General features: G+C 41.1%; 1 long non-coding RNA gene across 1 annotated transcript; it reads right to left on the reverse strand.

Moving 5' to 3' along the window:
- Positions 1-50,051: 50,051 nt before the first annotated feature.
- On the reverse strand, positions 50,052-56,741 carry LOC134730969 (uncharacterized). The gene is made up of 3 exons (XR_010112921.1): positions 54,961-56,741; positions 53,670-53,824; positions 50,052-50,944 (listed from the first exon to the last, which is right to left on the reverse strand). It is a non-coding gene; the product is annotated as an uncharacterized LOC134730969 (long non-coding RNA).
- Between the last annotated feature and the right edge of the window lie 15,348 nt (positions 56,742-72,089).

Raw genomic sequence — 72,089 nt, forward strand, 5'->3', positions numbered from 1 at the left:
CATTCTGAAGTACTGCGGGTTAGGACTTCAATGTCATTTTTAGGGAGGAAAATTGAGCCCGTAACAGAACATAAGCCTTAGCAACCGGAGATGGAACTCATAGCTGAGCCACCATTTCTTAAACCCCTATTTTTTTCAGAGGAATTAAAAAGTCTGGGATAAGTGATATTTCTCTGGAAAGCAAATTTTTCCTCGCTGTAATATAACCTGCAGTGGTAGGTTTATCTCTGAATTACAAGCATTTCTTAGCCAAAAATTGTATTGGGCATTGCAAGTGTGACCCAGTATGGGCTGCAGAAAGATTTTGAGGTGTGAACATTTTTCACTCGCAGCTGGCAAATTTTTCCTCTCTGAGCCTGAGCAAAGATGGTGCTTTCGGATGGGGCAAGCCTGTGCTTGCAAGGCAGCCATGCACGCTGCTTGGGAGAAGACAACTCCAGGCAGTGCATCTTCTGTCCCTGGTCTCTGACCACCGATACCAGCAAGACCTGCCTGGGTCATGGCTGTCCCTCCCAGCGGGGCTGTGACTGCATGAAGCAATGACAGTGATGCTCAAGCTCTTTTGTCGATGGGGGACAGTGACCTGAATCCTTACCATGTGTTTGGAAAGTGATTGGGTGGTGAACATAGCATTGTATTTGTGGCATCTATTTCAGTCTAAGTGGGTCTAACTAGCAACTGAAGGGCACTGAACATCAGATTAAAATAACATTTCTGTGTGGCTGGGAAGCCCTCATTTGATTTTCTGCTGTGAAGTGACTACTAAGGACCTGTTACTTCTTTCAGACCAAAACTCTACAAATAAAACACTATTTTAATCTTGTGCTTTATTTTTTCTGTGTTAAGAGTAATGCATGCTCAATATAGAAAGTGTGAGAGGTGTACTATTCCTTATTTTCATCAACATTTCTATCATTAAATAATATCAAGTATGGAAAGCATAAAATAGAAAAGGGAAAGGAATGTGATATTCATTAGTGCCTCCTATGTGCATGGATGCCATACTAATGTTGTCACATTTTATCCTTACAAAATTCATGTAATCTGTGTGCATTGTACTCATTTTTTGATGAGTAAAAAAAGCCCCAGGGAAGTTTGGCTGAAGACTTGCCCCCCCACACATGGTGATGATCTTCCAACATCCAGTTCCAAGCTCATTTCTCCTAGGAACTCTTCCCTGGTAAACTCTGTACCATGGTTTGCCCTTCCCAGGAACCCTGTGTCTCCATATGCACCATATCTACATGACTGATGTATAGTTTACATGACTTTTCTATGCTGTTTTAAGCTATTTATGCCTAGTGTTCCATTATTAAAACGCTAAGCTTTTGGGAGTTATTTATATCTTACCGCTCAAGGTCATCACCAAGGTCTGATTTTTCAGAAAACAAAAATTGCAACCTCCGGCATAAATGGGTTAATACATTTATTCATGTCCCCACCTCAATTGAAAATTTTCAGAGAAGGAATACAGCATCTATTTCACGATGCCATAAATATAGCAAGATATTAAATAAATGTTGAAAAATTGACCACTGACTGTACCTTAGAGATGCTTATCTTGGAGCATGTATGTCAGATTTCTCTGCATTTGGATTGAGGTGTTACAGCCATTTAATGAATACATGTCCTGACCTTCCTGGTCATGAATTTCCTTCCCCAATAGCAGGCTCAGTTTGCCAATGTTTTTTTTTGAGGGGGTCTTCTCTACTTCCTAGGAAAGCTAGAGTAGTTTGGGGCCATGTGAATTTTTCTTAAATAGATGTATATTCATAACATCTATTTCTGTATATTCTGTATTTTCTGCATATTCTGCATATTCTGTATTTTCATTGTGTTCCAAATGGACAGGTGAATGGAGGAAACCTCCTCTTTGGCAGAAGTTGGGGCATTCTGGAATGAGGCAAACTGGGCTTTGCTTCCTGGCGCCATCTTTATTAGAAGTGCAGGGGGCATACTATGCAGCCATAAAAAGGGACAAGATCATGTCCTTTGCAGGCACATGGATGGAGCTGAAAGCCGTCATCCTCAGCAAACTAATACAGGAACAGAAAACCAAACACCACATGTTCTCACTCATAAGTTGGGGCTTGAACAATGAGAACACATGGACACAGGGAGAAGAACAAAAACACACCGGGGCCTGTTGGGGGGTGGGAGACGAGGGGAGAGAACTTAGATGACAGGTTAAAAGGTGCAGCAAACCACCATGGCACACATATACCATGTAACAAACCTGCAAGTTCTGCACATGTATCCGGGAACATAAAGTAAAATTTAAAAAAAAGAAGTGTGGGGACAGTACAACAAGCATGCTCCTCCATTATCAGGGGGTCCTCGAAGGCAAAAGCTGCACCCCATTTGTCTCTGTGTTCCCAGAGCCTATGAAGGTGCCTGGCACATGGAGGTATTCAATAACTACTTGGTGAATACATGAATGAATAAATGAGATTAATAAAAAAAATTCTTCCTGAAGTATTGTCCCTAGGTCCAGGGTCTAGGGAGAGTGTTTATTATGTGAACCTTACCTGCCCCCACCTTGATTTCATCCTCTGGGCCTGTGCTAATTTGCTTGACTAGTTTAACTGTCAAACGTGCTGGCTGTAGGAGATTTAAGTCCAGGAAAGAGCACAGATCCCTTCTCTAGTGGTATTTTATTTTCTCTGTTCTTTTGCCCTGTAGTTCCATTCAAGCTTAATTTAGTCAGTATTAATGTGTATTTGTTGAATGACTCAATGCATAATTGCAGTTATCCATTAGAGACTCTTGATTACAGTTTTATATCCCAAGGAATGCAGCAACTTTGGAAAAGTTCAGAGTACAAGCAAAAGATAAACGCCTCCTCCCCACATCCTTCCTTCAGTCCATATCCAAAGAAGAATGGGAAAAATTGCAAGCCTTTCCCCACCCGTATCCTCATTATTCCCTTACATTTCTCTGTCCCACCCACTCCTGGGCAGACAAATATCAAAGAACTGGAATTTGCGAATCCATCAATGCTTCATTTGTTTCCCATCTGTTTCCTAGATATGTCGGAGCTATTAGACTTTTTAAAATGTGCGCCTCTCAACACCAGGCATGAGTGACAGCATCAGATAAAGCAATTGTAACTTTCTTCTTTCATGCTGCATCTGTCCCACTACTGGATACAGTTGATTTACCTGTAGTAAAAGGGACAGTGACCAGAAAAGAGGATTACAGTACATTCAGAGGCAACCAAGGGAGGAAAATAGACCAAGTGCCAAGAGGGTATTAAATAGTAGAGCTATCTGCAGAAGCAGGATAAGCAGAGAGAGGAAAAAACAACAACAACAACAAAAAACTCTTTCAGGGACGATTGCTATGCTTCATAAATCTGGAATTTTATCAGAAGCTTGGCAATTGATTTTCTATTTTAGGTAATTTAATAGGTAGACAAAGTTTAATGGGTTTTGTTTATAATTTGTTCAGGGCATCCCTGAAAGGCTGTTTCTATTGGCAAAGTCATTCTTTCTGACTTTGGAAGCTATAGAAAACTCATCTTCTTAATTCCTCTCATACGATTGTATACAGAGTACGGGTGCAGTGGAGTGTTGAAGGTGAAGGTGCATATAAAACTACAGAACATGGGAATTTTTTTTCTTTCCTTCTTTTTTTTTTTTTTTTTTTTTTTTTTTTTTTTTTAGACAGAGTTTTGCTTTCATTGCCCGGGCTGGAGTGCAATGGTGCCATCTCAGCTCACTGCAACCTCCTTCTGGTTTCAAGCAATTCTCCTTCCTCAGCCTCCCCAGTAGCTGGGATTACAGGCTCATGCCACTACGCCTAGCAAATTTTTGTATTTTTAGTAGAGACAGGGTTTCACCATGTTGGTCAGGCTGGTCTCGAACTCCTGACCTCAGGTAATCCACCCGCCTCGGCCTCCCAAAGTGCTGGGATTACAGATGTGAGCCACGCACCCAGCCAGGAAATTTCTTCAAACACAGATTTCCTTGAAAATCTGGAGAAGACATAATTTAAAAATTAAACCAACATCGATTCATCATGTAATATAATGGGCATTTTTGGCATGAATTTCAAAGATAAACATGAGATGTCACAAAATTGTCACACTAGGTGGCAGCTGCTTCCTATCAGCAGATCCCTTTTTTCCTCCACCCTGAGGGTCCCCTCTGTTTTTGACAGAGAGAGAAAAGAAGCCTCTGCATATGCATTTGTACATGGTCGAGAGACTGACTTTGAAATCCTCACTCTCTGTAATTACAAGTTCTACTGTGGAATTTCAAAGGCATCATTACTTGAGTCCTGCCTTACTTTTTTTTTTTTTTTTCACTGTTTCTTTTTTCTGGCTAATTTTCCAAGCCTGTGACTCTGCTGGTCTTCAGAGAAAGTTAATCAAACAAGCAATAAAATCAAACGTGTGGTACATGACTCATTCCTTCTCCCATTCTCCCACATTTTATGCCACTCCCCAAAGGACTGCATCCTCTGGAGTGAGTCATGGGTGGTGGGTCTGAGAAATGATGATGACCCAGCCCAAGATGAGACTGGAGAAATCTGGAGAATAGATCCTAAGCTGGTGGTGGTGAGAATTGGGAAAAGATCAAAATTCAATTTGTAGCATCTTTGTGAATGAATCATAAAAAGGTTGAACTAAAAGTACTTGGAAAAGTTGGATATGATTTACATTGCCTAAGGTAAAGAACTGGAAAGTTTTCTTCCCCTCTTTAGCCTTGATAACTGGTATGGTTTGAATATTTGTACACTCCAAAATTCAGGTTGAAATTTAATTCCTAATGTGGTAGTATTGAGAGGTGGGGCATTTAAGAGGTGATTGGGTCATGAGGGGTCTGCCGTCATGAATGGGTTAATCCATTTATGAGGTTAATGGATTAATAGGTTATCATAGAAGTGGGACTTGTAGCATTATAGGAAAAGGAAGAGAGACCTGAGCTAGCATGCTCAGCCCCTCACCATGTGATGCCCTGGGCTGCCTTGGGACTCTGCAGAGGGTCCTACCAGCAAGAAGGCCCTCACTCGAGTGGCCCCTAGCACCTTGGTCTTTTCTGTCTCCATAACTGTAAGAAATAAATTCTTTTCTTTATAAATTATCCAGTTTCAGGCATTCGGTGGTAATCAATAGAAAATGGACTAAGAGACTAATGAATGTGGAAAGTGAAAAATATGTCTTGAGTTTAAATCCTGCTCCTGTCACTTGCTACCTATAACCAGGGAAAATTACTTAATCTCTCTGATCATCCATATGCTCGTTTGCAAGGCAAGGATAACATACTTTCTTTAGGTGAGGGGTTAAAGCCAGGACTGATGAACCATCACACCTATAATATTCATTAATTTACTGTTTTAGCCCATTTTCTTGTGCTGTAACAGAATCCCACAGTCTGGGTAATTTGTAAAGAACAGAGATTTATTTGGCTCCCAGTTCTAAAGACTGGGAAATCCAAAAGCATGGTGCCAAATCTGGCAAAGGTCATCTCATGACAGAAAGGCAAATAAGCACACGAGACAGAGTTAGGAAACTGGGGAACTCATCCTTTTGTTAGGAGCCCACTCCTTCAATAACTAACCAGGGGTGTCCAATCTTTTGGCTTCCTTGAGTCATATTAGAAGAAGAATTGTTTTGGGCCACACAAAAAATACACTAACACTAACGACAGCTGGTGAGCTAAAAAAAATAAATCACAAAAAAACTCATGTTTTTAGAAAGCATATGAATTTGTGTTGGGCTGCATGTGGCCAGTGGGCCACAGGTAGGAAATGCTGCATAACCCACTTCCATAATACAACATTAATCCATTCATGACCTAATCACCTCTTGAAGTTCTCATCTCTCAACACTGCTGCATTGGTAATTAAGTTTCCAGTACATAAGCTTTGGAGGACACATTCAAACCACAGCATTTACTTTTCATTAGTTATCTATTTCCGTGTACCCTTAAGACATAGTGGGTTCCAACAACAAACATTTATTATCTTTGGGTCAGGAACCTGGGTACAAGGTAGCTGGGTCTTGGGACTCTGCAGACAACCTCTATCAGCAAAAAGACCCTCACTAAAGACAGCTCAGGGTCTTTCCCAAGACTGCAATGAAGGTATTGGCCAAGGCTGGAGTCTCATCTGAAGGCTCAACTGAAGGAGGATCTCCTTTTAAGCTCACTCACATGATTGCTAGATGGCCTCATTTCCTCACTGTCTATTGACGAGCGCAATTAGTTCCTTGTCATGTGGGCCTCTCTATAGGGAAGTTCACAACATGGAAGCTGGCTTCCTTCAGAATGCTGAATAAAGGAGAAAGAGAAGGCACGCACAATGAAGGCACAGACTTTTTGTAACCTAGCCTTGAAAGCATAGTTCATTACTTTTGTCATACTCTATTCATTAGATGAACGTCACAATATTCAACCCACATTCAAGATGAGGGGATTTATACAAGGGCATGAATACCAAGAGAAAGGGATCCCTAGGGGCTATCTTAGAAGCTGCCTACCACACTCCTGCATTCAACAGATGCTTATCAGTAGTCTACTGCTTTCCAGGCATTGTTCTAAGTGGTTCACCAAATAAAAGTTTTTAAAAATGAGACATGGTACCTGCCTCATGAAGCTTATAAAACAAGAGAAGGTAGGCAAGAGTTCATGTGAAAATGCAACTCACCATGCTAGGAAACACAGCACAGGGATTTGGCCAAGTCAACAGTCAGTAAATACTTTTCTGAAAAAGTGACACCTGAGCCAAGGTCTTTTGGAAATCTAGGAAAAGAAGGGAGAGAAAAATCATTCCAGGTTGAGATAATAGCATATGCAAAGGTCCCAATTGGGTATGACATTTAAAAAGTTTTAATCCCAAAGTAATTTATGACATTGGACCAACTTGGAAAAGATATTTACTTTAGATGCCTATTAATTTCACTTCAGTCAATAAGCAATACAACTCAGAAGGCATTTTGTCTCTGACTTGCCTCAAGGGCTATGTATGCAACTAAAAAGAGAGAATTTTACAGCAGTGCTTTAGTGGACATTTGAATACTGTTGGATGTACTTAAAATGCAGGTTCTGATTTGGTAGATCTCAGACTTATGCATCAGCATCAACTGGAAGCTTGGTAGAAATGTAGAATCTCAGAGCCCAGCCTAGAGCTCTAGAACAGGTGAGCACTTGAATCACCTGGAAGATCTGGGCTCCATCCCAAAAGATGCTGCTTCAGTTGCCTTGGGTTGAGCTAAAAAATTTGCATTTCTAACAAGTTCCCAGGAGATGTTTCTGCTGCCACCATCCTTTGAGTAATGCCATTCTATGTCCCCAGAGATCAAACTCAGAATATTCCAGAAAAGACCTTGAAAGGTTGTCCCGACTGGGGTAAATGTTAAGGAAAGATCCTTTGCTGGGAGGAAAAAAGATGCTCTCAACTTGTTTTCTCTGAAGGAGAGAGTAAGGAAGAGCTGGAGAGAGGGAGTCTACACCCTGCTGACCGCCCAAGGATACACAGTTAGTGCTTTTTTTTTTTTCAGGGGTCTTCCAGGGACTATTAGGAACATCTGTGAATTAGAAGCTGCATTAGTGGGTTCTTATACTGCTAATAAAGATATACCCAAAACTGGGTAATTTATAAAGAAAAAGAGCTTTAATGGACTCACAGTTCCACATGTCTGGGGAGGCCTCACAATCATGGTGGAAGGCAAAGGAGTAGGAAAGGCCTCTTACATGGTGGCAGGCAAGACAGTATGTGTAGGGGAACTGCCCTTTATAAAACCATCAGGTCTCATGAGACTTATTCACCATCATGAGAACAGCATGGAAAAAGCCTGCCCTCATGATTCTATTACCTCCCACTGGGTCTCTCCCATGACATGTGGAGATTATGGGAGCTATAATTCAAGATGAGATTTGGGTGGGGACACAGCGAAACCATCAGCAGCCAAAACACATTTTTACTGTTACAACTACATTTCTTGCAGACACATTTTAACTCAAATAGTAATTTTCATTTCTTGGCATATCTACATGTCCCTGGGAGACCTTCAGGACATAGGTAATATGGTGTTGAGGTCAGAGAATTGGACTTAGACTCAAAAGACCAAGGAGTGGTCCTCAGCTCTACACTCCTCTGCATGTGAGGCTCCGGTTAAGACATTAACCCTTCAACACCAATTTTCTCACCTGGACAAGGAGAATAATACCAGCTTCAACCATCAGACAGGAATGCTGTAGGGATCCAAGCAAGAATGTCTTTTCCCTTTCTCTTCTCTCCACCGCCATCCTTCCCTCTCTCTTTCCTTTGTCTTCTCCTGTCTCAGCCTTCCATTTCCTTCCCTGGAGTCAATGGGGTGTCAGCAGGGCAGCCATGTGAGAAGGTAGTCTCATGCAAAGTAATAGAGTCCCCCACCAGGAGACTCTCCTAGCAGTGGAGTGGTCTGGATCAGAGTGTCTGAAAAAGCCTGAGAAAGGTGAGGAGGAAACCCACATACAATGTAGGTTGGCTGTGGTCCCAACCACAGGAAATTGGCTACATAGAGGGAGATGGGTCAAATAAATATATTAAAGACAATGGGAGCCAGGCCTTCACTGTTGAAGAAGGGAATTACCAACATGGAAAGAGAGAAAATTAGAATAGATCCAGTAATGTTAAATTAGAGTTGTTTTTAGATAGACGTAGAAACAAATATAGATGTAAACGCAAGGGTGTGTGTGTGTGTGTGTGTGTTCTCCACCTCTGTCCACTGAGAGATCCTAGGATCAGCAACCCCCCAGTAGCACTGAGAACACTTAACACCCCATGTTGATGCCCAAATACCATGTTTCATTAAAGGAATTCAGTGCTCCTTGGATAAATAGATGATTCCATAGCTGGGGCAGAGAGAGTACAAGATGTGCCCTGCTGTACCAGAAATTAAGGGTGTGTTCTAAGAATGATGACAATACTGGCACCAGCTTGAAGAAACCCCACACTGACCATATTTGAGGCAATTTGACCATGAATAATGGTAGTAGCAAATTATAACCTATTGACTAAAAGAAGAAACCATGAGTCAAGAAAGATATGAATCCATGAATACTGGTTTGATGAGAAATGGGTAGTTACATTGTCTCAAATGTCCCCTCTACAAAATATTTAAGAATTATAAGGACAAAAAGAGTAAGACTATAGTGGAGAAGCCTGGCAGACACCACCCTAATCAACTTATCCTAATGAATAGCATCCAAAACGGAGTAAATTGAAATGACGTGCCATCAAATAGTGTGCACTGAGAAGATCACAGCATCACTGCTGGGATATCCTACTCAAAGATGCATCACATGAATCTATCCGCAAAGAAATAACCCTCTTCTCCAACAGTGAGAGCTTGTGAAAGAACATTCTGCAAAATAACTGATCTGAAATCTCCAGAAGTGTCAAGATCATGAAGGAAAGTCCAAGGAGCTCTTCCAGACTGAAGAAGATTCAGGAGACATGATAATTAACTGCCATGTGTGATCCTGGACTACTGTATCTTTTCACTATAAATGACATTATGGGAAGATTGGAAAACCTTGAATGAGGTCTGAGGATTAGATGGTGGTAATGTATCAATGTTGATTTCTAGACTTTGGTGGTTATATTGTGGTTATGTAGGAGAATATCCTTGTTTGTAGGAAATACTAGTGCTCAGGGTTGATGAGAAATCATGTTGACAACTTACTCATAAGTGGTCTGGGGAAAAAGATTCCTTGTTCTGTATTTGTAATTTATCTGTAAGTTTGAGATGCTTCCAAAAAAAGAAAAAAACCCAAACAATGATGCACATCTAGGTGTCCTAAGAGATACAAAACAATTTACAAAGGACAGATGGGATGACGTCATCCCCTGCTCTTCCATCTGCTGTTTGCTCTGTGTGAAGCCATCACCACACCCTTCCACTTCTACTTTCAGATTGTGTCTGTGTTCTGACTCCTTTATCCCTTTCAATATCATCCCTTGGTTTAGGTTCTCACAGTCACTCAACAAAGCCAAGACAACAGCCTCCAAGCTCTTCCTTCTGCCTTTAGTGTCATCTTCTCCTTCTGTCTCTTCCACCCTGCCCCCAACCACCTGGCCTTCTCCCCATACTGTTGGCCGAGTGACTTTTCTAAAACCCACATCTGGTCATGTCACTGTCCTGCTTAAAGTCCTTAAGCCTAGTCTCCCCAATGCCCATAATGAAGTCCCAACTCCTTAAACATCTCATATTCTGGTAGTAGCCTGTCCTTCAGCTACTTCTTTTTTGTTCTTTGTTTATCTTTTTTTATTGATACAAATATGTGTACACATTTATGAGGGTACATATGTATTTTGTTAGATGCATAGTGTTTGCAATCTCCAAGTCATGGTATCTAGGATGTCCATCACCTTGAGAACTTATCTCTTTTTGCATGTGTTGGGGCCACTAAAAATCCTCTCTTCTAGCTATTTGAAATATACAATTCATTGTTGTTAACTGTAGTCACCCTACTCTAGTATTGAACATTAGAACTTTTTCCTTTTATATAACTGTATGTACCCATTAACCATTTTATCTTCATTCCTCACCCATCCACACACTATTCCCAGTGTCAAGTATCTATCATTTCACTCTCCATTTCAATGAGATCAACTTTTTTTAGCTCCCTCGTATATGAGTAAGAACACACAAAATTTGTCTTTCTGTGTCTGGCTTATTTCACTTAACATAATTTCCTCAATTTCCATTAATGTTGTTGCAAATGACAGGATTTCATTCTTTTTCATGGTTGAATAGTATTCCATTGTGTATATATACCACATTTTCCTTATCTTTTCATCCACTAAAGGACTCTCAGGTTGAATCCATATCTTGGCTACTGAGAATAATGCTGCAATGAACATGGAAGTACAGGTATCCACGATTTATTTTCCTTTGCCTAAATACTCTAGTGGATTGCAGGATCAAATGGTGGTTCTATTTGAAGTATTTTGAGAAGTCTCCATACTTTTTTCCATGATGGCTATACTAATTTACATTCCCATTAATAGTGTATAAAAGTTTTCTCTACATCCTTGCTAGCATCTGTTATTTTCTGTCTTTTTATTTATAGCCTGTCTAACTGGGATAAGACAATATGTCATTGCGGTTTTGATTTCATTTTCCTGGTGATTAGTGATGTTGAGCATTTTTTCTTTTCTTTTCTTTTCTTTTCTTTTCTTTTCTTTTCTTTTCTTTTTTGAGATGGAGTCTCGCTCTGTTGCCCAGGCTGGAGTGCAGTGGCATGATCTCAGCTTACTGCAAGCTCCACCGCCTAGGTTCACACCATTCTCCTGCCTCAGCCTCCTGAGTAGCTGGGACTACAGGCGCCCGCCGCCACGCCCGGTAAATTTTTTGCATTTTTAGTAGAAACGGGGTTTCACCGTGTTAGCCAAGATGGTCTCGATCTCCTGACCTTATGATCTGCCTGCCTCGGCCTCCCAAAGTGCCCAGCTGAGCACAGGCGTGAGCCATCGTGCCCAGCAGGGCATGTTTTCATATACCTATTGGCCATTTGTATGTCTTCTTTTGAGAACTATCTATTCATATCTTTTGCCCACTTTTTAATGGGATTTTTTTTTAACTGTTGAGTTGTTTGAATTCCTTGTATATTCTGGATATTAGTCCCTTGTCAGATGAATAGCTTGCCAGCATTTTCTCACATTCTGCAGATTCCACTCTGTTGATTGTTTCATTTGCTGTGCAGAAGCCTTTTATTTTAACATAGTCCTTATTTTGTTTTGGTTTTGTTGCCTGTGCTTTTGTGGTCTAGCCATAAATCCTTTAGCTTCTTCTATTTCTACAACCTCCTTTCCTGGTGGCTAGGGCAACACTGAACCACTCGCTTTCCCATAAGCCCACTGGTACCTTCCAGCTTCCAGGCCTCAGTAATGCTATTTGCTCAGCTTTCTTCTTCCTGAAAGACTCCTGCTCATTCTTTCAGATTCAGCTCAGATATCATTTGCTCTCTGAAGTCTTCCCTGATCCCCACTGCCCTACCCCAGGCAAAGCGAACAACTCCTTTTTTCATGTTACAGTAACTCTTCGTAGAAATCTCTCTCCTAATAGCTATCATTGTAATGCCATTGTTTGCTTTCTTGCAGTTGACCCTCTCCAGATTTTGAGCTCTTTAAGGGCAGAGACTGTGTTCTAACATGGTTGAAACCAACACAGTGCCTGGCACCACGTTGTTACTCAATAAATGCCTGTTAAATGACTGAAATGATGATTTGGCTGTGCCACGCTGTTTGGCTTTTGGTGGCATTGATGTTGCCATTCCTCTCTCCTGCTGGAATAGAAAGGCCCTTCAGTAGCTGGAGGAAAATTTGATGAGTCTGAGACATGCATAGTTATAGTTAAATAAGTTTTGCCCACCAATACTAAGGTATGCTTTCCTTTCTTTTCTGGTCAGTCCTGAAGCACTTAGAAAGTGCATGCCCTTTTTATCTTTTCCCCATATTAAGAAAGATTCTGATAAATCTTTCTAGTTCCTCACTCTCTATAGAATGGGGGAGGCTGTTTTACTGGAGTCCCAGGTGGGCTTCCAGAGTGTGGACGAGTGGAATGGATGGTACAAGCTGGAGTGGTCACTATTTATCTCTATCAGTGGGGGATGCCAGGACTCGGAATGAGCAAAGGTAGAAGCTGCTCAGGAGGGCAAAGCCCAAAATGCTAATTGGAGAACCAGGTCCTGCATGAAACCTGGTGGAAGCCAGAGTCAGGCATCAGAGTCCAGTAGGCGCCTAGAGATTGGAGGGAGAGAGGGAGATGAGGCTGAGCATCATTAGGGCAGAGGGAGGTGGCATCATGAAGGGTTAGCCTCAGATGCTGCTACCATATGGCCCTGACATTTCATTTGAGAGCTAGCAGGGGTGCAGGGGGTGCAAGGGTGAGTTAGTGGATTCCTTCAGAGGGTCCAGAGTGAGTCGTGGCACTGAACCATGAGTGATCAGTAGCACTTCTTATATTATCACAAATATTTATTTTTCATTTGTGCTATGGCCTTTCTGCCTTTTGTGGTATTCCAGGTATCAGAGAGATACATCTATAGGGGAGAACCTAATGTTATTCTTGTACTAGGATAGTCATGTGTGCTTGGAACTGGATGGTAAAACCCTGCCGAACCCTGTTGGGCCCTGCTAAACAAGGCAAAAATATATCGCCCAAGGCATCAAGTCTCAACCCCTGGGGGATCTCCAAATATTCCAAGTTAAACTAATTTTAAAGTTTTTCTAATAAAAATTATGCAATATATCTGTCTTTAAACTAGTCCAAAAGAAATTAGGGAATGAATCATCCCATTTAGAAAAAAAATTCATAATAGAATATTCTTTTATAAAGCAAGCTGCCCACATGTATTTAAAAAGAGTTGGGAGGTAGGAAAATTCTAACAAGTACACGAATGACTAGGAGCACATCTATAGAAGTCAATTCCACCATCCCACATGTCCGGGACAGATGAGCCACTCTCACGAAATCACACAGTTCAACAACTGAAGCTCACAGGGTTGGAAAAACATTGACTCCAAGCTTGTGATTCACAAGTACAATTCGAACATTTTTGTAAATCCTCATTTTTTTCATTAATTCAGTATTTACTGAGCATCCACTACTTAGCTTGATCCTGACGCTATAACTGGGAACTAGGTGACAATAATCTTTACTGCTATCAAATGTTATTCTAGTAAAGAAGATAGACAATGTACAAATAGACAAGTAATTTTTAAAGTTGCAAATTATGATACGTGCTGTGAAGGCAGCAGCCAAGTAGCTGAGATTGTGTGTTGAGAGAACAGAGTGGGGAGAGAAGTTGGGAGGTACTGCTTTAGATGGAGAGGCTGGGAAGGCCTCTCTCAGAGGTAGCTTTGAGTTGAAACAAGCTCACTGTTAAAGAGCCAGATGATGCACAAGAGAATTCCAGGCAGCGTGAATATCACGCACACGGCCTTGGGTAGGAGGAAGACTTGGCCAGTTTAAAGGATGAAAGGAAACAGAAGAGAGTGTGCCTGGAACTTAGAGAAGGTGTCATGACATGTGGTTGAATTGACAGGCCGGAAGAAGATCATGCAGGACCTTGGAGTTCATTCTAAAGGAAATGGGGAGCCACTGAAGAGTTCAAAGCAAATGAGTGCTCTGATTCAATTTATATTTAACAAAGAGACTTTTGATGGCTGCGGAGTCAAGTTGGAAATGGGTAAACCATGTACATGCTGTACCAGTTGTCTAACAAGCAATAATAATGGTCTGGATAAAGATGGAGTGAAGTGGATGGATGTGAGATATATTTTGGAAATAGAATTGACAAAGTCTGCTTTGGGTTAGATGTGAGCTTAAAGGAAAGAAAAAATTAAGAATGACTTCTGGGCTTCTAGATGCACAGCCAGCTGGTGCCATTTTCCAAGGTGGGGAAGATGTGCAGAAACACCAGCTTTGAAAATTGGTATACAGGGAAAATCAGGAACTCATATTGATGTTAGATGGCTGTGAGTCATAAACTGAGATGTCAGATAGACAGCTGGATAAGCATGTCTGAGTTTAGAGGTAAGGTTAGCTCTGAAGAAGAAAATAAATGCATGTATATAACCACGTAGGGGGTGGTTGGCCTACCTCAGGGCCAATTCTCTTAACCTTCAAAGGTTTAGACATCTTCTCAAGACAAAATCTTGAGGTGATATGTGTCTTTTGCATTATAATTACTGTGTTATTTGCACACAAAGTGTCTTACCTTAGAAAGTACACACCAGTTGTCAATTACTGAGTGTATAAGAAGTGTCAGGCACTCTACTTACATGATCTCATTTAATCTTCAAAATGTTAAGAGACACAGAGAGCAGATATAAGAACACCTAGAGGGCAGATAAGGAAATGGAAGCTCAGAGAGATCAAGTAGCCTCCCTACCGTCACACAGCTAGTGTTTGGCAAAACTGAGAGAGGGACCCAGGCCTCTTGACTCCAAGGTCAGGCTCCTGCCCTCATGGACTCTCCTCCTTTCAGTAACAGTCTCTTATCTACCCCTCATGGGAGAGCAATTTTTACAGCACTACGATAGTAGAGAGGCTATGTTAGCTGAAATTTGGGACAAGACACCAAACCATTCTGAGCTTCTATTTCTTCTACTATAAAATGATCTATCTACTATGCAGATTGCAGATAGGAAATATAGAAAATATATCAAATAAAGTATAATATAAATCCTATGCAATATATAGTTATATGCACACATAAATACATGTAAAATGGGATATTGTGCAGCCATTCAAGATGATTGCAAAATTATTTTACTTTTTAAGATTTTTAAATTGTAAGATACTTCAAACAAATAAAAGTACAGAATGCTGTATGACACCCACATATCCATATTTAACAGATGTTAACATTTTGTCTTGTTCACTGCAAATATCATTTTTTGTTGTTGTTCTATTTTCAGAAATAAAACACTGTAGAACCAGAGGTGCAGTTGTTAATAATATACCATTCTCCGTTCCATTCCATCAATAACTGGTCAGCATGTAATGTTCCCATGAATGCTTTTATACTTTTACTACATACTTATGTATGCCTAAAAAATTAAAATTAATGATGTTGTTATATGCATTTACTGCTTTTACATAAATGGTACTATACTACGCCCACCTTTCAATGACTTGCTGTTTTCACTCAAGTATAAAACAGTGGTTATTGTTTTTATAATAATTAAGTTTCTACTATATACTAGGGTCCTTGCTTACAACTTACAGATATATATTATCTCATTCAGCCCTGATAGTAAACCTTGCAGGTATGTACACTTGCCTCATTTTACCAAAAGGAAAATTAAAGTTCAGAGACATTAAATCACTTTCCTAAGGTCACACAGCCAGTAACTGACAGAGATGAGACACAATTCAACCTCCTCCCTCAATCTGTTCTCCCAATCACAGGGCTTTTATGTTTTTCTCATTTCTTTCTTTTTTTTTTTTTTTTTTTTTTGACATGTAGATTCAATTTCCTACTTGGCATTTCATTTGCCTTCCCTTTAAAAATCATATCAGATTTGTCTGCATTTTTTCTTCCCAAGCTGTTTGCTAGCCTGCCCTGTGTTTAGGATTGGTTGGGCAAGTTGCAGGACAGATAGAAGGGGGCTTCTGAAGGCTTCTGTGACCCCATCAGCAAATGCCTACATCAGAAAGAGTGCTTTCTCATTTCTGGTTATGCTTCTGTAAAAGTGGGTGTTTTATGGCCGGGCGCAGTGGCTCACGCCTGTAATCCCAGCACTTTGGGAGGCTGAGGCAGGCGGGTCATGAGGTAAAGAGATTAAGACCATCCTGGCCAACATGGTGAAACCCCATCTCTACTAAAAATACAAAAATTAGCTGGGCGTGGTGGCGGGTACCTGTAGTCCCAGCTACTTGGGAAGCTGAGGCAAGAGAATAGTTTGAACCCAGGAGGTGGAGGTTGCAGTGAGCAGAGATCGTGCCACTGCACTCCAGCCTGGCAACAGAGTGAGACTCTCTCTCAAAAAAACAAACAAACAAACAAACAAACAAAAAAAGTGGGTGTTTTACTATCTATCATGTCATGACAACCACCTCAAACCTTAGGGGCTTTAATTTGATGGTTTTTCATGTTCTGCGGGTGGACTGTTGAGCTGGGCGGTTCTTCTGGTCTCTCTCGAGGTCTCTCATGCAGTTTCAGGCAGATGGCAGCTGGAGTTGGTTGGTTCTCTCACTCTCCACATAGCTTCAGGGCTTCTCCTTTCCACAAGGCCTCTCCAGGTGGTCTGTTTATGTGGTCTCTCCAGCAGGATAGCCAAACATCTTGCTTGACAGTTTAGCTCCAAAAATGCAAGGAAGGAAGCTGCCAGGCATCGTTAAGGCCCAGCACATTGTCACTTCTGCCAAGTTCTATAGTTTCGAGTGAGTCACAGGCTCAGCTCAGATCCCATGTGGGAGGAACTGCAGTGAGGTGCGAATACTGGGAAGTGCAGTTTGTGGGGGCCATTGTTTGAAAGCTAGCTACCACAATAGGAAAACTTCAGACAGGACTCCATCTCATCCTCTAAAGTTTCTTCCTATGAAGATTCTCTTTGATGAGTTAATGCTCTCCTAATATACTTGAGAGGCTTTTAAGCAACATTCTATGGCAAGGCAAGTAAGAAACCAAATTGGCAATATGGTATCACCACAGTCAAGGACTGAGTCAGCTTGGGAAACCAAGATTCTCAACAAAATATTCTCTCCCTGGTCCTACCTGCTCAACTTGTTACCATCCCCACTACAGGAACTCTCTCTCTAAAAGCTTCCTGAAGGGTTAGTTTTCTCCTAGGCTTGGAGGCCCATGCCAACAGATGGTAGCCATAGAAATATCAGAACATTTCTCTGAATTGGATTTCAATCAGCTGATGTTTAATTTTAGATTTTGAGATAGGCCACATTGTACCCTACCTTCTCCCACTTGAAAAATCACAACACAGTAATGGTGGCCAGAAATCTTTTCTGTCACCTTAGGAAATATTTTTAACTCTCTCAAAGCCATAGAGAGGATTTTTGTTTTAAGTTAACGTATTTTTAGAAGTAAAATAGTCACATAGTCATGGTCAAAATTTAATATGTTCAAAAAAGAGAGAGTAACAAATTTCCCCTCCATAACCCTGTCTCTCACATATGCAGATTCCCTCCAACATCAGTTTCTTGTTTTCTTCCAGAGACATTCCATATTTCTTCTTCCAGAAATATGTGTACATATAAGCAAATATGCATACATATTCTGTTTCCAGTTTTTGACACAAATGTATTCACACTCTACATCCTACTCTGCATCTTGTTTTTCTTATGTAATAATCTTAAACATTTTTATACATCAATACATAATTTTTTCCTTTTTTGAGATTGAGTATTTCTCTGTCACCCAAGCTGGAGTGCAATGGTGCAGTCTCGGCTCACTGCAAGTTCCACTTTCCAGATTCAAGCGATTCTCTTGCCTCAGCCTCCTGAATAGCTGGAATTACAGGCTTGCATCACCATGCCTGGCTAATTTTGTATTTTTAGTAGAGACGGGGTTTCACCATGTTTGCCAGGCTTGTCTTGAACTCCTGACCTCAGGTGATCCTCCTGCCTCGGCCTCCCAAAGTGCTGGGATTACAGGCTTGAGCCACCAAGCCCGGCATATTTTTCTTATTCTTTACTTTTTTCTAGCAGCTAGTATTCTGTTGCATGCATGTACTGTCATGTATTTAAAGAGTTCCCTATTGATGGGCACTTAGGTTCCTTCCAATATTTTTCTGTAATTAACAAGGGTACAATGAATAAAATTGTGTAAACATAATTTCATATATGTGTGAGTTTATCTATGGGAGAAATTCCTAGTGTCAGAATCTCTAGATCAAAAAGTGAGGTTGTTTATATTTTGATTGATATTGCTAAACTGCCACACAAAGATGTACTAATTTGCACTCCCACCAGCAATCCATGGTTTGCCTATTTATTCTACTCTTACTAACCCTTCCAATTTTTAAATTTTTTCCACCTAGTAAGGTAAAAGTGTTTTTTCAGTGTGGTTTTATTTTCATTGTCTTTTTTATGAATGAAACTGATCACTCATTCTTATGTTCAGGTGTCATCTGTATTTCCTTTTCTGAGAACTATGTATTTAAATCCTTCTGTTCATTTTCTTTTTAATTTAGCTCCTATATTGATATATGGGAGCTTTTCTGTATGCAAGAAATTACTCCTCTGACTCATATGAGTTGCAAATATTTTTTGCCACTTAATCATTTGTCTTCCTACTTTATTTAAAATAATTTTTCCAGGCAGAAAACTCTTTGTTTTTATGTACTCAAATTCACCAGTGTCAGGTTTTCATATCATTTTTATAATAAATTCTCCACTCTGAGGAAAAAAATCAATTAGTATTTTACAGTATTTTATGATTTCATTTGTTACTTTAAGGCTTTCATTTATATAGAATTTATTTTAGTCCAAAGTGTGAGGCATGTAGCCAACTTATTTTTTTCCCCAAATGCCTATCTAATTGTCTCAACACCATGTATTGAATAATTCATCTCTTCCCTACTGACTTTGGGTGCTACCTCTATGATACTAAATCTTCCTACTCAACACATATGTGTTTTTGTTGTTCCAGTCTTCTTTATTTCCTCTCAAAAGCATTTAAAAATGTTTCTTCCTATAGTGCTTACATAATTCTTATTAAGTTTACCCCTTAAGTATTTTTTCCTTTTTTGGTTCTTGTTACTATCATAAATGATTAACTTCTCTCCCATTATCACCTATTGGCAATCTGATAGCCCTATCTTCACACTGCTTTGTTTGTTTATATAAAGGCTATTGATTTTCAAATATAAACTTTACCTATTTTGTTTCTGAAAAAATTCACCTTCATCTTAGGCTTCAAATAATTCTTATAATTTTCCAAGGAAAATGAGCATTTCAAAGAGAAAGATTACCATGTATACCAGGAGTCAAGAAATTATACATATAACTAATTACACTAATAGACTATCAAGGTCTTTAGATGTTTTAATTATTAGACACTATAGAGAAAAATTATGCTTGGTATATTTAGAAAGTAAAAGACAAACTTATACATATCTGCAGGGAACAAAAACTATAAATACCAGCCAAGAAGCCTTAAAAATTAACCAAATAGAACTCTTAGACATGAAAATGTAATAATTGAGATAGAAAGTTTAATGGAGAGAATTAAGAGCAGATTAGATTCAGCTGAAGAGAAAATTACCAAACTGGAAGACAGAGGAGAAGAAAATTATCCAGAATGCAGGCCAGAAAGACAAAAAGATGTAAAAATATATGGAAGAGTGAAGGATAGAAGAGTGGGTATGAAGGATAGAATGAAAGAGCTTCATCTATATACAATCAGAGTTCCAGAACAAGAGAAAGAATGAAGGTCAAGACCATATTTGAAGAGGTGGTGGTAAATTTTCATGCATTTCCAGGACCAATGCAAGAGAACAAACTACAGAATCAAGAATTCCAAAGACTCCCCAAGCAAGTTAGATAAAAACAAAAAACAAAATAAAACCAATCACACTTAGAAATGTCATAGTAAAAGTGCACAAGAGCAAAGGTGAAGAAAAAATATCAAATGAAATAAAATTTATTGTTCTTGAAGGAGCAATAATTAAACTAACAGCAAACTTGTTAACTGCAATAAATGAAGTCAGTAAACAATGGAATAATATCTTCAGTGCACTAAAAGACAGTAACTGCCAATCTAGGATTGTATACACGGTAGAATTCTCTTTTAAGGATGAGAGCAAAGTGAAGACATTTCTAAAAACATAGTGGAAACAGTTTGCTACCAGCAGTATCTCTCTAAAGGAAATACTAAAAGAGGAAGTTCAGACAGAAAGTGATCATAATTGGAAGATCTAAGATATAGGAAGGAATGAAATGTAAACAAGAGACATAAATACATTTCTCAGAAGAACTGTAGCCAATAAAGATATAAGAAGCTATTCAACATCATTAGAGATCAGGGAAATGAAACTCAAGACCACAGTGAGATAACATTTTCTCCCCATTCAATCATCAAAAATTAGAAAATGAACAATACCAAGTGTTGGAAGGTATGTGAATCCAGAGGCTTTCTTTTATGGTGCTTATGGGTCTATAAACTGGAAGGTGGGTTGGCATTTTCTTCTAAGTTGAATGTTAACCTGTTTATAGTCCAACAATTCATCCTAGGTTTGCACTGAAGGCAAATTCTTGCACATGTACAGGAGACATATATAAACAATGTTCGTAACAGTATGATTTAGCAAAAACATGGAAATAATTCCAAATGCTATCAATAGGAGAACAGATTACTAAACTGTGGTTTATGCAGGTATACTATGCAGCAGTTAAAAAAATGATCATATGCAGCCAATTGGAAAGTTGTCTCAAAAGGTTATATGCAGAATGACATCATGTGCAGCTAAAAGCAACTGGAATTTTATATATATATATATATATGTATCTTAGGAATACAAATAGAAGCACTACAACTACATAAAAAGAAAAGTTTTGGAATGATAAACCTGGGATTCAGGATGATGGCTACCTGGGTGGGGGAGACAGGAAGATGGGATGGGGAAAACTAATGGGCTTAAATGAAATTATTGTTAAGATCCTGGTGTGTGTCTTAGGAAATGAGTTTGCAGGGGCTTTTTAGATTATTAAAACCAACTAACCAAATAAGAGGGTAATGAACAGAGCAATACTGAGAGGATGCCATGAACCAAAGATTAGGGTTTAATCCAATTTTGTATAGCTAAGGTCCACGAAAGAAAAATTAAATTAAAACACAGGCTAAGGGTCCAAGAGTGGACCCCTAGAGTCAGCAAAGTTAGAGTTCTGTAAGGACAGAACCAGAGTATATATCTTCCCAACTGGGTGGGGGGAGGGGGGAAGTAGTATGATGAAAAGAGAATCAAACAAGAAAGGATGAAAAATAAAATATAACAAGAAGGAAGAATATTATATCAAACATAGATATAAACCTAAGTAGATCAATAAGTGTAAATGAATAAATGCTCCAGTTATAAGACAAAGATTATCAGAGAGGATAAAATAAAATAATTACTCAGAATTTAAACACTGTGGAAAATAAATGAGATTGGAACAGAAAGATATGATCTATGTATAAAATAATGAGGATGGAAACTGAAAATGGCAATGCATTTTACTTCTAGACTTCATTTTGAAAAGTCCCACCTTACAGAAAGTCCCTGCACATACTTCTACCTGCTATTACAACCTTCTCCTGTGCCCCAACAATAATAACTTGATGAGTCTTAATGACACACAATTGTGGCTGGCTTGCAAATGAAAAAAAAACCCGCAACAATCATACACATTGCTTCTGGAGATAATTTCTCCTTTAATAAGGAGAGCAAGTTTAAGTGCTGGCTTATTTCAGACCTTGGGAATCAGCTATATGTGCCCAGATGCTTAATAATCCAAGCATGAATTCACCATACACAGGACACTTATATATGATGCTGCATATACACTACATAGGCCACTGTAGTGGATGCTGTAGTGTACCTCCCCAAAACCTCCTTCAGGGTCAAGTCACTTATTTCCCCAGCTGCCAGGAATATGGAATGCTAATGACTTATAGCTGAGTTCCTCCTGAGGAAATGTCCTCTGCCAAAGTTATGTCCTCTCTCTGGGAAGTCAATGTGGGAGTACAAAAGGCCAGTCGTCTTGCCTCACTTCAGGATGTCTCTAAAGGACCATTCAAGTTTCAAAGCTCCTTATGGGATCAACTGAGGTCCCTCTTGCTATAGCACTGCAATTCAACTTCCCTGTATACCCAATGCTGCTTCTCTCATTCTCTTACAAGTATGGTGTAGAGTATGGCTACTCTCTTAAGACTCCAACTCCCTAACACCAACTGGATGGTATACAATTTAATTCTGGCACTAACCACCTGGAGTGAGCTCAGACCCCAACAAGTTAAAGGCAAAGTCCTCCAAAGACTCCCCTCAGAGGCCAGCTGCAAGTCTTCACACCACCTGCACTTCTGACCAACTCGTTACAAATTTGCGGGTTCCCGCAACCCCCCTCAGGCTTGATATATAGTATACTAGGATGACTCACAGAACTCAGAGACTCACTGTACTTATTATTACAGTTTTATCATAAAGGATACACAGGGATGACCAGTCAAATGAAGAGATGCATTGAGTGAGGTATGAGAGGGAACACAGAGCTCCTGTGCCCTCTTTGCATGAAATCAGGGTGCCCCATCCTCCAAGCACATGGATGTATAACCAACAACCAAAAGCTCCACTGAGAGCTTTGAGACCAGAGTTTTTGGTGGGAGTTTCGTTATGTAGGCATGACTGGTTGAGCACGTGATTAAACTCAATTTCTAGTCCCCTTCTTCTCCCTGAAGTTTGGGCTAGTGCAAAATTCCAATCATCGAATCAGGTGGTTAGCCTTTCTGATGACCAGCCCTCATCCTGAAGCTATAAGGCTCCCATTCTAAAGCTATTAGGTGTCCATCTTGAGTCATCTCATTAGCTAAACAAAGACACTTCTATCACTCAGGATATTGCACGTTTTTGAAGCTCTATGTCAGGAATCCTGAACAAAAACCAGAAAAATTCTTTATTATTATGCAACGATGCCCTAATAAAATTCCTGCACAGAAATCTCTGTCTGTTTCCAGGAAATGTGACCCCAGATAGTTGTTTCCAGGGGTGGTTCTAGGAAAGGTAAGTACTCATTCAGTTCCTAATGTGCTGTGTTCCACGGAGAGAAGAGGAACTCAAGGGCTCAGGCCTCCCTGGGTTGGGCTCTGCCCACAAAGCCTGGACTAGTGCCTATGTGAGGGCTCACCATGCATGATCCTTGGCAGCACAATGACAGTGTTCCAGCTTGGGGCTGCTTCACACTCAAACCAGCTCTTGGACCTAGGATGGCCCTGAGCTGATTAGTTTTAGGTACTAACTGTAATAACCAAAAGGAAGGAGTATTAGGGTTTTACCCTTCTCCTAGTCAAGCCTACTATATATGAAATAAAAAGGAAGATGACTTCCCTTTCCAGTAGCCAAGTGCCTGAGTGTTTCTGGGAGTCATGCACATTCAGTTTGGGTACATGAGCATGCTCCGATTCCATTAAACATATGTTATTCTCTAACCCAGTCCTCGCCCTTAAATTGTCATCTGGGACACCAGTTTACACTCTACTTAGAAGTCGCAGATGTCTCAACCTCAATATGTCCAAAAAATAAACATGTACATTTCCTTCTTCTCCTTTCTCCATCATCACTGACACAACCATCCCAGCCAGAACCTTGGTGTCACTTTGGTGTCATCCTTGGCTTCTCTCTCTCTTACCTCCTGTCTACATCAAGCTCCATGATCTATCAGTTTTACCTCTGAGTGTTTCTTAGAATTCCCCTTCCTCTCTATCTTTGCCAGTGTGGTGGTAATATCAGCCTCCTTCATCGCTCTCTTAGGCTGGAGGAAAATGCTTCATTTGTCTGCCTTCTACCACTTTTGTTTTCTCCAAATGCTTTCTCTATATAGACTTGAGAGTGATGCACTTGAAATACAGAGCCAACAATAGTTCTTTTTGTCCTTAATTTTTCCATTAAAAATATTACACAATAATACATGCTGTCCATAGAAAGTCAAATAATACAAGGGCATATACAGTAATAAAAAGAAGCCTCTGTCATTTTGCCCCCTTTCTATCCAATACCTCCTCCCTTTTCCTTCCTTCTAAGAATTGGACCTTTTTAAACTCCATAAAGTGCCCCCTAGAAGCTGTCATTTTCTTCTCTGGTCTCTTTTCGGGCCACAGTTACATGGTTTATATTGAGAGTTCTTTCCTGTGGTGTTGGAACTTGAGCTTAAAGAATCCAGTTGACTTCTCTCCATGGATAGAGATGTCAGACACAAAATTTCATAAGCTTGGTGGCCAGACTTCTTACCCTGATGAGTGGAGAAGCTGAGGCAGCCAGTCAGCATAAAAGGAAGAAAGAATAAAGTTGACATGCACAGAGAAACAGAGATAAACAAAGTAGAGAGAAAGAACCCTATGTTGTTGTTTTCCTACACAAATAAGATCATATCATACAAGTTGGTTGTCCTAGTTCATTTCCTGTTGGTATAATAGAATACCATACACTGTTATAGTCTCAAGAAAAAAAAAACTACTAAAGAAAATAAACTTATTTTTTACAGTCCTAGAGGCTGGCAACTTCAAGAGCATGGCAGCAGCACCTGGTGAGGATCACCCCTTGCAGAAGGCATAACATGGTGAGAGAGCACAAAAGAAAAGCACCAGAGGCTGCACCCATTTTATTACAATCCACTCCAAACATAACTAACCTGCTGTGGTGATAATGACATCAATCAAATTGTGAGGGCTCTGCCCTCATGAAACAATCATCTCTTTTTAGGCCCTACCTCCCAACACTGTTGCACTGGGGACTGTTTCCAACACATAAGCATTTTGGGGACATATTCAAACCATAGCATTGCTCTTTCATTTTTGTTCCCACTTAACAATGTATTCTTAGAGATCTTTTCATTTCCTTCCTTATGAAGGTACTTTGTTTTTTCCGTGGTTGCCTGATATTTAATACTCTGAATGTTACACGGATTATCTGTTTCTTACCAACAGGCAGATTATTCTTCATATTTTGTTCTTACAAAGAATGCTATAACAGGCATCTTCATACAAAAAAAAAAATCTCCCTAGTATTTCCAAGATAAAATTCATATTTCTTAAAAGGGGAGACAATACCACCATCCCCATTTTTGACCACTCCTGGCTTTCTGCCCTACTCTCCAGTGACAGAAATTGCTTGATGCTTCCTGCATCTATACCATGCCTTCCCTTACTCTGTGCCTCTCTTTGTTCTTGTTGGGCCTGAATGGCCTCTTCACCCCTCTCTGCTCAATCAACCTCTATTCATTCTTTATTACTCAGTTCAGGTGTCAAATCCTCCTTGCAACTGTTTCACACCACTTTCATCATTGCATACGCCACATTGTATACAATTGCTTTAGTTATATACCTGTTTTCTCCCCTAGATTGTAAATTCCTCCAGGAACCAAGGCTAGTACTTGCGTCTTATTGTTTTTGTAACCAAAATGTTTAGCAAAGTGCCTGAAACATAGCATGTGGTCAGTTACACTTGAATGAATGAAGGAATGTGTCTGAAACATAGCATGTGGTCAGTTACACTTGAATAAATGAAGGAACATGTCTGAAATGTAGCATGTGGTCAGTTACAATGGAATGAATGAAGAAATGTGTCTGAAACAGCATGTGGTCAGTTACAATTGAATGAATGAAGGAAAGTGTCTGAAACATAGCATGTGGTCAGTTACGATGGAATGAATGCAGGTCTACACTCACGAACTGACTTATTGGATCCTACACCCTCACCCACATGTATATTTGCTCCTTTAGAAAGTTAATGGGCTGAGTAGATTTCTTTTTCACTAATCAGTGATAACAATACTATAAATACACACACACACTTACACACACACACGCCATAGTATATAGACAGCTATATATTAGATTGGTGCAAAAATAATTCCGGTCTTTGCCATTGAAAGTAATGGCCAAAAATGCAATTGCTTTTGCACCAACCTAGTAGTATCATTTATTTAAAGATTTCAAAGGCTTTTAAGAAAATATTGTCTCATTAATCAATTGACTCTCTTTAGTTATTTTGTCTTTAGAGGTTGCTGGAGAAATAATATCATGCCCATCCTAAAGTCAAGGAAGGGTGGGGTAGGCAGAGGAAATAACTGGTGAGCTAACAGTGAGATCAAGAGAAGTGCCACATGCTTACACACATGTCTCTGCTTCTTTCCTGCCCTAACATGACTTGTTAGCCTCTGCAGCAACACAGTAAGGCATTTCCCTTATAATTATACTTCTCAATGATATTATCCACATGTTGCACTATTGCAAAACCTTTCAAAGTAATGCCATAAAGCCAAGACATTACAGCAGATCCTTGAATAAGGTCGTTTGCTCAATGTTGTTTATTTGTAACATTGATGAGAAAACATAAATAAATTTCCAGCTGGGGCCAAAGTCTCTGTGGAGTTTGCACATTCTCCCCATGTCTGCTTGGGTTTTCTCTTTGTACTGTGGCCTGCTCCCTCATCCCAAAGCTGTGCACATTAGGTGAATTGGTGTGCCTGTTCAGTCCCAGTATGAGTGAGTGTGGATGGATATGATTAAGATGGAAAGGCATCCTGGCCAGGGGTGGTTCCTGCCTTGCATTCTAAGCTTCTGCAACAGGCTCCAGCCACTCACAACAGTAAACTAGAATATTGGAGTAAGTAGTGATTTTACTTGTTTTATTAATCTTCCTGAAATGTATGTATAGCTCACATTTATTTAAATGTTTAATATTAGCAGTGTTTTCATCTTTATTTAGAATTTTGGTGATGTTTTTGTGACCAGAAATATACCATAGGAACTTCACTCATGTTTATATCAGTCCATGGGAAAATTGGTTTCAGCATACGTCATTTCACTTAAAGTCACAGTTTCCAAGAGCCTATCCATGATTTTAAGTGAGGACCTGGAGGACCTACCTTACTTTTCAACGATAACCTGGCTGTAAGGGCTGAAATGCAAGAGTGGACAGATATCCTCAAAGAAAGACCAAACCAAAACAAAAGAAAACAAAGAAACCCAAAACCAATTACTCTCAACAACAACAACAACAACAACAAAAGCTTGGTCACCCATCTGAGACAGAGATGAAGCCTTCAGGGATTTTTATCAAGGATGTTATTCAAATAAAAACATTTTGTACTAAAGAAATTATCATGGGAGAAAATCTTTTCCTGTGTCTGTCAGAATCTGACTCCCATTATGCAAAATGCCAATCTGAAGTTTTTCCACTTTATTTAATTTTTTGGTAACTGACCTTCCCGCCAAATATGCATCTCAAATAAAAGACAGTTATTTTCCACATTAATAAGGCATTTTGCAACAAACAAATATCCAATACTGGAAAGAAAATTATACAATAAATGCATTGTTTTAGTTTTGTATTTTCTTCTGGTTGTCTAATTACCTTAGCTGAAGTCCTTATTCTTGAAGACAATAGCAAAAACCGCAATTACTTTTACACCAGCCTAACAATAGCTATCATTTTCAGTGTCCCTTCCAGGCCCTGGGTTAGATGATTTAGTGGATCATCTCCAGCCTTGTGGTTCTAAGGGATAGACACCATTATCCTCATTTCACAAATCCTGAGTGCCAGAGAGGTTCATATCTCACTCAGGGTCACACAGCTTTAAGAAAAAAAAAAAAAAAAAAAGGCAGTTCTGGAACCTAGATCTGCAGGAACTGGAAGCCCATTTTCTTTTCCTAACCAGGCTCTCTCCTAAGTATTTTTAATTCATAAACAGGGCTGTTGACTCAGGCTCCCTGGTGTAAGATTCAAGACTTATAAATTTAAACCTAGTTGGGAATTGCAAACACACTTTCATTTATTGCTGCTATAATCAAAGAGGAGGCTTTTACTTAAATATTGAGATTTGGGGATAGTAGCATAAATAGAAACAATTAATAAATATTCGAATTGTCCTTCTGTCCCCACTTGCATTAACCTGCGCTGAATTTTTAGTTGAGCCATGTTCCCCCAAGTGCTATCCTTACACTTTACAGATGTTGCTTCTTATTTCAATAATAAGCTAATTTCCAACAATAACTACCCGTGGTTAAATGCCACCCCTAAAGAGCATCTAAAGTTCAGTTTAAGATAAACACAAAGTCACCCTGGGACTGCTTGTACTGTTCTTTTCACAATTGAGATTTACCAAATTGCACTGATACACTAAATTGTTCCCATCTCAAGAGGTATTTTTTAAAGTATATATGTCCAAGAAGTATATTTAGATGTGATATAATTTCATTGGTTAAAGTGTCCATTGACTTCTTTGTGTCTGGATTTTCTTCTCTGGGTCAAAGTGAGGGTTTTGTTTTTGTTTTTTTTTATTGTTGTTGTTTGTTTGTTTTTCATATAAAGTCAACTTCCCAAGTTCAGAAAAGACTACTTTTGCTACATGAGATTTTAACTTAACATTTAATTTATTTAAGATATATATTCACAACCCTAGTCTTCTTTAGTCCTTGAATTTAATTTAAAATTATTACCATTCTATATCTAAATATAGCAAATTTCAACAGTCACTTTCAATATGGCCTTTGATTAATGTTTGATCAACCCAAGTTGAACAGGTAAAACTTATTCAAATAATTGGTACCTAAACTCTATATAAATTTAATATATTCAATCTCCTTTATAGGCTCTTCAAATATCTACCTTTTAGCCAAAATTGAAAGAATTGAGTTTCCATAAACTCAATTATTATAAATTTAATGAGTGAAGTTTATAAATATAATACATTTTAAATTATCTTAAACAATAAACACACAAAGATTATTTCAATTTTCTTAAACCTAACATGAAGGTAATAATACTGTGGATTTCATTTACTTTATCTCCTCTAACTTCAATTTTAAACCTTCCTGGAGTTAAAAGACTCTTAGCTTCATGTTCCCAGTGAATTGTAGCAATTGTCCCAAGAGAAATGAAGCAAGTAAAAGAAACGTAATGACTACAGATTCAAGACCAGTAAAAGAAACCTGGGGGCTTTGTACACCTAGGAAAGTTCTCTCCACCCACTGATAGATACATGGATTAATTTTTGTGTTGTTGCAGTAATAGAAGATTGAAAGTCATTACTATTCAAGTGAAGTTGGTTTTACTGATGTCTTCTGAGGCAAGGTACACTATTACCTAATTATTTCATCTACACTTATCTACACTGTTTGAGTACAATTTCTTTCAATAATGTCTTTACTGTCTCTTTGAATCCTGCTTTGATTTTTATTGTTTAAATTTTATTTTATCTGTCTTATCTGACAGGGCACAACTCCTTTGGTCAGATGCTGCATATCTCCCATACCTTCATCTGGTCCTTCAGTTATGATGCCAAAGTCATGCTAATGACAATCTGACTACTTCAGTACCTCGCTCACAGGACTATTTTGAGAATCAAATAAGCTAACTGAATACTAAATTTTTTAGCACAGTTCCTAGAGCATAATAGGCACTAGATAAGCTACTTATTTTGGGGTGTTTTCACTTACATGAACTTTTATCCAGTTGTTGAATTTTAGTTATAACAACATATAATTGTAGTTTTAAAAATTATATATTCTATTACATCCATTTCCTGTCAAAGTCCCATTAAAGCAGCATTTAAAAATATATTTAAAACATAATAAGCCTATAAGCACAGAAAAAAAAGTATAAGAGCTAGTAGCTCAGGAAACCAAGAAACAAAACAAAACAAACAAAACCAAACAAACAAACAAACAAAAAACCTGAACCTAAGCAGATGATGGGAAAAGCTGAGAAGCAACTTAATTTACACTGAATTTACACTAAAGACACTGAAACTTTACCTGTAAAGGCTCAAGAATTGGCAGTGATAGTTGGGGTGACAATGGGGAAAAATAATAGAAGAATTAATTCAAAATTATCTTTAAGAAGCACTGATATAGTTTGGTTCTGTGTCCCCACCCAAATCTCATGTCAAAATGTAATCCCCACCTATTGGAGAAGGAGCCTGGTGGGAGGTGATTGAATCATGGGGGCAGACTTCCCCCTTGCTGTTCTCATGATAGTGAGTGAGTTCTCATGAGACCTGGTTATTTGAAAGTGTGTAGCACTTCCCCTTTCACTCTGTCTCTCTCTCGCTGGCCATGTGAAGATTTGCTTGCTTGCCCTTCACCTTCTGCTATGATTTTAAGTTTCCTGAGACATCCCCAGCCATGCCTCCTGTACAGTCTGCAGAACTGTGAGTCTATTAAACCTCCTTTCCTCATAAATTACCCAGTCTCAGATAGTTCTTTAGAGCAATGTGAGAATGGACTAATACAGAAAATTGGCACCAGAGAAGTGGGGCATTGCTTTAAAGATACCTGAAAATGTGGAAGCGACTTTGGAACTGGGTAATGGGCAGAGGTTTAAACAGTTTGGAGGACTCAGAAGAAGACAGGAAGATGAGGGAAAGTTTGGAACTTCCTAAAGACTGGCTAAATTGTTGTGACCAAAATGCTGATAGTGATATGGACAATGATGTCCAGGCTGTGGTGGTCTCAGATGGAGATGAGAAACTTATTGGGAACTGGAGTAAAAATCACTTGCCATGCTTTAGCAAAGAGACTGGCAGCATTGTGCCCCTGCTTTAGGGATCTATTGAACTTTGAACTTGAGAAAGACGATTTAGGGTATCTGGCAAAAGAAATTTCTAAGCAGCAAAGTGTTCAAGGTGTGATCTGGCTGCTTCTAAAAGCCTATGCTCATCTGCATAAGCAAAGAGATAATCTAAAACTGGAACTTACATTTAAAAGAGAAGAAGAACATAAAAGTTTGGAAAATTTGCAGCCTGACCATGTGGTAGAAAAGAAAAATCCATTTTCTGGGGAAGAATTCAAGCTCAAGCCAGCTGCAGAAATTTGCATAAGTAAACAGGGACCAAATGTTAATAGCCAAGACAATGGCAAAAATGCCTCAAAGGCATTTCAGAGACCTTTGCAGCAGCCCCTCCCATCATAGACCTGGAGACCTAGAAGGAAAAAAAAAATGGTTTCATGGTCTAGGCCTAGGGCCTCACAGTTCTGTGCAGCTTCAGAACATGGCACGCTACATCCCTGCCACTCTAGCTCCAGCAGTGGCTAAAAGTGGCCAAGGTACAGCTCAAGCCATTTCTTCAGAGGGTGCTTCAGAGGGTGCTTCAGAGGGTGCAAGACCCAAGCCTTGGCAGTTTCCATGTGGTGTTAAGCCTACAGGTGCACAGAGTGTGAGAGTTGAGGTTTGGGAGCCTCCACCTAGATTTCAGAGGATGTATAGAAATGCCTGATATGCAGGCAGAAGTCTGCTACAGGAGCAGAGCCCTCATGGAGAACCTCTACTAAGGCAGCACGGAGGGAAAATGTGCAGAGGGAAAATGTGGGGCTGCAGACCCCACACAGAGTCCCCACTGGGGCAGTGCCTATTGGAGCTCTGAGAAGAGGGCCACTGTCCTCCAGACCCCAGAATTGTAGATCCACCCAACACCTTGCACCATGCACCTGGAAAAGTTGCATGCACTCACCGCCAGCTTATGAAAGCAGCCACAGGGGATGTACCCTGCAAAGCCACAGGGGAAGAGCTGCCCAAAGCCTTGAGGGTTCAGTCTTTGCATCAGCATGGCCCAGATGTGAGACATGGAGTCAAAGGAGGTTTTGGAGCTTTAAGGTTTAACGACTGCCCTGCTGTATTTTGGACTTGCATAGGGCTGTAGTCCCTTTGTTTTGGCCAATTTCTTCCTTTTGGAACCAGAGCATTTACCCAACACCTGTACCCCCCTTGTATCTTGGCAATAACTAACTTGTCTTTGATTTTACAGACTCATAGATGGAAGGGACTTGCCTTGTCTCTGGTGAGACTTTAGACTTGGACTTTTGAGTTAATGCTGGAATGAGTTAAGACTTTGGGGGACTGTTGGGAAGGTATGATTTTGTTTTGAAATGTGAAAAGGATGTGAGATTTGGGAGGGGCCAGAGGCAGAATGGTATAGTTTGGCTCTGTTTCTAAAACCAAATCTCATGTTGAATCATAATCCCCATGTGTTGGAGGAGGAGCCTGGTAGGAAGTGATTGAATCATGGGGGCAGACTTTCCCCTTGCTGTTCTTGTAATAGCGAGTGAGTTCTCATGAGGTCTGGTTGTTTGAAAGTGTGTAGTACTTCCCTCTTTGCTCTCTCTCTCTCTCTCAATCACTGGCCATGTGAAGATGTGCTTGCTTCCCCTTCACCTTCCACCATGATTTTAAGTTTCCTGAGGTCTCCCCAGCCATGCCTCCTGTACAGCCTGTGGAACTATGAGTCAATTAAACCTCTTTTCTTCATAAATTACCCAGTCTCAGGTAGTTCTTTATAGCAGTGCGAGAATGGACTTATATGGCACTTAGACGTTTAGATCATTTCTCATTCTCTAAAGGAGAATAAAAGTCCTCTACCTCTGGCAGAAGACCAGCTGTTTATTCTGTGAAGAGGTAGGTCACAAGAAGCCTATGAACTAGGGTTATCAGCTACAGGTGAAGGCATGGGTAACTTAATACAATAGGGAGATTAATCAAAGCTTAAATACTAAAATTGACAGCCCCTGCCGAGACTCTTAACCTCCAGGGATGAGGCTGTGTGTTAATCTGTTCTTGCATTACTCTGAAGAAACACTGATGCTGGGTAGTTTATAAAGAAAAGACGCTTAATTGGCTCATGGTTCTGCAGGCTGTAAAGGAAGCACAGCAGCATCTGCTCAGCCTCACTCATTGTGGAAGGTGAAGGGGAAGCTGACACTTCATATGGCTTGAGAAGGTGGAAGACAGAGAGGGGAGAGATGCTACACACTTTTAAACAACCAGATCTCATGAGAACTTAGTCACTATCATAAGAAAAGCAAGGGGGAAATCTGCTCCCATGATCAAGTCACCTCTCACCAGGCCCCTCCTCCAACACTGGGGATTACAGTTTGATGTAAGATTTGGGCAGGGACACAGACCCAAACCATATCAAGTTGTAAGAGCTTCTCTAAGGGAGCTGACTAACCCCATAAAAAGAGACTGAAAGACTCTGACATTTGAGATTCTCCAATTGTCTTAGTTTGTTCAGGCTGATACCTTAAACTGGGTAATTTATAAAGAACAGAAATGTATTGCTTACAGTTCTGGAGGCTGAGAAGTCCAAGATCAAGGCACTGGCAGATTCAGTGTCTGGTGAGGACCCACTCCTCACAGATGGTGCCTTGTATGTGTCCTCACATGGCAAAAGGGCAAGGCAGCTCTCTCAGGCCTCTTTTATTTTTATTTATTCATTTTTATTTCAATAGTTTTGGGGGTGCAGGTAGTTTTTGGTTACATGGATAAGTTCTTCAGTAGTGATTTCTGAGATATGGGGGCACCCATCACCTGAGCAGTGTACACCATATCCAATGTGTAGTCTTTTATCCGCCACCCCCCTCCCACTTTTCTCCCTGAGTTCCCAAAGTCCATTACAACATTCTTATGCCTTTGCATCCTCATGGCTTAGCTCCTACTTGTAAGTAAGAAAATGTAATATTTGGGTTTCCATTCCTGAGTTACTTCACTTAGAATAATGGCCTCTAGCTCCATCCAAGTTGCTGCAAAGGCCATTATTTCATTCTGTTTTATGGCTGAGTAGTACTTCATGGTGTACATATACCACATTTTCTTTATCCACTTATTAGTTGATGTGCATTGGTTGGTTCCATATTTTTGCAATTGGTAATCGTGCTGCTATAGACATGCATGTGCAGCTGTCTTTTTCGTATAATGACTTATTTTCCTCTGGGTAGATACCTAGTAGTAGGATTTAAGGATTCTCCGTATTGTTTTCCTTAGTGGTTGTACTAGTTTACATTCCCACCAGCAGTGTAAAAGTGTTCTCTTTTCATCACATCCACATCAATAGCTATCATTTTTTAATTTTTAAATTGTGACCATTTTTGCAGGAATAAGATGGTAGGGGCCAGGCGCAGTGGCTCACGCCTGTAATCCCAGCACTTTAGGAGGCCAAGGTGGGTGGATCACGAGGTCAGGAGATCGAGACCATCCTGGCTAACATGGTGAAGCCCCATCTCTACTAAAAAAATACAAAAAAATTAGCTGGGCGTGGTGGCAGGCGCCTATAGTCCCAGCTACTTGGGAGGCTGAGGCAGGAGAATGGCATGAACCCAGGAGGCAGATCTTGCAGTGAGCAGAGATTGAGCCACTGCACTCCAGCCTGCGTGACTGAGTGAGACTCTGTCTCAAAAAAAAAAAAAAAAAAAAGTTGGTAGGTATCTCGTTGTGGCTTTTTTTTTTTTTTTTGGAGATGGAGTCTTGGTCACCTAGGCTAGGGTACAGTGGCATGGTCTTGGCTCACTGCAACCTCTGCCTCCCAGGTTCAAGTGATTCTCCAGCCTCAGCCTCCCAAGTAGCTGAGATTACAGGCACCTGCCACCATACCAACTAATTTTTGTATTTTTAGTAGAGATAGAGTTTCACCATGTTGGCCAGGCTGGTCTCAAACTCCTGACCTCAGGCAATCTGCCTGTCTCAGTCTCCGAGAAAGTGCTGGTATTACAGGTATGAGCCACTGCGCCCAGTCTCATTGTGGTTTTAATTTGCATTTCCCTGATAATTAGTGATGTTGAGCATTTTTTCATATGTGTGTTGGCTGTTTGTATATCTTCTTTTGAGAAATGTCTATTTATGTCCTTTGCTGACTTTTTGATTGGATTATTTGTTTTTGATGGGATTATTTGTTTTTTTTTGTTTGAGTTCCTTGTAGATTCTTTGTCCTTTGTCAGATGCATAGTTTGTGAATATTTTCTCCCACTCTGTGGGTTGTCTGTTTACTTGAGCCTCTTTTATAAGGGCATGAATTTCATTCACAAGAGCTGAGCGCCCATGACCTAATCACCTCCCAAAGACCACAGCTTCTAATACCATCACCTTGGTGACTAGGTTTCGACATATGAATGTTGGAGAGGCACAAAAATTCACACCATAGCACCAGTGCAATGGACCAGCAGATCCTAAAAGGAATAGTACAGTTTGACAAGCCCATCCACACTCATGGAGTTTCCAGTCAGCTTTCAGTGTTGAGTGAGCAGATAACAATTTCCCAAGCACTTAAAGAAAATCCCAAGCACTTAAAGAAAAGTCCCTTTGTTTTGGCCAATTTCTTCCTTTTGGAACCAGAGCATTTACCCAATACCTGTACCCTCCTTGTATCTTGGCAGTAACTAACTTGTCTTTGATTTTACAGACTCATAGATGGAAGGGACTTGCCTTGTCTCAGGTGAGACTTTAGATTTGGACTTTTAAGTTAATGCTGGAATGAGTTAAGACTTTGGGGGACTGTTGGGAAGGTATGATTGTGTTTTGAAATGTGAGAAGGATGTGAGATTTGGGAGGGGCCAGAGGCAGAATGATATAGTTTGGCTCTAATAGGAATTTGAAGACCCAAATAAACGGAAAATGCAGACAGGAGAAAATCTCAAAAACTATCATTAATGTCTTCACAGAGAAAAGCATCTTTTAAACAATCAGGCTGGAATTGTTTTTCTTTAACAAAAAGATATATCAAAGGATTGAAAAAAAACTCTTGTAAGTTAAAAATAGAAAAAAGTCCAACCTAATAAAAAGTTTGGAAGATAAAAATGAAAACAAAAACCTCCTAGAAAGTAGTACTCCACCAAAATAAAGGAATAAAACAGTGAGGCAGAAGCAATGGAATCCAGGTAAAAGGGGAGGCAGCACAAAAAACCTGGAGAAAATTTCTAAGATAGTGGTGAAAAGATTTCAAGCAGCAGTTATGCAGTAAGCTCAGAGAGCAACCAGTTGAGATTGAGGCAGATCAAATGGCTCCAGAGAGGTGTTTTCTCCCCAAAATGAAAAGTGATAAGATGTCGAACGTTCTAAACATACAATTCGGAGATTTACACAACTGAGGTTAAGATGGGGTGAATTAGTGGCAAGTGTTTAGAAAACAAAACATTTTCCATTTCAGACAAAATGAGAGACTATATGGAAAAGAAAATCAGTCTCTATTAGGTAACTCTAACATTTCTGTCATCTCAGTGTTGACATCTGTTCGTTATCTTTTGTCACTTAGTTTGAGATCATCCTGGTTCTTGGTATGACGAGTGACTTTTCTATTGAAAATGCCCCACAAAGTTGGGGCGTTATGTCATGAGACCCTAGATCTTATTTAAACTTTCTGTTTTAGCCGCCTTTTGCTGACACTGCTCCATCAGCAGAACAAGGGGTACTGCCTTATTACTGCCAGGTGGGCCAAGAAGTCGAATTCTCCACTTTGTCAACACCCATGGAGATGGGGAGCTCCCTCTGTACTGCTGGGCAGGGGCGGGATTTCCAGCTCCCTACTAGGCCTCCACTGAGCCTTCTCTGGCTGGAAGGAGCGGCAGTGCATGGTAACTCTTCCCCATGTGGCCTCTATTGACACCACCAGAGCAGGATGGCCTCTTTTCTACTGGGTAGTGGTAAAAGTTCTGACCCTCCTCCAGGCCTCCTCCGACACCACTCCAGCAAGTTGGGAGTTGCCTCATTACTGCCAGGTAGGGATGACAGTCCAGGCTCCACTCCCCATGTGGTCTCCCTTGATACAGCTGGGGGAGGGAGGTTATCTGTTTGTGGCAGAGATGAAAGTCCCAGCTTCCTACCTGGCCTTTTGTAATACTACCTGCTGTGGGTTTGAGAGGTCTCATTACACCCTTGCCAGGGTGGAACTCCAGGCTCTGCACTTGACCTTTGCTGACATGGATGTTGGAAGGGCCACAGTCCTTTCTGTGGTGAATGGCTGGATTAGAGTGGTTATTATCTAGAAGTTTTCTGTCCTGCTAGGCTGCCCCTCTATCCTGGTCCTTTGGCCAGAGAGAGCAAGTTTTTGCTGGGGGCTTTTAGTCTGAACCTGTTATTGTTTCTGAATTGATAGTATCTTTAGCTCCAAGTTTGGGATATGTGAGGCAAACAAATAAATAACAGCAACAACAAAACCAAAAGCAAACTGAGAACCTACCACCTTAGCATACCTAGGGTCTCAAGTTCTTAGCTGGTCTGCCTTCTTCTCTATACCTTTTAGTCTTCTTATGTTTGTATGTTTATATACAAGATCCAGGCTTTATAGTTGCACTTAGTGGGAAGAATGAGGAAATGTGTGTCTACTTTATTTTCTCACAAACGGAAGACCCAGGAAACATTTTTTTTTTCTTTTTTTTTTTGAGATAGAATCTCCCTCTGTTGCCCAGGCTGGAGCGCATTGGCGCAATCTCGGCTCACTGCAACCTCCGCCTCCCGGGTTCAAGCGATTCGCCTGCCTCAGCCTCCCTAATAGCTGGGATTACAGGCATGCGCCACCACGCCCAGATGGTTTTTGTATTTTTAGTAGAGACAGGGTTTCACCATGTTGACCAGGCTGGACTTGAACTTCTGACCTCAGGAGATCCACCCACCTTGGCCTCCCAAAGTGCTGGGATTACAGGCATGGGCCACCGCACCCGGCCCCTGGAAACAATTTTAAAAGTATTAAATTTAAAATAATTTTAAAATAATTTATTTCAATGAAAAAACAAAATAAAGAGGTTGGTGGGGCTTGGATGTAGAGCAAAGCAAAAATGAGAGATATGTGAACGGCCTCCCAAAGATTATCCCAACGATTTCCCATGAGGTACAAGCAACCTGCTAGGTTTTGATCTCCTGGTGGGGATCAGGACAAGTTCACAAGAACATAGCCCACCTAAAGGCACCAGTAACCACTTACCACCTATGGCAACACAGAAAATCTAATGGCTGGTGCAGTTCTTTACCTGACATATTTCATTGATGAGATTTGCCTTCCTCTTCACAGATTGTTTAATATCCTTCTCCCAGTGAACTGAAAAGTCCATGAGGGCAGGAACAATGTCTGTCAGATTAGCCATTGTAGGTGAGCTATTGTAGGTTCTCTCTGTGCCTATGTCTGCGTTGAATTGAAATTCATTTGAAGAGTGTACAATCTTGTAGTGCATTCTTTTATATTTTTTAACTTTTATTTTAGGTTCAAGGGTACATATGCAGGCTTATTATGTAGGTAAATTGCATGTCACGGGGGTTTGGTGTACAGATTATTTTATCACTCAGGTAATAAGCATAGTACACAAAAGATAGTTTTTCAGTCCTCTCTCTCCTCCCATTCTGCACTCTCAAGTATGCCCTGATGGCTGTGGTTCCTTCTTTGTGTCCACGTGTTGTGTTTTCAATGTTTAGCTCCTACTTACAAGTGACAACGTGCAGTATTTGGTTTTCTGTCCCTGCATTAGTTTGCTTGGGATAATGGCCTCCACCTTTATCCATGTTGCCGCAAAGGACATGATCTCATTCTTTGTTATGGCTGCATAGTATTCCATAGTGTATATGTACCACATTTTCTTTATCCAGTCTACCACTGATGGGCATTTAGGATGATTCCATAACTTTGGTATTGTGAGTAGTGCTGTGATGAACATATATGTGCATGTGTCTTTATGGCAGAATGATTTATATTCTTTTGGGTATAGAAATGTCTGCATAATGCATGCAATATGGTTGCATGGTTTTAAATAAATATTTTAATATACTATTCTTTAGTAATTATCATTCTTATAAAGATTCTTGATCTTTTCTATACTTTCTCTTCACAGTCTCAAAGACAAAAAACACCAATTTCTTATCCAACTCACTCTAGGCTTGTACACAGCTATCTTCAGCTTCATTCAGAACTCAAAGCTGTTAATTTCCTTCATGGCTCTAGACCATCTCCTCCAACTCAAAAGTTCTTCTGAGTTCAACAGCCTAAGAATGGAACTCTAGATTCGAGAAGGAGCCTTAGCTCCCACTCCCAGTCTTTTTTCTCTTCCTCCCACTTTCATGGATCTTCTAATTATGTGGTCTCAGGAGGCAGCATGGATGGCTGTGGCTTTCAGGCTTCAGGCCTCTCAGGCTGAATGTGCATCTCCCTGGCTTCTCCCAGTTGGAGAGAACATTCATTTTTCTCTTCTTACAGAGTGAATAGTCTCCCTCTAAGTGGGTATTTTCAGCTGTTAGTTGCCCCTTGAAGCTTACGTGTGATAGTATTCTCCCATCATTTGTGGATGCCCCACGTTTCTGCAAATGTCATAATGGTTTACTGATCGGCATCGCCTTCTTCCAATTAGATCCCTATCGTATATTAGAGCATAGATTTTAAAATAACATTTCAGCAGAGTGTGTTACTGACTCTCAGCCAGTCAGGGTGCATTTAAGGCACCCAAGGCCTCAATCTGCTCCAAACCAGGGCACTCTTCATTTTTCATTGGAGGATTGGAGAGGCAGCCCAGGTGGAATCAATAATATGCTGTAAGCCTGAAAAATCCTGATAGCTAATAAAGTATTTCTTTTAAAGCTAGTTTTATTTTAGGGAAATCCAATGCTTTAAAATTCTAACTTATGGAAAAGATAATTTAGAGAGCACGTATCTCCAAAAAGTTTTTTGGGGACTATTGAACTATTCTAATCAATCACGCTGATTTCCATCAAATCTTTCTCTTGAGAAATTTCTGTCTGAACTGCAGCATAGCACTAAGCACTTGTAAATATTTGGTAAATGTAAAATGAAGAAATAAATAACATGAATATATGAATCAATAAATGAACAAATAAGTGTATAAATGAAGCAATGGCTAAGAAAATGAATCACATGTTGTGTGTATCTGCCTATCATAACTTTTGATTTCTGTGTTTAAAGACAAATCATTTCAGGTTCAGAGGGTACTTGTTGGATTAAGAGGAGATTACTAAACAAGCAAGTGATAACTGGGCATCTATTCCCTGCCAGGCAGTGTGCACTGCATTTTTATAGACAATTGGCTTCTTTGTGAAACTATCACTGACAGTTCCCTCTAAAGAATAGGTCTATGCCGGGTGCGGTGGCTCATGGCTGTGATCCCAGCACTTTGGGAGGCCAAGGCAGGCGGATTACCTGAGGTCAGGAGTTCAAGACCAGCCTGGCCAATATGGCAAAACCTCCGACTCTCCTACAAATACTAAAAATACAAAAATTAGCCGGGTGTGGTGGTGCCCACCTGTAGTCCCAGCTACTCAAGGAGGCTGAGGCAGGAGGATCACTTGAACCCAGGAGGCAGAGGTTGCAGTGAGCCGAGATTGCACCATTGCACTCCAGCCTGGGTGACAGACTGAGACTCTATCTCAAACAAACAAACAAAAGAATAGGGCTATATCCTGAACATAAAACAACAACAACAATAATAATAAATTCTAAATATCAATTTTGAGCCATAGTTTATAAATCACATATTCTGGATGAGGCCAAGCCAGGTATGTGGCAGGCCCTGTACCAGGCACTGCACATGGAGTGATGGGAAAGATCAACAATGCTCTGCCCTCAGGGAACTTATATTCTAGCCAGAGAGACAAACCCAAAGAAAGGAAATACAATAATAGCACATTGTGATGAATGCTGGGAAAGAAGCAAACACAGTACTGGAATCCAAGATAATAAGAGACTACAATTGACTGGCCTCTGAGGAGAAGACATTTAAGCTGAAAAGCTCCATTATTAGATGGGTCAAAGGGGACATCCTGTTTCGCCTTTCAAAGTTCTGCTTCAGTGTCTCTTGCTGAACTTAACGTTATAGGTCTTCCACTCACAATGGTCCCCCTGGACAATAGTTAAGACTCTGCAGAGGGTGTTGCCCTTCCAAAAGAGATCTACTCTTCATGACAGCATTTCTGCCCCTTTCCCTTGATAAGCAGTTCATGAGTTTTACACGCACTCCCTTGGAGGGATGATTCTGTCCCCATTAATGAGCAGCTTTGCTTGGTAGTTATTGAGTAACTGCCATCTATTGACTTTATATAAAATGTTAATTATAAGTTAATTTGGGGGCAACCGTTTAATCTATGAAAATACAAAGAAGAATGCACAGACCATGGACTATATCCACTAAGTGCAGCAATATATTTATTCATAATATAAGCACTGTGGCAAGTCAAAAGAAGTGAGGAAGCAGATCTAAGGGGTATTGGGTCCCCAGTCAAAACATGCTATTCCTTTCCTTTCCTTGATTTTTCTTTTGGCCTGAGATTGAATGAACTGAATGCCCATACTCAGAAAGATGCTTGAACTATGCCTGCCTATATAGCATGTATAACTGATACTAAAAGTGAAGGTAAGTCACATAAATCTAACGCCAATGTAGAATTTTTCTGGTTAAAGTTTTTAAAACAAACCACAAAACTAAAAATACCTATAAAATCATCTTTTGCTAAATATTTAGGCAAAGGACATAAACATATGCATATATATAGATATTTACGCAAAGAACCATAAAAAGATATGTCTGCGTGTACATAGGAACTATTTATTGACAAACCATTTGTGTTAGCACAGTAGCTTGCCCTTGGGGCTAACAGCCAAAAACTATTAATTCTTGCCATGGGAAAAACAATTTTAAAACTCATTAATTATGCCAAAAATTTACATTTTTATTTTTATTCCAAGCCTTGATTACAGTCTATTAATAAATGAAAATGTGCTTGCATTTTTAAGTACTTCTGAATTTCCCAAGTTTTGTTTTCAAAGACAGCAAAACTTCAACAACATTTTAATTTACTCAGCGAATAGTCAAGGGAAAGGCTTTATTAAATAAAGAAACTGTCTTTGAAGAAATAGTTGGAGTTCAATAATATATTAAATGCCTGCTGAGGACTTTTTCTCTTTTTCTTTTTAATTTATGTTTTTATCAAAGTAAAATGGAGTTTTTTTTAAAAAAAATCAAAAGCCACTACAAAGCTTATAAAGCAAAAAGCAGTTTATTATGCCACTACTCCCTATTCCTGAATCATTTAATGTCTTATTTTTTTCTTTTTGAATTTCTAACTGTACTTCTAAGTAGTATACTTACAGTGTTTTAATTTTTTTCATTTTATATATTAATTCTTGAATTGCAATAAAGGTGGATTTACTTCTTTCTTTACAATCTTTACACCTTTAATCTCTTATTTGTGGCTTATTTCAACTGGCTAGGATTTCCTGTAAGACGTTGAAAGGACTTTGCCTTATTCTTGATCTTAGAAGTAAAGCATTCGTTCTTCCACTATGAAGCATAATGTTAATTGTAGGGCTTTGTAGATTCCCTTGAATGTATTGAGGAAGTCCACCTCCTTTCCTAGTTTTCTGTCAGTGTTATTGTTTTATTTATTTTGCCTTTCTTATAATTTTTAAATTAAAAACACATCATTTTGTACAGTTTGTATAAAGAATTACATATATTATAATTTTTAACTCTTAGTAACCTTAAATTCTAGTGAAAACCTAAAAGCGAAATCTTGAATTGTCTGTCACACTCTGTCTCCAGGCTGGAGTGCAGTGCCGTGATCTTAGCTCACTGCAACCTCCGCCTCTGGGGTTCAAGCGATTCTCCTGCCTCAGCCTCCCCAGTAGCTGGGACTATAGGCACGCGCCACCACGCCCAGCTAATTTTTTTTTTTGTATTTTTAGTAAAGACGGAGTGTCACCATGTTGGCCAAAGATGGTCTCAATCTCTTGACCTCGTGATCCACCCACCTCGGCCTCCTGAAGTGCTGGAATTACAGATGTGAGCCACTGTGCCTGGCCTGCTGTCATTTTTAATATAAAAATAAATGATCTTTTAAATAATATTTTCTTGTTTAATGAGTGTGAAATTTTCTTTCATTTCTCTGATAATATTTTAGAGTCTTTAAAAATTCCTTTTTACTCTGCTTTTCTTTTTTTCTTTTTTCTTTTTTTTGGTCTTTTAAAATTACCACTATTTATTCTAAGTCCTGTTTTTCCGGTTAAAATTGTTTGGTCTCCTTCTTTCACATAGAGGATTTCCTCCGATGTCTGGTTTATTCCTAGCAATTCATCTGTGATTGGAATAAGGCATAAAAACACCACATGGGTGGGGCTTGCTGACTAGCAGGCCTCACTGTAGGGCATCCCTACCCACTTCTTAGGGGGATGTAGACATGTCAGTATCTCTGTGTACTTTCTTTCTGTTGGCCCAGAAAAGAAATACCTAATCTGCTGCCTGGTATAAATATAGACCTGGCTGCTAAAATCTGGGAACTGATTAAGGGATGTGGATAGTGGTGGTGTGTGCCTGTGGTCCTAGCTACTTGGGAGACTGAGGTGGGAGGATCACTTGAGCCAGGAGATTGGGGCTGAGTGTCTCACCATTCAGTAGATAGACTTTTAGCTCACCCTTTGTTTTGCCTCTTTCCTCACTTCCCTACTCAACTGTCTCTGATAACCCAAAGTCCAGAGTCTCTCCGGATTCGTTGCTCAGGAAGATAAATCTCTATTGCCTGCTAGGTTGGGGGAGGAGATGCTACCTGAGTATGCAGGTGAGTGAGGGAATCTGGAAGTCTAACTCTAAGTTCATCATCTTCATATCCACCCCACCTCTTGTCTTGCCTTTCAAAGCTCACCAGCACCTCTAGTCCTTAGGCTCTCTTGGGTTCTAATGAGAATATCATCTTGGTTTTTATCGACATTCTTATTGACTGGCAATTAAACATTAGCTTTCTCTACTTTGCTAAGTTACCAATGGTCCATCCACTTTCAGTCATCCAAAATGTTCTCCCATCCCTCATCTGCAATCATTTCCACAGGATTTCAGAAAGAAGCAAATATAACACATCTATTCAATCCACCATGTTTAACAAAATTTTCTGATGTGATTTTTTAAAATGCTTTTAAAATATGCCTACAAAAACATTCACCTGTTCAAAGGGTACTATATTAGATGAGTCTTGACAAATGCATATAGCTATGCAACCACCGCTACAGTCAAGATATAGAACATATGTATCACTCCCAATGTTCATGCATGGACCTTTGTAGCTGATGCCCTGTCTCTACCCTGAATCCCTGGCAAGCACTGAACATTTCTCTCCCTAGTTTTGCCTTTTCTAGGATGTCATATAAATTGAATCATAGTCATACAGGCAGTTGTGTCTGGCTTCTTTCACTTAACATAATAATTTTCATTTCCATCCATTTGTTTCATGTATCAGTAGTTCACCACGCTTTACTGTTGAATAGGATTCCATTATATGGACAGACCACAGTTTGTTAATCCATTCATTAGAAGATGGATATTTGAGTTGTTTCCAGTCCTTGGCTATTATTAATAAAGTTGCTGTGAACATATGTTTAAAGGTCTTTGGATGTGAACACACGTCTTTACTACTCTTAGGTAAATATCTAAGAATGGAATTGCTGGGTCGTGTAGTAAGTGTATGTGTTAAAATGTATAAGAAGTTTCCAATCTGTTTCAAAGTGGTTGTAAGATTTTAAATTCTTTTCAGCAATATGTGAGCAATCCAGTTGCTCCACATTCTCACCAATAATTGCTATTATCATTTTAAAAAACGTTAGCTAACATATGAGGTGTTAAATTATATCATATCATGATTTTAATTTGCATTTCCCTGATGACTAATATTGTTGAGTATCTTTCATATTCAATATACGGATGCCATGATTGAAAATTCAATACCACTCAAAATTGTACTATAAATAAACAAATCACTTAGGTATTGCTACAGGTTGAATTATGCTTTGCCCCTCTCATCCCAAAAAGATATGCTGGAATCTTAAACCTCATACCTCAAAATATGGTCTTATTTAGAGATAGACTCTTTACCGGGGTAAAGTTAAAATATGGTTATTAGGGTAGGCTCTAATCCAATCTGACAACACCATTATAAAATGGAGAAATTTGGACATGGAGACAGACGAGCACAGAGGGAAGGTGATGTGAGGAGACACGGGGAGAAGACAGCCATCTACAAGCCAAGGAGAGGGCCCTGGAACAGATCCTCCCTCACAGCTCTAGGAAGGAACCAACCCTGCTGACATCTTGATTTCAGATTTCTAGCATCTGGAACTGTGAGAAAGTAAATTTCTGTTGTTTAAGCTATTCGGTTTGTAGTATTTTGTTACAGAAGCCATCACAAACTAATACAGATGCAAATCTAATATATAAGCAGGACTTGTATGCTGAAAACACAAAATATTGCAAGAAATCAAAGATCTAAGTAAGTGGAGAGACAAACCATGTCATAAGACTCAGCACAGCAAAGGGTTAATTCACTGCCAAATTGATACACAGGTTTAATGAAATTCCTATTAAAATCCTAGCAAGATTTCTTTGTAGATATAGACAAGACTACTCTAAAATTTATATGGACAGGCAAATGAACTAGAATAGCTGAAACCATTTTGAAAGGGAAGAACAAAATGAGAGGAATCGGTCTACCTGATTTTCAACTTATTGTATAGCTACAGTAATTGGGACTGTTTGATGCTGGTGGAAGAATACACACAACGATCAATAGAACAGAGGAACGAACCCAAAAATAGACCCACACAAGTATGCCCAAGTGATTTTTAATGAAGTTACAAAAGCAATTCAATGGAAGAAAAATAGCCTTTCCAGCAAATTGTGCTGGAGAAATTGGACATTCACAGGCAAAAAACAAAACAAAACAAAACAAACAAACAAAAACCCAGCTCAACCTAATTCTCACACCTAATTTTTAAAAAATTAACTCAAAATGTAAAGAGACTTAAATGTAAAATATAAAACTAAAACATTTACAAGAAAACATAGTAAAAAATCCCGGGGATCTAGGGCTAGACAAAATGTTCATAGAGTTGACACCAAAAGTGTGATCCTTAAAAGAAAATCTTGATAAATCACAACTAAAAATTTTTGCTCTGTGAAAGACACTGTGAAGAGGATGAAAAGACAAGCTACAGACTGAGAGAAAATATTTTCAAATCACGTATTTGACAAAGAACTAGCATCTAGAATATACATAAAGAACTCTCAAAACTCAACCTTTAAAAAAACCAAACTGGCCGGGCATGGTGGCTCATGCCTGTAATCCCAAAACTGGGAGACCGAAGCAGGCAGATCACCTGAGTTCAGGATTTTGAGACCAGCCTGGCCAACATGGTGAAAACCCATCTCTACTAAAAATATAAGAAATTAGCCGGGCATGGTGGCACGTGCCTGTAATCCCAACTACTCAGGAGACTGAGGCAGGAGAATCGCTTGAACCCTGGAGGCGAAGATTCCAGTGAGCCAAGATCACGCCACTGCACTCCAGCCTGGGTGACAGAATGAGACTCCATCTCAAAAGAAAAAAAAAATTCAATATGCGTTTATCATAAGACCCAGCAAATGCTCTTCTGGGCATTTATCTCAGAGAAATAAAGTAAAATCTTCTGTTCTCAAAAATACCTGTATATCAATGTCTGTAGCATCTTGCAATTGCCCAGACTGGAAGTGGCCCAGATATCCTTCAACAGGTGGATGGTTAAACAAACTGTAGTACGCCATACCCTGGAATACCATTCAGCAATAAAGATTAAAAAGCTATTGATACATGCAACAACTTTCAGAGGATTATGCTGCAAATAAAAAAACAGTGCAATCCCAAAAGATTACATACTGTATAATCCCATTTATATAACATTCCTGCAAAGACAAAATTATAGATATGGAGAACAGTGGTTGCCAAGGATTAAGGAAGGGGTGGGTGCAGGAGGGAAGTGGATGTGGAGGACTCTTGTAGCCAAGGAAATTGTCTGTATTTTGATGGTATCAATGTCAATGTCCTGGTATGAAATAGTACAATGGTTTGGCAAGATACTACCAAGTTGGAGGAACTGGGTGAAAGATAGAGGGATCTCCCTGTATTATTTCTTACAAGTGCATGTGAATCTACAATTATCTCAAAATGTTTAATTTTGAGATGAAAGCAAAAAAAAAAGAAAGCCAAACTAAACAAAAATAACATTTCTAGATAACTCAGAAATGTTATAGTTTTATAAATATTTTTAAAGAAAATCAGTGCTAAATTCAGTTCATCTCCTCCTTCAGATTCTCCTGTTCTAGAACAGGTGCTAGAGCTTCAGCTATAAACTTAGATAGTTTGTGACTGAGTCAACTTCTAGCGAGTTAGGATGTCCACAGCAGAGTGCTGGGAGCTGTACCTGCCCGGCACCACCCCTGTGCTCAGTACGCTACAGTCCATGTGACAGGCAGGCTTAAGGTCTACAATTAGAGAAGCAGGTGGATCTCCTTTGTCCTCAGGTCTAAGTCACTTTCTCCTCTCTGGCTCCCCCAGAAAGCCTTGGGGGTTAAGACACACCTGCCTACCCGTTATGAAAACTGACAGTTTGTTTCCCATTTGGCTCTCAATTTTTAGCTTTAAGGAGAAGAAGGGTGAATTCAAATCAGCCTTACCTCTGGACTCCATTAGGAGATCCTGAGGTTGGACAGCGGCATCTCCCAAGATGGGGTTGGGGTACTGGACTCCCACAAGGAGGCCGGAGCAAAGGCACATGAGGTTACTTACACCTGCACTCCTGACAGAGGCTGCTGGGACATCCAGAAATAATTAGAAAGCCATTGGGCTTTTCTTACCTGGTAAATTATACATTTGGGTGATATCTACGTCTTTTCCTCATGTTCTCCTTGGCAATAAAGGAACAAATGTGCGAGCTGATTGTCCAGAGTTTGTGGTAGGTAAGAGAGACAGAAACGAGGCTCAGAAGTGTGCTGTGGGTCCTCTAATACCTGGCTCAGCGGTGCAAAGACGACTCGAGGGACTTCATGGAGTTCCACTGGACATTTCCTGCAAGGCGTTCTGGTTCCCCCTTCATTTTCACTGCACACACCTCTATCTGACATAGGGAGTTTGCTTCTGGGCCCCTGCTGCCTTCCGCTTCCCCTCTGACAAGCCTGCTAAGGTCTCTAGTTCGCTTGCCTGTCCCTGTGTCTGTGCTAGGTGGCTTGGATCCTCAGATTGCCATGCCCCTTAGCTTGTCTTGGCATCTCTGCCGTTGATTCCCAATTGGAACCATCTCCATGAGACCTTTGACTTGGCATGCCACAGCCCTCTGCTCCCCATGAGCTGAGTCCTGGGATCCTGGGCCCAGGGTGCCAGGACAGGACCTAAGCAGCAGCCACTTTTCTGGCAAGATGACCTTTAAAAATTTTGGCTTTTCCCCAGCATGTCAGCACGCCCTTGTGATTCAGTTGAACTTTCCAGTTGCCTTAGTCTCAATGCAGCCTGTGGGGTGAGGAGGTGACTCTTGCCCTCTATTAGGAGCTCTGCTGGTCATCTCCTCTGACCACAGCCAGCTTTCCTTCCTCCCTTCACTCTGAAGGCCCTGCTTCCTGAATTGCACGAGATCAGACACATTCACATCCCTCACTATTCCAGCTGCCTGCAAATTTTTGATAACAGTATCCTACCAGCAAAACAACTTTAATTATGTATCCCCAAGAAGTAAAGTGCTCTACTAACCTATACATTATAACAGTAAGAAAAATGAAAATTTAAAAAGGATGGTGCATTAGAAAGCAGAAATCCTAGTATGATCTTCTTTCACCCGAGCAGCTCATTGTGTTCGGAGACCCTGGCTCTACCCTGCTAAAACCAGTAGTGAAGTAGACTAAGTCTTTTCAGAAGGGTATCAAGCATGTGCCACCTGGATTTTGGTGGATATTGACCATTACCCCAAGGAAAAACTTTTATGGTAAAAAGCCTGACTCCCCCCTTCAGAATGTGTGAGCCTCACTCTCTTCATTTGTAAAATCACCATCTGAATTCTATGCTTTGAAGGACACTTTCAGGTCAAATATTTATTAGGTGTCTACATATCCATCAGCGAAGACTTAGAGGCTTTGGGGCAAAGAAAAACAGTACCTGGGGAGAATTGTGAAATTTCAGAATCTGAATACAAACAACATTTTTTTTTTTTTTTTTTTGAGATGGAGTGTCACTCTTCTGCCCAGGCTGGAGTGCAGTGGCGCGATCTCGGCTCACTGCAACCTCTGCCTCCCGGGTTCAAGTGATTCTCCTGCTTCAGCCTCCCAAGTAGCTGGGATCACAAGCATTCGCCACCACGCCCAACTGATTTTTGTATTTTTAGTAAAGATGGGGTTTCACCCTGTTGGCCAGGCTGGTCTCGAGCTCCTGACTTCAGGCGATCTGCCTGCCTCGGCCTCCCAAAGTGCTGGGATTACAGGCATGAGCCAAACAACTTCTTACCAAGGAGGAACTTAAGAAACAAAAAGGATGGTGGATTTACACGGGATTTTCCCAGCAGAGGCTAGGATCTGTGTGCTTGGTTGTATTGTTCCTTTCACAGACAGTAATGTTGATTTGGAAGAGGATGAGTGAATTTCACGTATTTTCTGGGAACTCATTACACAAAAGCAAGGACCTCTTTTGCTATAATTTTTAAAATCTTTGATACTTTGATTAGCACCTACAATATCTCGTTATCATTTGAATTTCTTTTATTATCTGTGTGTTGAAAATTTTTTCATATTTTTTATCATGTGTCTTTCCTCCTTATGAACCATCTGTTTATGTCCTTTGCTCAATCATATATTGGAGTCTTATAATTTTGGGGGTCATTTTTGGTGATTGAGATTTTATATAATGAGGATATTAAGATGTGCATGTAAGTGTGTGTGTGTGTGTGTGTGTGTGTTTGGTTAACCAATTGATTTGAGCTATTACAAATTTTCAAGCTAAATAGCTATTCTATTTTGGTTTAGGGAAAAAGAAAATCGAACCAAGATAAGCTTTTAAATTCAACTTCCTTTCCAGCAGAAAGGGAAAGCAGGAATTGTAGAGCTGCTGAACAAGAGCAATTTTCATTCTCTCTTGGTTTGAATGAGTTTCTTTTTTCCTTATGAAATGGGAACTTCTTTTCTGTGTATCTATACAGTTGTTATTATCGTTGTAATAATGAACTTCTATTGAGAAGCACTAGAAGCTGAAGCACTTCAGATCGGGACAATAAGCCCAATACAGCGGCTTGATTTAGACAGGGACCCTCACTTCTGTTTAGAAATACATTTTCAATCATTTTAATGAAAAGGGCGACAGCAGCCATGGTGTGTTCAGATACTCAGCATGACACCGCCTGCAAGCTCTATTGTCTTTCGCTGATTAAACTGGGCTGGTTGAGAATTACATTTCTGCACCCATGGTTCCGCTGTGGTGAACACCGGGAGTAAGCAAGCTCTTATTCAGGTCCCAAGCAAGCCACAGCCAGCATGTCAGAAAGCAAGATTCAAGTCAGGGTCCCCTTGGCTTCGACTGGCTCTACTGGATCAAACAGCTCCAGCGGGGACAGAGGCAGCAGGAAAGAGCTTCCTCAATAAGGAAATTGAAGAGCAGGAGGAAGGAAAAAATAACCTGAAACTCAGATGGGCAAGATTAGGGGTGGGGAGTGAGAGCCAGAGATCATGTGTCAGCACCCAGAGCGGAGGAGAAAGAATTCTGATTCCAGTCCACACCACCTTAGACTGCAGCATTGAGCACCCCAGGGCTGGCATTCATCTCAACCCCCTCATTTTCTCAGTTGAGGAAACAACCCTGGAGAGGTGAGGTGACCCGCTTAACATCATGCCACATGTGTGGGAGAGAAGGGACATGAACCCTGTCCCCAATAACCCATGCTGCCTCTCAAATATCACATTATTTTCCTTGCACTGTTTCCTTTTGGGGTTCTCGCTGTGGTTTGAAATGAGAGTGTCAACCTTCAGGGACAGCAGGACCTGCTGAGTCCATGGAAGGGTCTCAGTGCTTATTGATTGAATGGAGGTGTCATCCTGTGCTTTCGAGCAAAGCTTTCAGAACCAGAGAGATCCAGGCTCACTTTCCAGCTCAGCTCCGTATCATCTGGACACTCTTGGGAAATTCACTTGCCCTCTCTGAGCCTCAGTTTCCTTTTCTGTAAAATGGGGACAATGAGAATTATATTGACCTCTGAGGGCTGTTTCGAGGAGTAAACAAAAGAATGCACAGAAAGTCTCTCTTCAGAAAAGAAGATGAAAGCCCAAAGAAGATTAAGTAATTTTGCCCAAAGTAACTTGTTCTTTAAGATGTGGCCGGAACTCAAAAATCAGTCCGTGGGTGCTGAGAAAGTCAGTGCTCTTTTGTTCTCTTTTATTATCTCCTGGACACGATCGTTCATGTGCTAAGGGCCCAGTGAACGTCATTCACTTAGAATTCAATACGTGTGAATTATTTGAAAAAACTGCAGTAGCCCCGAGTATATAAAAACTACCATAACCTAATGTCTATAGTAAAATATTACAAGGTCAGAGCTACAGTGAACCCTGTCAAGTCTGAAAAGACTTTAAATAAATCTTATCGACAAAAGACACTGTGGAAAGCTGGAAGAAGGTATTCATAATGAAGACACAGACATCTAAGGACTGAAGTAATTTGAAACACGGCATCAGAAGATCTGCCCCTTTGTGCTGTGTGGTCTAGACACACTGTTCTACCTCTTTGTGCCTGTTTCCTTATTTGTGCAGTGAAGGGTTAGGACTTGGAAATGGCTGAGATCTCACAAGATTTAAAGTCACCAGATCAAACCTAGAATTCAACCTAGAAAGATTACAGGCCCAAAAGTTTGTGAAATTATTGAGAAGGATCCCTTGACTCCAGGTTGAATTTAGAGAGAGAAATTTGCTAGCTGCCACGTGGAGTAGGAAAGGATCTCCTAGAAGTCACTACATCAGGAATCCCACAGCAACTACAGCCACCGCTGTTCATTGACATTATGTCTTCAATAGTAGGTGAATTTGCTGCTACAACCAAGTATTTTCTTTGCAACTCGCATATCCTTAATAATCTCCTTCCAGAGCTGTGCTCAGTAGCAGCTATTTCCGAAAGGAAATAAACGTTTCCATTGTTCCTGTTGCAATATTGACTTCCAGTGAAGATAGTTTTTGACATTTAAAGGGAAGAGCGCCCCCTAGTGGAAGTATAATCCAAGCCGACAGCCAAGACCACCATTAAAAGCTGATGGGTAACGTTCATGTTTGGGAGACCTGTCTTACAGTCCCCTTCCAGAAGTGATTTATGCCACCAAGAAAGTGCACATCAGGCTTAAGCATCTACCAAGAAAATACACCCTGTTACAAACAAAAATAAGTTAGATTCCTTTTTTCTTTCTTTTTTTTTGAGAAGGAGTCTCGCTCTGTCACCAGGCTGGAGTGCAGTGGTGCGATCTCGGCTCACTGCAACCTCCGACTCCCCGGTTCAAGCGATTCTCCTGCCTCAGCCTCCCGAGTAGCTGGGATTCCAAGCATGCACTACCACATCCAGCTTATTTTTGTATTTTTAGTAGAGACGGGGTTTCACCATGTTGACCATGATGGTCTCGATCTCCTGACCTCGTTATCCGCCCATCTCGGCCTCCCAAAATGCTGGGATTACAGATGTGAGTCACCGCACCCGGCCTACATTGGTAGTTTTGGGTTATGATAAAGAGACAACAGACAGAGCGAGAAAAGGATTAAGAAAATTAGGAACAGACAAGAGAAGTGGCATGAAAAGGAGGAGACAGGACAGAGCAGACACAGGAAGAAGAATGACATGAAAATATGGATTTCTTCTTGGTATTTTTCTTCCTTCATTTTAGATGGAGGGAAATAGCTTATTCTAGAATAATTCCCTCCAGAGACCCTGTTTTTAAGTGGAACACCCTGTAGTACATTAGACAGGCAACGACTCCATTCTTGACAATGAAACAAACCACCACAACTCAACACCTGATTGGACAGAGAGCAAGCACCTCTCACTCTTGTTCACCTGCTTGAGGCCTTTCAAAAGGGAAAAAAAAAATGTGTCTGATGCCAAATGAGAGCTTCAATGAATGAATGCCACAACAACTACGGCCACTACTGTTAAATTGACGTGTGAGTTGGGCAGGAGATGGGGAGGCATTGATGAATTACAGACAGACAAATTCAGGTGCTTTCTGCAGTTTTGTTCTAAGTGACATCTGTCTGTGTCCACGGAGACCATTCCTCCCATCCAGGTGCAGCACGGGGACCCGCCATGACTTTAGGGGTGGATGCATAAAGAGTTTTCCATTTTAACAGTTATGCCTTTATAGTCATATGTGTTAGAGAAACTAAAACTCACCTATCAAACCTATGATTTTAAGAGTTCTATTTTTAACATGAGGCTGAGTAGGTTTTTCTTTAAGTGAGCAATTTTAAAGACAATATTAAATAAATAGTAAAGTACGTGGAAAGGAAGGAGAGGTGGCGGAAATTATGAGAGAACGCTGAATATCACCGAAGCTCAGAAAACACTTCAGGAAGTGAGCAGAGGTTATTCAAGGGTTATCTTTCTATCATTCTCTCCCCTCTCTTGAGACTGGTCCTTCTTGCATTCATTTTATCTATTGTGCTTCTCTAGTTTGCCCTGTGGTCCTGTCTTCACCGAACACATTCCTACTGCTCTGAATCAAAGACAATGTCAATGGGCAGGACAGTCCTTTTGTGGTCCCATTCAGCCATGGCTCCAAATTCGCGATCTAGCAAAGGAGGGGTCTCTAGATTGCCCCCAGCATTGTATAATGAAGGAATGGCCTCCAAATCAGCCATTTTCCCAGGACCTTCCCACCCTCTCCACCAGCACTCCCCACTCCTTCTTACCCCAGCGAGAAGAGCAGTGCACAGTGACATGTGTCAAGGGCCCCAGCCATGGAAAAGATGGAATCCTGCTCCGAGGAGAGACAGTAGCTGAAATCTTGCAATCCTGAAGCCTCTTTTTCTCAGATGGATTCCCCAAGAAGACTGCCGTCTACACCCTTGTTAGTCAGAGAAGGAAATAGTTACATTAAGAAATTCTCTGAGCCTCAATGAGAAACTCCTTTCTTCCCAGAGACCTCAGGTGAGCCTTCCCGAAAGGACCCTGCCTGTGTAGGCTTGGACCTGTCCTCCAGGGCTCATTTTAATGGAGTGAAAAAGCATTCCTCAGTCAATGACATGACCTAGGAGTTCTTGTGTTGTTTTCTCTTCAAATTGCCATTGCAGGAATGCAATGTGATAACTAATTTACAGTATCGTATAATCACCAAGAGCCCCCTCTGTGCAGCTGCCCTTCCCATCGTCCATGTTTGACATGCCACCACTCTTCCACTCTGATGTCAAGGTGAGCCTCTGATAAGAGAGTGTATTACTCTGTTTGTGTTGCTATAAAGGAATACCTCAGACTGGGTAATTATACAGAAAAGAGGTTTATTTGGCTCACAGTTCTGCAGGATGTATAGGAAGCATAGTGTCAGTATCTGCTTCTGGGGAGGGCCTCAGGACGCTTCCAATCATGGCATAGCAGGAGCCAGCAGTCACATAGCAAGAGTAGGAGCAAGAGAGAGAGGAGGGAGGTGCCAGGCTTTTTTTAAACAACAGCTTTCTAGTGAACTCATAGAGTGAGAACTCATTCATTACGATGAGGACAGGGCACCAAGTCATTCATGAGGGATGCACCTCCATGACTTCCCAGTAAGACCATCTCCTACATTGGATGTCACATTTCAATGTAAGATTTGGAGGGGACGAAACATCCAAATCATATGAGAGGGCCAATCAAATCCTAGAACACTGAAAAGAACAGCAATCACTGATCCCCACTGGGCATGAAGAGTAGCCAGAGTGCCAGTCCTACTTCCCCACCAAGACTCAAAACTGAAGACAGCTTAGCCTATTTTGGATGCTATCGACTGGTACTAATGATTTCATTCCTATCTACACCCAGAGTTTGAGGGCATATATGCAAAGTGGTACTAGTAAATGTTTTAGCCTTTGCCAATTCCTATGGTATAAATACTGTCATCATAGCTAATTTCAATCTACAAACATGATGTCAACTGACTCACAAAATTCCTGAAAATTTAACAAGCAGCTCTTGCAAGTTTGTTTAAGTCTGCTGCAGCATAGCACTTACCTGTATGTTCTATAGAGTTCTTTAGCAGGACATGGTACTGTGTGGTTGGGGATGCCCGTGCTAGCATCTCTGACATATTCCTTCATCTTCACCTTTATCCTTACTTTTCCTTCCACTTTTCCTCAATTTTTAAAAACTCCTCACGTCCTCTGTTTTTCTCTACTGGCTCTCATTTTGTGTGGACATTCAGGCCATGGGGAAACTGAGATGATGCATTTCCATTATACTATGAGGATCACTCATTCTGTGACAGCTGAAATTTGGGCAGAGCTGAAAACAAGCAAGTTAGACATAAAAGATTCCACAGTTGTTACAGATACTGTTCAAATATAATACATAATTGGGCACCAATAATTAGAGATCTGGAGTTGAATAACACACAGTCTTGCCTTCTAAGGGTCATGGATGAATGAGAAGATGCAAATAATGTCTCCACGGCAGACATTAGCAATTGATTCCAGAATTCACATACCACTGTTTTTTCTTTCTCAATACAGTGATCCCTACTGATTAATCACAGTTGGCACTGAAAATGGAATGTATTTGCCATCCTTGTACTATGCGTATCAAAGCACTAAGTGCAGGAGAGAAAGGACAGGAAAGGTGTAAAAGGCAGAAAGGTGCCAATGGAGGGTGCCATAGACAAGTCTCTCTGCAATTTATAGCTAATACTGACCCTGTCTGTAGACTTACCTCTAGGTGCATGCCATCTCAAGGTTGCCATGAAACACTACTTTTTTTGTCCCTAGGATTGTCCATGGCAAGAACCAACGAGAGGGCACAGGCATGCCTGTGTCTGTGGCTGTGGGAACAATGGAAGAGGCTGAGCTTATTGCTCTGGAAGGCTGCTGTTTGTGATTAAAAGGGATCACAAGAATGATGGAAGCCAAGCTGTGCTTTCAGAGACGGGTCCAAGCGTGGAGTGCCAGCCATGATCCACTTCTTCCAAAGGCAGGTGGCTGCTGCTCTGGGGGTGGGAGGGGAGCTTAAGAAGGAGACTCACACGGCCCCTGTATGTAATCTGTTTCCTTTCCACATTGTCAGGGGCCTGGGAGATCCCTGATATTTTATCTTCAAATGTGATCTGGGATCTATATATAGTTGGACACATAGATGAGATGAGTTCTTTTTTTTTTTTTTCTTCTTTTTTTTTTTTTTTAATTATACTTTAAGTTTTAGGGTACATGTGCACATTGTGCAGGTTAGTTACATATGTATACATGTGCCATGCTGGTACGCTGCACCCACTAACTCGTCATCTAGCATTAGGTATATCTCCCAATGCTATCCCTCCCCCCTCCCCCCTCCCCACCACAGTCCCCAGAGTGTGATATTCCCCTTCCTGTGTCCATGTGATCTCATTGTTCAATTCCCACCTAGGAGTGAGAATATGTGGTGTTTGGTTTTTTGTTCTTGCGATAGTTTACTGAGAATGATGGTTTCCAATTTCATCCATGTCCCTACAAAGGATATGAACTCATCATTTTTTATGGCTGCATAGTATTCCATGGTGTATATGTGCCACATTTTCTTAATCCAGTCTATCATTGTTGGACATTTGGGTTGGTTCCAAGTCTTTGCTATTGTGAATAATGCCGCAATAAACATACGTGTGCATGTGCCTTTATAGCAGCATGATTTATAGTCACTTGGGTATATACCCAGTAATGGGATGGCTGGGTCAAATGGTATTTCTAGTTCTAGATCCCTGAGGAATCGCCACACTGACTTCCACAATGGTTGAACTAGTTTACAGTCCCACCAACAGTGTAAAAGTGTTCCTATTTCTCCACATCCTCTCCAGCACCTGTTGTTTCCTGACTTTTTAATGATTGCCATTCTAACTGGTGTGAGATGATATCTCATAGTGGTTTTGATTTGTATTTCTCTGATGGCCAGTGATGATGAGCATTTTTTCATGTGTTTTTTGGCTGCATAAATGTCTTCTTTTGAGAAGTGTCTGTTCATGTCCTTTGCCCACTTTTTGATGGGGTTGTTTGTTTTTTTCTTGTAAATTTGTTTGAGTTCACTGTAGATTCTGGATATTAGCCCTTTGTCAGATGAGTAGGTTGCGAAAATTTTCTCCCATGTTGTAGGTTGCCTATTGACTCTGATGGTAGTTTGTTTTGCTGTGCAGAAGCTCTTTAGTTTAATTAGATCCCATTTGTCAATTTTGGCTTTTGTTGCCATTGCTTTTGGTGTTTTAGACATGAAGTCCTTGCCAACGCCTATGTCCTGAATGGTAAGGCCTAGGTTTTCTTCTAGTGTTTTTATGGTTTTAGGTCTAACGTTTAAATCTTTAATCCATCTTGAATTGATTTTTGTATAAGGTGTAAGGAAGGGATCCAGTTTCAGCTTTCTCCATGTGGCTAGCCAGTTTTCCCAGCACCATTTATTAAATAGGGAATCCTTTCCCCATTGCTTGTTTTTCTCAGGTTTGTCAAAGATCAGATAGTTGTAGGTAAGCGGTGTTATTTCTGAGGGCTCTGTTCTGTTCCATTGATCTATATTTCTGTTTTGGTACCAGTACCATGCTGTTTTGGTTACTGTAGCCTTGTAGTACAGTTTGAAGTCAGGTAGTGTGATGCCTCCAGCTTTGTTCTTTTGGCTTAGGATTGACTTGGCGATGCGGGCTCTCTTTTGGTTCCATATGAACTTTAAAGTAGTTTTTTCCAATTCTGTGAAGAAAGTCATTGGTAGCTTGATGGTGATGGCATTGAATCTGTAAATTACCTTGGGCAGTATGGCCATTTTCACGATATTGATTCTTCCTACCCATGAGCATGGAATGTTCTTCCATTTGTTTGTATCCTCTTTTATTTCCTTGAGCAGTGGTTTGTAGTTCTCCTTGAAGAGGTGCTTCGTATCCCTTGTAAGTTGGATTCCTAGGTATTTTATTCTCTTTGAAGCAATTGTGAATGGGAGTTCACTCATGATTTGGCTCTCTGTTTGTCTGTTGTTGGTGTATAGGAATGCTTGTGATTTTTGTACATTGATTTTGTATCCTGAGACTTTGCTGAAGTTGCTTATCAGCTTAAGGAGATTTTGGGCTGAGACGATGGGGTTTTCTAGATAAACAATCATGTCGTCTGCAAACAGGGACAATTTGACTTCCTCTTTTCCTAATTGAATACCCTTTATTTCCTTCTCCTGCCTGATTGCCCTGGCCAGAACTTCCAACACTATGTTGAATAGGAGCGGTGAGAGAGGGCATCCCTGTCTTGTGCCAGTTTTCAAAGGGAATGCTTCCAGTTTTTGCCCATTCAGTATGATATTGGCTGTGGGTTTGTCATAGATAGCTCTTATTATTTTGAAATACGTCCCATCAATACCTAATTTATTGAGAGTTTTTAGCATGAAGGGTTGTTGAATTTTGTCAAAGGCTTTTTCTGCATCTATTGAGATAATCATGTGGTTTTTGTCTTTGGCTCTGTTTATATGCTGGATTACATTTATTGATTTGCGTATATTGAACCAGCCTTGCATCCCAGGGATGAAGCCCACTTGATCATGGTGGATAAGCTTTTTGATGTGCTGCTGGATTCGGTTTGCCAGTATTTTATTGAGGATTTTTGCATCAATGTTCATCAAGGATATTGCTCTAAAATTCTCTTTTTTGGTTGTGTCTCTGCCCGGCTTTGGTATCAGAATGATGCTGGCCTCATAAAATGAGTTAGGGAGGATTCCCTCTTTTTCTATTGATTGGAATAGTTTCAGAAGGAATGGTACCAGTTCCTCCTTGTACCTCTGGTAGAATTTGGCTGTGAATCCATCTGGTCCTGGACTCTTTTTGGTTGGTAAACTATTGATTATTGCCACAATTTCAGCTCCTGTTATTGGTCTATTCAGAGATTCAACTTCTTCCTGGTTTAGTCTTGGGAAAGTGTATGTGTCGAGGAATGTATCCATTTCTTCTAGATTTTCTAGTTTATTTGCATAGAGGTGTTTGTAGTATTCTCTGATGGTAGTTTGTATTTCTGTGGGATCGGTGGTGATATCCCCTTTATCATTTTTTATTGCGTCTATTTGATTCTTCTCTCTTTTTTTCTTTATTAGTCTTGCTAGCGGTCTATCAATTTTGTTGATCCTTTCAAAAAACCAGCTCCTGGATTCATTGATTTTTTGAAGGGTTTTTTGTGTCTCTATTTCCTTCAGTTCTGCTCTGATTTTAGTTATTTCTTGCCTTCTGCTAGCTTTTGAATGTGTTTGCTCTTGCTTTTCTAGTTCTTTTAATTGTGATGTTAGGGTGTCAATTTTGGATCTTTCCTGCTTTCTCTTGTGGGCATTTAGTGCTATAAATTTCCCTCTACACACTGCTTTGAATGCATCCCAGAGATTCTGGTATGTTGTGTCTTTGTTCTCGTTGATTTCAAAGAACATCTTTATTTCTGCCTTCATTTCGTTATGTACCCAGTAGTCATTCAGGAGCAGGTTGTTCAGTTTCCATGTAGTTGAGCAGCTTTGAGTGAGATTCTTAATCCTGAGTTCTAGTTTGATTGCACTGTGGTCTGAGAGATAGTTTGTTATAATTTCTGTTCTTTTACATTTGCTGAGGAGAGCTTTACTTCCAACTATGTGGTCAATTTTGGAATAGGTGTGGTGTGGTGCTGAAAAAAATGTATATTCTGTTGATTTGGGGTGGAGAGTTCTGTAGATGTCTATTAGGTCCACTTGGTGCAGAGCTGAGTTCAATTCCTGGGTATCCTTGTTGACTTTCTGTCTCGTTGATCTGTCTAATGTTGACAGTGGGGTGTTAAAGTCTCCCATTATTAATGTGTGGGAGTCTAAGTCTCTTTGTAGGTCACTCAGGACTTGCTTTATGAATCTGGGTGCTCCTGTATTGGGTGCATATATATTTAGGATAGTTAGCTCCTCTTGTTGAATTGATCCCTTTACCATTATGTAATGGCCTTCTTTGTCTCTTTTGATCTTTGTTGGTTTAAAGTCTGTTTTATCAGAGACTAGGATTGCAACCCCTGCCTTTTTTTGTTTTCCATTTGCTTGGTAGATCTTCCTCCATCCTTTTATTTTGAGCCTATGTGTGTCTCTGCACGTGAGATGGGTTTCCTGAATACAGCACACTGATGGGTCTTGACTCTTTATCCAACTTGCCAGTCTGTGTCTTTTAATTGGAGAATTTAGTCCATTTACATTTAAAGTTAATATTGTTATGTGTGAATTTGATCCTGTCATTATGATGTTAGCTGGTGATTTTGCTCGTTAGTTGATGCAGTTTCTTCCTAGTCTTGATGGTCTTTACATTTTGGCATGATTTTGCAGCGGCTGGTACCGGTTGTTCCTTTCCATGTTTAGCGCTTCCTTCAGGAGCTCTTTTAGGGCAGGCCTGGTGGTGACAAAATCGGTCAGCATTTGCTTGTCTGTAAAGTATTTTATTTCTCCTTCACTTATGAAGCTTAGTTTGGCTGGATATGAAATTCTGGGTTGAAAATTCTTTTCTTTAAGAATGTTGAATATTGGCCCCCACTCTCTTCTGGCTTGTAGGGTTTCTGCCGAGAGATCCGCTGTTAGTCTGATGGGCTTCCCTTTGAGGGTAACCCGACCTTTCTGTCTGGCTGCCCTTAACATTTTTTCCTTCATTTCAACTTTGGTGAATCTGACAATTATGTGTCTTGGAGTTGCTCTTCTCGAGGAGTATCTTTGTGGCATTCTCTGTATTTCCTGAATCTGAACGTTGGCCTGCCTTGCTAGATTGGGGAAGTTCTCCTGGATAATATCCTGCAGAGTGTTTTCCAACTTGGTTTCATTCTCCGCATCACTTTCAGGTACACCAATCAGACGTAGATTTGGTCTTTTCACATAGTCCCATATTTCTTGGAGGCTTTGCTCATTTCTTTTTATTCTTTTTTCTCTAGACTTCCCTTCTCGCTTCATTTCATTCATTTCATCTTCCATTGCTGATACCCTTTCTTCCAGTTGATCGCATCGGCTCCTGAGGCTTCTGCATTCTTCACGTAGTTCTCGAGCCTTGGTTTTCAGCTCCATCAGCTCCTCTAAGCACTTCTCTGTATTGGTTATTCTAGTTATACATTCTTCTAAATTTTTTTCAAAGTTTTCAACTTCTTTGCCTTTGGTTTGAATGTCCTCCCGTAGCTCAGAGTAATTTGATCGTCTGAAGCCTTCTTCTCTCAGCTCGTCAAAATCATTCTCCATCCAGCTTTGTTCCGTTGCTGGTGAGGAACTGCGTTCCTTTGGAGGAGGAGAGGTGCTCTGCATTTTAGAGTTTCCTGTTTTTCTGTTCTGTTTTTTCCCCATCTTTGTGGTTTTATCTACTTTTGGTCTTTGATGATGGTGATGTACAGATGGGTTTTCGGTGTGGATGTCCTTTCTGTTTGTTAGTTTTCCTTCTAACAGACAGGACCCTCAGCTGCAGGTCTGTTGGAATACCCTGCCGTGTGAGGTGTCAGTGTGCCCCTGCTGGGGGGTGCCTCCCAGTTAGGCTGCTCGGGGGTCAGGGGTCAGGGACCCACTTGAGGAGGCAGTCTGCCCGTTCTCAGATCTCCAGCTGTGTGCTGGGAGAACCACTGCTCTCTTCAAAGCTGTCAGACAGGGACATTTAAGTCTGCAGAGGTTACTGCTGTCTTTTTGTTTGTCTGTGCCCTGCCCCCAGAGGTGGAGCCTACAGAGGCAGGCAGGCCTCCTTGAGCTGTGGTGGGCTCCACCCAGTTCGAGCTTCCCGGCTGCTTTGTTTACCTAAGCAAGCCTGGGCAATGGCGGGCGCCCCTCCCCCAGCCTCGCTGCCGCCTTGCAGTTTGATCTCAGACTGCTGTGCTAGCAATCAGTGAGATTCCGTGGGTGTAGGACCCTTCGAGCCAGGTGTGGGATATAGTCTCGTGGTGCGCCGTTTTTTAAGCCGGTCTGAAAAGCGCAACATTCGGGTGGGAGTGACCCGATTTTCCAGGTGAGTCCGTCACCTCTTTCTTTGACTCGGAAAGGGAACTCCCTGACCGCTTGCGCTTCCCAGGTGAGGCAATGCCTCGCCCTGCTTCGGCTCGCACCCGGTGCGCGCACCCACTGGCCTGCGCCCACTGTCTGGCACTCCCTAGTGAGATGAACCCGGTACCTCAGATGGAAATGCAGAAATCACCGTCTTCTGCGTCGCTCACGCTGGGAGCTGTAGACCAGAGCTGTTCCTATTCGGCCATCTTGGCTCCTCCCTCCCGAGTTCTTTTTAATGGAAAAGAAGGGAACTTTTTTTTTTTTTTTGAGATGGAGTCTCGCTCTGTCATTCAGGCTGTAGTGCAGTGGCGTGATCTCAGCTCACTACAACCTCCACCTCCCAGGTTCAAGCGATTCTCCTGCCTCAGCATCCTAAGTAGCCAGGATTACAGGCATGCACCACCACGCCCAGCTAAATTTTTTTTGTTTTCAGTGGAGACAGGGTTTCACCATGTTGGCCAGGCTGATCTCAAATTCCTGACCTCAAATGATCTGCCCACCTTGGCCTCCCAAAGTGCTAGGATTACAGGTGTGAGCCACTGAGCCTGGACAGGAACTTAATACTTACTCTATCATGAGCACCCATTCTAACCCTAATACTAAGCCTTGGTGAGGGAGGATGGTGTCCTGGCGCAAATGGGCAATAACAGCAGGGTTACAGGTATTGCCTTGTCCTGGGGTTGATGTCTTTGCTGTTACCCACTGAGTTCCTAGACTCTGGAAGCTTCTTGTCTCAGACCTAATGTCTCTAGGACCTAATGGCTTCCCTGAGCCTCCTGACACCCATACCTCTGACCTAGAGTAACATAACCTTGCCACACCTTAGTTTACATTTGTATGGCTCTTTCCAAAGCTTTGTATTCTTTTTAAAGGACCTTTTGAAAGGATCTTAGTGAGAAGTAACCAATGGAAGGGATCTTTGATGGTGAAATCCAGGCACTGTAGTCCCCCCTGACACTTCCCCCATAGCACTGCCTTAACTACTGCTTTGCTAAAAGACTGATCTTGTCCACACACTGATTTGTAGAAAGCAAAGCTCAACATGAAATGAACAAGCTGAAAACGCTGGGCCAAACAGGGTCCTGAGCCCTTAACCCCTGGGGAGGACTGCAGCGAAGTTCAGAGAACAACATCACTTGCTCCACTTGCTTTTTCTAGATTCTGATCAAAAGGGAACAGACCGACAGCCTCGATATTTTGCTGGTAAAGTCATCACTCAATCACAGCATCCCCAGGGAATAGGAGAGGCATAGGATCTAACCCTTGCTATTTTTATTTTTGGAGACACAAATGAGGCAGTCGGTTCTGGAGGAAGTCACGAAAGAAGCTCTGAATCAGATGGTATTTCACCCACCATCAGAGACAGGATGACTTGTGCTATCATCTACCAAATCAAAGAGCTCTCCACACTTGCTAAATGGGACACGAAATGGCCTTGTGCAGCTCCAGCACAGAAAAGGCAAGGACTGGGGTACCAGTCAGGCTGCAGGCAGAGGCCCTCCCTCCTTGGGCCCTCAGCTTTCTGGAAGGGAGGGTGGGAGTGTGGGAGGAGAGAGAGAAATCCCATGTCTACCACTGCCCAAAAGAGCCAAGGTCTTGGTGCCAGCAGGAAAGACAGTGAACATGAGATGTTTTCCACTCAAAGTTAGAACTAGAACCAGGAGTAGTAGAGGGTGCAGAAGACGTCTTTTTTTTTTTTTTTTTTTTAAGAAAGAGTCTCACTCTGTTGCCTAGGCTGGAGTGGAATGCAGTCGCGTAATCTTGGCTCACTGCAACCTCTGCCTCCCGGGTTCAAGAGATTCTCCTGCCTCGGCCTCCTGAATAGCTGGGACTACAGGTGCCCACAACCAAGCCAGGCTAATTTTTGTATTTTTAGTAGAGACGGGGTTTCACCATGTTGGCCAGGCTGGTTTCAAACTCCTGACCTTAAATGATCCGGAGGGCATCTCTTTCTATGAACCAGAGCCACCAGTGTCAGTTTTCACTCCCAGCACCCCCTGTGCTCCCTGGGACTCTCCCTTTTCTGTCTCCTCATGTTCAATTCCAGATTCTCCTCCCAGCTCTTCCTCTAACTCCCTGCGACCTGGGCAAGTAATTTTTCAGTATTACCATATTAGAGAAAAGGAGAATGGGTTTGACCTCTCAATTCCCTATATCCCAAATAGCTATAAGCTCCTTTGGGGTGCTGGTTGTGTCTTATATGAGTGGTCCCCAACCTTTTTGGCACCAGGGACAAGTTTCATGGAAGACAACTTTTCTATGGACTGGTGGGCGGGGGGATGGTTTTGGGGTGATTCAAGCCCATTACATTTATTGTGCACTGTATTTCTATTATTATTACATTGTAATACATAATGAAATAATTATGCAACTCACCATAATGTAGAATCAATGAGAACCTTGAGCTTGTTTTCCTGAAACTAGCTGGTGCCCTCTGGGGGTGATGGGAGACAGTGACAGATCATCAGGCCTTAGATTCTCATAAGAAGCACGCAACCCAGTTCCCTCATATGCGCAATTCACAATAGGGTTCGTGCTCCTATGAGAATCTAATGCCACTGCTGATCTGACAGGAGGCAGAGCTCAAGCAGTAATGCGAGTGATAGGGAGGAGCCGAAAATACAGACAAGCTTTCCTGGCTTGCCTGCCGTTCACCTCCTGTGTGGCTTAGTCTTGGTCCATGGCCCAGGGGATGAGGACCCCTGTCTTATGACACTTTATTTCCCTGAGCATCCAGAGCTGTACTTGGAACATACAACATACTTGAGCATGACCTTTTGATGTGATCTGCTCACACAGGATTCACTCCCAGCTAACATAGACCCTTCCTTCATCTTAAAGATTCCCAAGGAGTTTTATCGTGAACCAGGTGTTTGGGCAATTAAAAAAAATTATGACAGCTATTTTGATTGAACACACTGCAGAGAGAGTGTTCGGTGCTATTTTGGAAGGAGCCTATTTCATTACTGCAAAATTCTCATTTTAATTCTTGGATGGCCATTAAAATGGAACCCGCTTCCATGTGAAATGGTTACCCTGCATGTTGTGAAGCCTCCCCAGAAACTAGGACCTTATTTCCTCTAAAGGCAGCCCATCCGTTCTTCCAGATTTTATGCCACTAAAAATTTCTACTTTAAAAATGCTGAAATCTATTTGTATAGCATACTTCCATTGGTGCTACTCTACTCCTTTGGGCATTTATGAGAGATAAATAAAGTTATAGGTGAATATTTTATATTATAGGACATATAAGTTATATTTGGTTTATTTTTGTTTATTTGAATAATCTAAACTTATTTCCTTATAATGAACATTTATTTTGATTGAAGAAAAAAATAATACAGGTCCTAACAAACCCCTCTCGCCACTCGCACCCTAGCCTTCCAAGGACAGCAGCACTTTGGCTGATTGGATGTGCAGGGACCCTCCCTGGCCACAGAGAGGAAGGACATGTTCCCTTCCTTTGCTCTAGGCCTCCTGAGGGTCATCTGTAACCTAGCAAACTTTCAACTTGGGGACTGAGGGTAAGGGTCCCTCAGGACGTGGGTGTCATGAGGGCTCCAGGACTGGAGTCTCTGGGGATGGTGCTTTGGCTGAAAAGGCCAGCCGTGTTTCCAGGGGTAGGACAGGATCCTTCCAGCATGATGAGAATACTGTGCACCCTTACAGCTGGCAGGGGTGACAATAAGATGAGCCAGGCCAGGCAAGATTCTAGATACTTCTACCATATCTGTTATGGATGCCCAAGGAGACTGGGCACAAACTGATACTTAATTTTTTATTCAAATCTTTTCATTGATAAAATGAGATAATAGGCTGCTCTGTCTATGGAGTAGCCATTCTTTTATTCCTTTACTTTCTTAATAAACTTGCTTTCACTTTGAAAAAAAATGAGATAATAACCCATTACCTCGTGATTCCTTAAATGTCTGAGGAAATTAATGTCAGGATCTGAAGCTACTCTAAGAAGAAAGGCTGAATTATGATTAGAATTGTGGATCCTCAAAGAGCTGTGAAGAGACATTGTGTGAGCCTGTGAACTAACGGCCTATAGATAATAAGAACTGATGAGCAGTTCATAGTTTAAGTTTTTACTGTGTGCCAGGCACTGCTCCAAGCACCTCACGTGAATTAGGACACTGTGTCTTCAAAACTACTCTTTCAGGTAGGTACTATTATTATCTCTACTCTACAGCAAGGAAACCAAAGCACAGAGGTTGATACTTCACCCACAATGCCACCTAGAAAGTGAGAGCCTGGCCAGAGGTGGTGGCTCACACTTGTAATCCCAACACTTTGGGAGGCTGAGGCAGGAGTTCAAGACCAGCCTGGGCAACACAGCAAGATCCTGTCTCCAAAACAAAAAAAATAAACGGGTGTGGTGGCATGAGCCTATAGTCCCAGCTACTCAGGAGGCTGAGGCAGGAGGATCCCTTGGGCCCAGCTGCATTGAGCTATGATCACACCACTGTACTCCAGTCTGGGTGACAGCAAGACCCTGTCTCCAAATAAAATAAAAACATAAAATAAAATAAAATGTATTAGTCCATTTTCACATTGCTATAAAGAAATACCTGAGACTGAGTAATTTATTAAGAAATGAGGTTTAATTGGCTCATGATTCTGCAGGCTGTACAGGAAGCATGGCAGCATCTGCTTCTGGGGAGGCCTCAGGAAACTTACAGTGAAGAGCCAGCACTACACAAGGTTGAAGCAGGAGGAAGAGAGAGAGTGGGGAGGTGCCACACACTTTTAAACAACCAGATCTCACAATAACTCAGTCACTGACCATTATGAGAACAATGGGATGGTGCTAACCCATTCATGAGAACTCCACGCCCATGATCTAATCATCTCCCACCAGGCGCCACCTCCAACACTGGTGATTACAGTTCGATATGAGATTTGGTGGGGACAGAGATCCAAACCATATCAAAAAGAAAAGAAAGTGAGAGCCAGACAGTCAGCCCTGCTCCTCACCCCACCACAACCCTGGCAGGTGGTTATGCTGAACATTCTCGTGGGCTCACAGTGAAGTGTGTTCATGAACTTGCATACAAATAGGTATGTTCATATTGACATTGATAATTTTATCTTTCTTTAGTCTGGTTTCTCCTTTGCTACTGATCCTCCGCAAGTATAGGGATTGAAATAGCAAGGACAGATCAGGGGAACTGATTGAAGAGTGACCTGTATTGCCCATAGGAGCTGCGGGCTGAAAAAACGATAAAGAATGTCCCAGACAGCAAGCAAGCAAGGCAGTGCTTAAGTTGGTGCTGGCTTAAAAATAATAACTCCCCTCAACTAACAATCTGATGTGAATCCTGATAGCCTCCCTCTGGGCTCCCACCTGCCTATGATCTTGGAGACACAGAGCGAAATCATTTTCTGCAGCCAACTCTCTAACTACATCTGCCTGGAAGGCAACCAGCGACTCACCTCTTGCCCCCGATGTCTGCATCTACAGGTTCACACAACCTAGACCCAGTTAGAGCCCAGGCAAAGGCTTCAGCCTTTTCCTGTGATGGAACAGGAGGATGCAGAGACCAAACCATAATGTGTGAAACATAAGGACCTAGCAAATCATAGAATGGAGTCCCCTCTTTTTTATAGGGGATAACACTAAAGCCAGAAATGTTAAGTCATTTGCTTCAGATCACACAGCTAGTGCCTTATTCATCTTTGTTTCCCTGAAGTCAAGCATAGGAGGTATCCAGTAAATGTTTAATTAGTTATCTGCAGGAGTTTCAGGAGGCTACTGAACCTCTCTGGTTTCAGTTCTATCGACCACAAAATATGGAAAATCGTCCCTGCTCTATATGTTCTACAGAATTATTGTGAGATGAGGATCCAATAAGATTTATCGTCTGCCCCTCACCTTCCCTCCAAATATAATCACTGGCAGGCAAGAAAAGTGACGTATTATCTTTCCTCTTTTCCCCTCTCCTCTGTCTTCTAGATTTGGAAGCAAAGCATCGTGATGTCCTAGCCAAGACCAGACACTGAAGCAGGAGAGGACATTCCCTTGGATGTAGGTGGGAAAGCAGAGAGGAAAACAATTGAGATTTGATGGGGTTTTGTCTTTGGTATCTTTTTTACCAAATTAACTATATTTTGTTTATTTCTCCTACCACAGGGAGAAGTGAGTGTATTGAGACACTCTGGAGATAACCTGGATCAATCACTTCATTTTAGAGATAAGGACCTGAAAGGAAAAGGAAACCTGCCCCAGGTCGCACAGCTGGTTCCCACCAAGTCTCCCGACTCCTGCTCCTCTCCTGAAACATGAGCCTTTACACGCAGCTTCCAGAAGGGAGGGTATCATTCTTGGCAAGGCTCGAAACTAAAGCAGTTGGTATCTATAGCCAAGGTATGCCTGGTCGTATCTGGGCAGCTGACTGACTTCTGGACTCAGCCCCCTCCCCAACTACTTAACTGCACATCTGTGTATTAAAAAAAAGTACCATATTTATCATCATATTCATGCATATCCTAAGCATTTCATACGTGTAAAACTGTGCTACTGTATTCGCTACCCCCTCTATCTTGTTTTCTTATATTTTTGTGATCCCATTAATTGCTGTTTTTTGTTCGTTTTGTTTTTACATTTCAACTTTTATTTTAGATTCAGTGCGTAGATGCGCAGATTTGTTACCTTGGAATATTGTGTGATGCTGCAGTTTGGAGTATGGATCCCGTCACCCTGGTAGTGAGCACAGTACCCGTGAGGTAGTTTTGTAACCCACTTCCCTCTCCCTTCACCCTCTGTTGGTCCCATCTATTGTTCCCACAGTTATGTCCATGTATACTCAATGCTTAACTCCCACTTATAAGTGAGAACATGTGGTGTTAGGTTTTCTGTTCCTGCATTAATTTGCTTAGGATTATGGCCCTAGCTGCATCCATGTTGCTGCAGAGGACATGATTTCATTCCTTCCATTTCTTTAAAGGGGATGGCTTAGGGTTCTGAGGGGCATCCTCATTACAAATCCAGCCTCCTTGACTCTGGAGCCTCCCTTGACTCTTGCAACAAGTCTGGTTGGACAAGTCTTAATGCTCTATCCCTTTGATGTCTGTGATACTCCACTGTCCCCTCTTCACAGAAAGTGGTCTCTCTGACCACTCTTCCCCTGGGGTTGCTCCTCCCTCCTAGCCTGGATATGGGCAGAGAATCCCATGGCCTCAGCAGTAATCCTTAGGTAGAAGACCCCTCTACTTTAGCTCAAGCCCCGCCCTCTCTTCTTTGCTCTAAACTGTATCTCTACATTCATGCCCCTTCACCAGCCCCTCCTCAAACCCAACAGTGCAGATGAACGGGGGCCTCCCCACCCCAACAGTCCTTCCTTGACTGCCCATCTTCACCCTGCCTGACCTAGAAACCTTCCACTCACCATCACTCCTTTCTCTACCCTGACCCCCAGCTCCAAGTTCCTTCTGTAGGTCCTACACTTGCCATGCTTCTCAGTGTATCCCATTCTCTCTGTTCTTATACTGCCATAATCTTATCTCTGGCAGCACAGCCATAATCTCCCAGCATCCAGACATCTTCCCCCTCAACTCATTCTGCAACCTCTTCTCAGAGTTGTCTTCCTAAAGCCTGGATATGATCTTGCACCTCTATGGCTCAGAAACCATTGATGGCACCATGTTGGTTATCAAAGTCATTCCAAATTCCTGAGCCTGGCATTGCAGATGCTTACATGTTCTCATCCCATTCTTGTAAGTTTCCAGAACACTCACCACATGCCATGCTGGGTACTGTGCCAGCTGCTTTTGCATTATGACATGTGCGCTAAGCACTGCAACTTTGAAGTCATCAGTGGAAATGGTGACAGATATGGGTGTCCTCTAATATTTTCAACCTTCAGCAAAATGAACTCAGAGCTGAATGATTTTTTCTAAGTTCCATATTTAAAAGAAACATTCAATGATGAGGAAACATCAATTGATTATGGGAATTATTAATAACCAACATTTTTGAGCACTTACTGCGTACCAGTCAGTGGATTAAGCATTTACATACATTGGTTTATTGAAATGTCACAAGAAACTCATAAATCATTATTATGGCTCATTTATAAAAGACAAAACTGAAGATTAAAGAGGTTAAGTGACTTGCCTGATATCAGAGACCAGGAAGCAGTGAAGCGCACCAGGAACCCAGGTGTGTCTGATTTCCAGGTCCTTGCACTTCATCTTTCTACTCTGCTGCCTTAGTAACAACAACTTGCAGGAAGTGTCAGGGAGTGCCTCCCTCCTTCTCCCTCCCCCAACCCCACCCCATTTATGACTTCATGCTCCTGGTTGCATGACAGCAAGGGATCTAGAAAGCACATACCTTAAGTATAATGTGTGAGATTCTTATTTAAAATTCCACATTTTGGGCCAGGCACGGTGGCTCACACCCAGCACTTTGAGAGGCCGAGGCGGGTGGCTCACCTGAGGTCAGGAGTTCGAGGCCAGCCTGACCAATATGGTGAAACCCCATCTCTACTAAAACAATACAAAAATTAGCCGGGCATGGTGGTACATGCCTGTACTCCCAGCTACTTGGGAGGCCAAGGCAGGGGAATTGCTTGAACCAGGGAGGCAGAGATTGCAGTGAGCTGAGATCACGCCACTGCACTCCAACCTGGGCAACAGAGCAAGAGTCCATCTCAAAAAAACTAAATAAATAAAATAAAATTACAAATTTTAAGTGGGAGAAGTGAGGAGATGTTGATCAACAGGTACAAACTTTCAGTTATAAGATGAATACGTTCTGGAAATCTAATGTACAGTATGATGACTATAGTTAATAATAATGCATTGTATGCTTGAAATTTGCTAAGAGAGTAGATCTTAAGTGTTCTCACTGCAAAAAAAAATTAAAGGGTAACTGAGATTAATGCTAATTAACTTGATTATGGTAAGAATTCTATACATATATAAATATAATCATTACACTGTACATGTTAGACACATACAATTTTTATTTGTCAGTCATACCTCAATAAAGCTAGAAAAAAAATCCAAATTTTCTACTGATAGCATTCATGGAATAATGGAAGACATTACAAATCTCATGACAAGACAATGTCAACGTCCAGCATTTTGATGTACTTGTATTGGCTGAGATTCAAGTCTCATCTGAAGCAATGGTAATAGCCTCTGTTGGAATGTTCCATCCCAGACCACAAAGCACTTTCCCACACTCTCTCCCTGAATTCTCACCAAGACCCTGAAAAGTGCTACTAGCCTCATCATTAACAATAAATACACTTATTAAAAATAAATAAACTGAAGTCACAGAATTAAAGAGACTTGTCTAAGGTCACATTACTTGTAACTGGTCAATTTTTTAACTGCTCCATGTTGCTTTTTTTTTTTTTTTTTTTGAGACGGAGTCTCACTCTGTCGCCCAGGCTGGAGTGCAGTGGCGCGATCTCAGCTCACTGCAAGCTCAGCTGCCTGGGTTCACGCCATTCTCCTGCCTCAGCCTCCTGAGTAGCTGTGACTATAGGCACCCGCCACTACGCTCGGCTAATTTTGTGTATTTTTAGTAGAGACAGGGTTTCACCATGTTAGCCAGTATGGTCTGGATCTCCTGACCTTGTGATCTGCCCGCCTCGGCCTTCCAAAGTGCTGGGATTACAGGCATGAGCCACCGCGCCCGGCCCCCATGTTGCCTCTTAATAACACCACTGCTTCTTGGATACAAGTTATTCTCAGACAGATCTCATTTTACAGAGCTTTTCACAGTATGGGTAACAGTTACTGGACTAGAACCACATAAAATAGTCACTGCACAGGATCATTCATCGCAGAGGATTCGCTGAATCCCGAAGTCTTCCCAGGATATAGAATAGCTCTGCTGAGCCACTTCGGCCTGAAAGGATTTGCTGTAGTGTGATTTCACCTGAATGTTTAGCCATGGCTGCAAATTCTGCTTCAAAGGAAGGGCCTCTCTTTACAAGTGACTGTTGTGGCTGTTTCTCTGCAGCTGGCATTCCAGAGCAAACCAGGGATTAGAGGAGTTTCTCTTTGGACTTAGAGATAAAAAAGGCAAGCTAGGGACCCACACAGTCTACACCCCCTTCCCCAGCTGGTGATGCCTTTTCTAATTCTGATTCAATGTGCCCACCTGGTTGTCATTATACAGGGCCAGACTTACAGCCTGGGAGGACAGACCA

This window comes from Pan paniscus, chromosome 7, assembly GCF_029289425.2.
Source record: "Pan paniscus chromosome 7, NHGRI_mPanPan1-v2.0_pri, whole genome shotgun sequence".
Lineage (NCBI taxonomy): Eukaryota > Metazoa > Chordata > Mammalia > Primates > Hominidae > Pan > Pan paniscus.